Raw genomic sequence first — 72089 nt, 5'->3', positions numbered from 1 at the left:
TTCTAAATACCTTTTTTTCTTAACAGCTTGGATAAATATAGCTGGGACGCCCTTGAAAAGTGCCTTCTGTGTACCGAATACTGTGTTGCGTTGTTGTGCAGAGAGACCGCGGTTCCTTATACTTAATGACAAACAAGACTGACGATATGAAAGGAGCCGAAAAATACTACTCGGACATTATGCTACGACGCTGTCCTTTTAATGTTATAGGATAAAACTTGCATAGCGAATACAGCAGATCACATGGACAGTCTGTCTCTTCAGGCCTCTTGTTGGCTTCAAGCCGTTTAATTTTCTGCAGGAGCGCCTCACAAACAGCCTAAATGAAATCTGATGGATCGTCCGTTGTATAGGCTTACTCAGAGAGAGAGAGAGGGAATAAACATTTTTATTGGGTGAATGCAGCTTTGGAGAGGCGTCCTCATTCCAGAGTGCCTTGAGCTCGGGCCGCGTCCTGGGCCCTCGCAATCAGCCGTTGCTGATCCTCAAGGTCGGAGCTGGCCAAGGCTCTCTCCCAAAGCTCGTTGGTGGGGTAAGGGTTTGGATCTCAAGACTCACGCCTACTCGGACTCAGCTCGACTCATTCAGGCTCAAACTTACGCCCACTTAACTCGCCTGGGCTGACTTATGCTGATATGCCCACGGTATCATTCGGGCTAACACAAACTCTAGGGTCATGGGGAGTCTGAGTTAGTCGACTCACGAGTTCGCGGACCTATGCTGGCAAGAAGAACAAGGAGGGAGAAAAGCTATTTTGGAACTGATAAAAAAATATTGCAGCCGTCTGCTTGCACGAACTACCACGTCTGGCCACCAAGGGCGCCAAAAGACGCCAGCGTGACAGTGGCAGATCTGGCCCCACCTTTAGCAACCACACCGTCGTTTGTGGCTACCTTATCCACCTCCACGTTTGCAGCAAAGTACCAAGGACCTTGCCACGTCGCTGAACACTCTTCAGCAGTGAATTACGTCATCGAGCCCGTTGCATCTCCCTCCGACCAGCGCCGTATTGACCACGAAACGTTTCACGTCGAGCGCCTCATACCCTAGTTCGACACCCTCGTCCTATCCCCACACCCGGAGTCGCCACGAGGCTCCTCTTTGCCACCGGGACCAGCAGACAAACGTGCACTAGAGGTCACTAGAGGTGCACTAGAGGCACTAGAGGCACTAGAGGCTAGAGGTCGAGCTGTTGGCGCAGATTATGTTGCTGCCCGTCTCTTGGCTGCGCCAGCGTTACGCGGTTGTAGAACCCGCATAACGAAGGTAACAAACATTTAATAAGGACCCGATGTTTGCTCCAATTGCGACTTCAGGCCATGGGTGTATACTATAGGTGAGAAACATTACGAGCGCGAAGTATCATGTCAGTGTGACTAATCGGTCGATGGCACGTTGACGACGGTTTTTCTTAGACGGATGCGGGTATTTCGGCAAGGTGCAGCCATTTTATGGCACCTGTGCAAAGAAAGCGTGCGAAGCGACTGCGAGTCACATTCGCTGCCGGTGAACTTGGTGTCCGCGCCCTAGGCGCGGAACCGCTTTGGGTAAAGTGAAGCTCTGGACAGCAACTCGAGCAGTTCTTGGTTGCACCGATCTGAGTGACGACTGAAGGCGTAGTGTGAACCTTTGGTCATCTCGATGACTTTCACCACGCCGTACTCACCTGCGACAGGGGTAGAGACATATAGGTGTTAAGAACACGAAGCTAAATGCAAACTTTGCGGGCTCTCAGTCAGCCTCAGTAAAGAATAAAGTTTGTACAGCCAAAAAGAAAGTGTGAATATTAGAAGGAAAAGAAAGATTCAGAAGAAAAATTTCCGTCCGCATAACTGTTGTAAGAAAGAAAACATACTAAGTCAGCCATTTTGGCCTTTCCGAAAAAAATATTTAAATAATTTCCCATTGATGTAAAGATCCTGGCCTGGAAGCCGAGCCCGAGATCATCACCTTAACAGGAGCGCCACCTTACCGGGGCAGCCGCATCATCATTTGGACCACTTATGCGCGATCTCAACTTTTGAAGAGATAGCAGACTACAGCACGTCGTCGACTTCACGAGCAACTCGAAGAGCTGGAAGCCTGAAACGATGAATCAACGAAGTAAGGTCTTGCTAAAACCTGCAACGTGGAGCTCCCTTAGAATACACCTTACGGAATCCTGCGGAATCTCTAGCGCTTCGAGCTGTCCCTTAATTCGTCGTCGAGCCGCCATCGCGGCTAGACTCCTGGTTTACGCTTCCCTATCGCGCGAGCGGGCGCACCGCTTGACAGGCAACAGCCAGTGCTTAAAGTCTAAGTGGGGGGGAGGGGGGGGAGGTAGGCGGCGCCCATCATTCGATAAGCGCTGGAACTTATTTTATTACCAGTAGTGCCGTTTGCGGGGATTCAAATTCTGTATGTAATTTCTCGAAAAATGATTTAATCGCGAATAATCGGTTGCTATATGTGTATCTATTACAACGGTGTGTGCGTGTGAGTGCTGGTCGCCGCCCTATGAGCCCTCACTCCCCCATTTACTGAAGGGAGACTTGAAGGCCCGGCGACCGCGCCCGCTCGCGATGCGCCTAGAAAGCTATCACTGCGTGCGTGCGGACGTCAGGAACAGCATTGGTCGAGGCTGGTTTCTCCTGAATATGAGCCCATGCGGAGAGTAGCGCGCGAGCCCTTGTCGTGCTTCCTAGACCACGTCGCGTAAATATTCCCGGGCATCGATTCACTCGCTCACTTCTTTTTTTTTTTTTTACGAGAGATAGCTTACGCGTATACGACGCGCTCCTCTTGCCCATCGCGGTGGCTAAGTTGGCTCTGGTGTTCGGATTCTGGGCCCATGCTTGCGCGTTCGAATGTCGACATACGGGCGCACCATAAACGGGGCAAGTTCGAAAACGATCATGCACTAAAAAATTAAGTGCAGGTTACGAGAACTGCAAGTAGTCAAATTTAATCCGCAGGTCTCCACTGTATATAAGCTGTCTTCCGATAGCCTGTAGCTGTTGATAAATTAGGCCGAGTCAGTAAACAAATAAATAAATACATAATAAATAAATAAATAAATAAATAAATAAATAAATAAATAAATAAATAAATGCAGTTATTCGTGTGTGACTTGTAACCATGGCGACAGAAAGCATCGTCATAGATGTCGACGTAGATCGCGCCCGGTATCCGTTGGCAGGAAGCATACGAGAAATCATTCGCATATGTATCGGCCTCACTTCACTTGCACTCAACAGCAAGAAACGCTGGAATTTGTCGCGTGAAGCAAACGTCGCGTATTAGTGTATTTTGCAGTAATCTGGCACTAGAGCATAGAAGTTACAGTGCGTGGTGTAACGCTCTATGTCGACTTCGCTCATGGCTGCCCTAAAGTGAGCCGAAGACAAGGACCCGCGGTGTAAAGACAGGCGCGTTTTCGCGCCGCCGCTTTTGGCTGCTTAACGCCAGTTGTAAATTATGCTCCAGGGCCACATTCACGCGAGACAGCGTTTTGATTCGTTCACGCAGTCCGTGATGTTGCAAAAAAAACAAGAAAAAAAAAACAATAGCTGCGTGATAATACTTGAGCCCGTGATCTCGTTCAAACCTCGGCTAATCAGGTTCCCTTTGCTGTCGTAGAGCCACGTTCTGTCGGGATCGTGGCCCAGTTTGCGCAGGAAGTTCCTGTTGTTCTCGGCGGAGATGAGCTTGTCCGTGCCGCTGATCATCACGACCATGGGCACGCGCCGTTCGCGCAGCGTTGCCAGCTGGCGCTCGTACTGCGAGAGAGTCGCTGTTATGTGCTGGCAACTTCCGCAATCACTGTTCTAGTCGGCCTATTTCATATCCGCGGTAGGACGAAGGCCACTTCAAGTCCCCAATTTTTTGCTATATATATATATATATATATATATATATATATATATATATATATATATATATATATATATATATATATATATATATATATATATATATATATATATATATATCTTTCAATTTCTCAATATTTACACACCACCATTTCTTTTTTTTTTTTTTTTTGCCATGCAGGCCCGCCCTACACTACGTTTGAATTCCCTCGGCCCTTATTCCGTTATTCTAACAGACTACTGCTTAGCAGCTTTACGGATTGTATGGCCTACCCAGTTCCATTTTTAAAGCGAAGCTGTCTATGTCTCACTGATTGGTCTGTGAGCGCCGAAAAGGCACGGCAGGAAAGCCAACTTACACATCTGCGTATAACACTACAGTTTACATTCCCAGTATCGCGCCAGCGTCGACTGGTCAGCCGGCCGTTCAGCGGGCCGAGGAACGGTCTTAGAACCGCGGCGGATGCCCAGGCCAACTAAAAGGACGCCGGACTCAAATGTTGTTGATTTTAAAATAAAGTTTACGCCACGTTACCCAGACGAACTGTACAGAGAGTGTCCCACATAACTTGAGCCAAGAATTAAAAAATGAAAGGCGCGTCGGAAGTGAATTGAACCGAACGCATACTATTCGCAATAGCCTATAGTAACTCAGACAATTTTTTTTTGTTTTCCCCATAACTTACTAATTAATTAAGCTTAATTACCCAACTTTTGAATTATTGGCTGAGGATCCCAAGTATGGTAGGAAGAGTTGTAGAGCGCCTTCAGAAACCACCAACCGAGTTGTTTCTTTAGCCTTAGTTTTAGCCTTATGCATGGTAATCCTCAAGTCAACCCTCAGTGTTCGTCGATTAATGCCCACATCCATTTTCTTGCAAGTAAGCTCAGAAGTCCTAGCAAGTATTAATCAGAGCGAAATGACGAGAACCGAAGTAAAAAGAAGTCAACAGGACAAATGCTGTTTACTTATTCTTACTTCCGTCCTCGTTTTTATTTTACGCTCATTAATCTTCAACAGTACCATATGAACCAAGTAGCCCAAAGAGGAATAATCCTCAGCTCCAAGATTGCTAAGACAATAAATGAAAACCATTCGTTGTTCAAGTATTTTCGATTCACCATTACCTCTAATAATTAAAGATCGACAGCTTGAATCATTCTTGCAAGAATGGAGGGAATAACGTTGGAGAGATTGTGTCTCCTTGCCTGAGACCTTTCTCCATCGATATTTTCTCACTTTTTCTGTGAAGAACTGTGCTGCCTGTAAATCCTCGGTAGCTATTTCCTCAGATATCTATGCAAGCTTTCCTCTACTGATTTGCTCCATTTCATGTCTTCCCATGAACCTTGCAATTGGCTACTTCCGTAATTAACTGAAAATAATTTATAACAGGCCATTGTTGTCAGTATCATCACCAACACTTGCGAAATCTCTCGATATCTGTAAAGCAAGTGCTATTGTCGTTATCACCACCACATAACAGATACCCACTCGAGACCTCGTCTCGTCTGTCTGAGCCAAGACGGCACATAGCTACCTGAAATAAGGGCCCACATCGCATACTAAACTTCTGAATAATGCTTTGTCTCTCTCCGTTACTTGCGTCCATGCGCCTTCTTAACGGCTTACAGCAGTGGCCGCACAGGTATCGTTGACCGCAAGCCCGGCCGCGGTGAACAGGCAACCGCAGCGTCGAAGTAACTGGTACGCGTTCCGCGTATGCCACCAGAAGTGTTGTGAACCCACGGCTCCTTTAGCTCAGGGGAGATGGTGTAGCCAATCTTTCACTTCACGTTTGGCCCACCGATATGGCTCAGTGACTATAGTGTTCTGTTGCTGAGCATAATCAAGGTCACGGGCTCGATTCCTAGTCGCGGTGGCAGCATTTAGACGGTGGTGAAAGGCAAAAAACGTTCGCATACGCCAATTCAGGTGCAGGCTAAAGTACACTCGGGAGTTAAAATTGAATCTCAGCCTTCTACTACTGGGTCTCGCATAGCCATAGCGTTGCCTTGGGACATTGAAATCAATCAATCAATCAATCAATCAATCAATCAATCAATCAATCAATCAATCAATCAATCCTACTTTGAGTTTGTGGGCCTGGCTACATGTGTTCGTTATGTGGAATACGTAGATGTGCCTCTTGTGATCAAATCCATGGGTTGCAGGAAGAAACCAGCATACGACATCGTCTTTGTCGAAAAGATTACATAATACCACTAGTATTACCACTAGTAAACAGTATTGCCCCGAAACGGCAATGGCGCATGCACATAGCTTAAACTGTGGTGAAGTCACTTGTGCTACGGTTAAGCAGTTGGCGAAATATTAAAAAATCGGGGGTCCGACCGTAGATTGGAATTTTTTCCTTTAGCAGCTGGCTTCTTTTTTCTACTGAGAGAGTTCTAAGAAAATAATCTGGCACTAAAGTGTGGCTTAGTGATGCAATTAGTTTACCCGTAAGCGTCTCATTGCGAAGCGCCTAGAAAAGACAGACGATACCTTCAATTTAATGTTATGATAACTTGGTTCTGTTTCACTTCGAAGGAGCTTGCAACTGTGTGAAAGGGCTATCCTTAAAGCAATGAAAGGAGGATCTATACAAACGCAAGTTATTTTCTCGAAGTGTCGGTGCTCATAAAGTTGCACATCTCTTGTTCTCTTTGATCTCCTTTAATTCAACTTCCCGCCTTCTAAGTAAATTTTGAGCTTTCTAGGCGACTCCTTCAATATATCCTACTTTAAGGCACGTTCGGTGCGACCGCGTCAAAAATTAAGTATACTTTAAACCATCGCTCCTGCTTGCTCAAAAATGCTTGGACGTATGGGCCCATGTGAAAGCTTCACTCTTCAAAGCAACTCTGATGTGCCTGCTTGACAAGCAATAGCTTAATCCTACGTTTCCTCAAGGAGGTTTCAATGCGACCTTGTGACAGGACACAGATACGCGTGCGGAGATAGATACAGGAAGGTATACTAACCCGAGTGTCGTCGATGCTTGTGGTGGACAGGTAGGCGAAGAATACGTCCTTCATGTTAGGCTTCAGCGGGTGCCTGTTCAGCTTCATAAGCCATTTAGTGAATGCCGTAAGCACGGACAACCCGTACATATTCCGAAGCATCCACTCCATCGCCTTCAAGTTGACTGCGAGACTCCTTACAGCGCTGCGCATTGGAAATATAGGGCAATTGCACAGAGTGAGTCGTGAGTAACTAGTTGTTCCCCAAGCAAATTACAAACTTACCGAGACCAACTCAAGGCACTTGGAATTCAATATCAATGCGATGCTAATTTGGGCTGGTTGATGCGATATCACAACTCTGAATAAATACTCGCCACATAGCCGCCGCGCCGAGAAACAACAGCCGATCGAGGTTCAGGAGGTGTTCTGTGGTTCAGGTTTTAAGCGAAAGAGGGCGCCCCATCACAGCACGCGCTGAATGCCTCGTGTAGTCTTCAAATCATCGTGATGCCGCCGCTCAAAAGCCCGAAAACAAAAAAAAAGAGGGACGTCGAAAGACTTTTGTTGTGCACCATAATGCGTTCATCGCGGCGGAAAAACAGCAATGCATGATTTCATCGCTTCCAGAAAGTAGCAGATGACGCGCATCGGACAACGATCCCTGAACAGGAAACTTCCAAATCGGGAAAATGTGACTGATACTACGCTGGTCTATTCGAAGCCCTTCACTCGGGTCGACTTCCCTCTTCCCGGCAAATAGACCATTGTTTTCTTTGATTATTTGAAATAATCTCGCTGGCGTTTCAGATCGCGGAGTGCATATTACTCAGGCAGGTGCTTTGATAAGTTATAGAAATGCACGCTTAAGCTTCATTTGCTTTTGTTCGTTTTTAGGATTCTGCTCAAGCATTAGCATTAATGTTTTCAATGCTTTAAGCAGCAGGAATATTCTCGCTAATGTACTAGTGTCTCGCTAGTATCTGCAGGCACGGTTGCAGGAAAGATAGCTACCTCGGAAGGTCTGAAGTTGATCATGACAGGTGTTATGCCGCGAGGCGATATATCGTTTTCATAGCATGTTTTAGTTTAGCGGTGCAAGCAGAAGATGCTGATTTCTCATTCCACGCGGTGAGATAATTTATTTGCTCGCAAGAAATTTAGAAGCAACTGCAAACAGCGCTCCTTCCAGCTTTAGAGCGTTTGACCTGCGTACTGCAGCGTCGCTAGTTTGCTTTCCGACGCTGTGCACAAAGCTAAATTCCATTACACCATGGTTCAATTCGTTTCGAAGTCACGCACTTACACTACTACAACTGAACTGAAAGAAAACTTTTGCTAAATTTTGGAAACCTGTTAGAGGAAACTCAGCTTGGTCAGATGGGTTGTTATTCCCTTCTCACGTTTCACCTGGCTCGAGAATTTGTACAGCGGCAGGTTTTGCCGTGTTTCCAAGCCCGCGCGCCCCTGCCTCTAATACGGCGTACTGCGAGCACGGACAAGTGTCAGTCATCGGACGTAGACTAGGTTATCACACGAATGGGCGAACTAAATAAAGAAGGTGCAACCCGACTCACGAAACTGACAGTTGTTACCTCATTTTGTGCCCCTCTGGCCCCATAATTTATGCGCTAAGGCGGATTTCACGTACCTCTCAGTACCTAACCTTAAGAAATCTGTAAAGCTTAATTTTGATCGCCTTAGCGGAAGAGCGTGCACATGTAATATGAGGGGGCCGTTAAGGTATGTCTGCAGGCCTTTCCGGTCTTGGAGGTTGACTTCGGCTGGGTAGCATCAGGAAGCCCAGTATAGCATTTGCTAGAGCAGGTTAGGTCTGCAGCAGCAGTGATGGGTTTGTGGGGCTCGTCGTATTGATGGCACACCGGCTCGGTTATTTCCTCGTCAACCCTGCATTCCAAACCCCCATGCGTTGTCAGTCCTGGCTTTCTACGCAGCGACCAACCTGACGTCGGTGCCGGTGGCCGGCATAAGGAGCGCCAGGGATTTAACTTGGACGTCAGATTGCTCGGCGGTCAGTTGGACGGCCGGGTACGCACCCGAGCTGTGGCTCACCAGCATGTCGACCCTGCAAGGACTCCGCAAAGTTACGCTGCTTGTGAGGGTTAAAAGTAAGTGGATATTTCACTCTGTCCTAGCTGCGCCACTACTGAAACTGGCCAGAGGAACAAATAACGTCGTTAAGTGGCGCAGTATTGAAGTCTCGCCGATAGGCATCGTCATCATCATATCTACGTAAAACGTTTGCCAGTGATATCTCCAATTGTGCTTTTTCGCGCACTTGCTGACAGCTTAGCACTGCAAATTTCTTTATTTCAAAACACCGCCTAATCCTCTGCCTCCCTTGACCGTGCCTCCCACTCCTTCCAACTAGGGGTGGGCGATTGCTGGAAGTTTCGTATACGTATCAAATATTACTCATTAACTATCCGTATGCATATTCGAAAATAAATATTCGGTATTTCTTAATATTTCAAACTAATTAAACATCTCGCAGTAAGAGACTGTTTGAAGTCCTGAGTAAAAAGAGAACAAGGTGAAAGCAGGAGCCAGTGTTCTGACGAGTGGACTTGTTTTTTTCAAGAGGACATATGCTCTCCTCGGCATAGTATATATAGGTGCAGTTCTTTTAAAGGAGAGAGAATTGAATTGAATTATGGGGTTTTACGTGCCAAAACCACCTTCTGATTATGAGGAAATTTCCGGAAATTTCGACCACCTGGGGTTCTTAAACGTGCACCTAAATCTAAGTACACGGGTGTTTTTGCACTTCGCCCCCATCGAAATACGGTCGCCGTGGCCGGGATTCGATCCCGCGACCTCGTGCTCAGCAGCCCAACACCATAGCCACTGAGCAACCACGGCGGGTTAAAGGAGAGAGAGGGTAAAACAAGTGGGCGAGGCAATGACTGAGTGTATTCTAGCAGTGGTAATGTAAAATTTTGTTACTGAACGTTGGTGGACAAATGTGAGGTAGCACCGTGTGTCAGCCGGTTGACGTGTCACTGTGGATTCCTCTTCTCGTGGAAGAGGCCTGGACGACGGATGGGGAGGGGCATTATTTTTAATTTTTTTATTTCACAATACTGTCAATCCCGATAGGGATTATTGCAGGAGTGGGCATATGGTCATCAAAAAAGTACAATGTGAGCAAACACTGAACAAACAAGGAGTTAGCATAGAAAAACATGGACGCTTTCATTTATTGAGTAACACACTGGTCTTCACACAATTGCTCTTGCAGAAGAAAAAAATAAAATAACTAGAAGACTCAGTTGTGATTGCGATTGCTTCTTCTAGATGATTGGTAAATGTTTCTAATGTGGGCTGGGCAGTAATAGCAGGGTTTAAGCAGTTCCACTCTCGCACACCTCGCGGAAAGAATGAAAAGAAAAAAGTATTGTTGTTACAAAAAAATTCCTCTAGCGTGAGAGCGTGTTTATGCCGAGTCGGTCTAGTGAGCTTGTACTTTAGAAAAGTGGCGGGATCCAACTTCAGCGCACTGTGTAGTACCAAGTATAGGAACTTCAATCGTTGAACCTTAGCTCGAATTTCTAGGGTAGCGAGGCCTGCGCGATAAAGAAGTTCGGTTGGTGAATCTGTGCGTTTAAAACGATTATAGATAAATCGGGCAGCTTTTCTATGTATGCGTTCCAGTGTATTAATGTGGTTTTTGGAATGTGGAAACCATACTATGTTGCCATATTCGAGTGCCGGTCTGATAAGGCTGACGTAAGCAAGCTGCTTTGTCTGGCTGGTGGAATGCGATAAGGTGCGTTTGAGGTAGAACAGTTTGTTCAAGGCTTTTTTAGCTACGTACTGTATGTGCGCATTCCAGCTGAGGTCGGATGAGATGATTACGCCCAAGTATTTATACTGGGTGACGCTTTGTAGAATAGTGCCATTGAAACCGTACGGGAACTGCAGACTTGATTTTTTGTTTGTGACCGACATGCAGACAGGTTTGTCGGAATTTATCACCATTTGCCAGTCTGCGCACCACTGCACTACCTTATTTAGGGAATTGTTCAGTTTTGCTTGATCTTCGTGGTTACGCACAGTATGATAAAGAATGCAGTCGTCTGCAAAGAGGCGAATGGTGACGTCGACTTGGTTTGTTATATCATCTATGTATAATAAGAACAGAAGTTGGGCCAGAACTGAGCCCTGAGGAACGCCGGACAAAACAGGGACAGCATCAGAAAGCTGATCATTGTATTCTACGTATTGGGAGCGGTTTGACAGAAAGTCATTGATCCAACCAAAAACAGGGCCGTTACCAAGTAGGCGGTTAAGTTTGTGAAGCAATTTAACATGGGAAACATGATCAAACGCTTTAGAGAAATCCATAAAGATTATGTCTACCTGTAGTTGCTCATTAATGTATTGAGTTAAGTCGTGAAGGGTTTCCACGAGTTGGGTGACTGTTGATAAACCGTTTCGAAAACCGTGCTGGTTTGAATAGATTAAATTGTTTGCTTCCGCGAATTCTGTTAAGTGTTTCAAGATTATGTGCTCTAGTATTTTGCAGCACGTGCATGTTAAAGAAATTGGCCGGTGGTTACACAAGGAAGATGTGTCACCTGATTTTGGTATGGCAATTATTTTTGCAACCTTCCACTCTGCAGGAAGGCGGCTCTCACGGAGTGACTTTAAGAAAATTAAATGAAGAAACTTTCTTACTGGTTCTGCGTACCTTTTCAAGAAACTGTTCGGAATTTGATCTGGACCATCGCTTTTCTTTTCATCTAAATTCAACAAGACAGATAATATGCCAGCTTGTGATATTTTTGGGGTGCCCAAAGTGCTTTCTTGGCAGTGGCTAGGGACGAAGTGGTTGAGGGAACCATTATCGACGGTGAATATGGATTGAAAGTACTTGTTAAACGCGTTAGCTTTTTGTTTACTTTCCTGAGCATTCATGGAGGGCACGTTAGAGCGCTTCACGCTTAGGTAGCGCCAGAATTTTTGAGGCGAGTTTCTGATAAAGCTGTGTAATGAATTTTTGAGGAAACTGTTTTTGGCACAACGTATTTTACTTTTCAATGACGTCGTTAGCAGTGTTATTTCCGAGTCAGTTTTTTTACACATATGCGACTTTCTTCTTTTCCTAAGTCTCTTTATTTTGCGCTTCAAGTGGATTATATCTCTACATATCCATGGACTGCGTTTTCTAGTTTTTCTTCGAACTCGTGGAACAAAGGCGTTTATACAATGCATCACTATGGCTTTAAACTCGGTCCACACCACATCGATAGACGACTGCTGGTCAGAAATGAGGTCAAAAAAATTTTGATAATTGTAGGCAAGGTAGGTCATGATAGCTGCATCGTCTGCATCTTTGAACGAGAGCACTCGCTTTATAGGACCGAGCGTTCGTACAGGACTTGGGAATTGTAAAGAACAAAATATTATCTTATGGTCAGATAATCCTTCAAGGGGTTCAACGTGAGTATTCTCAAGGAAATGATCACTAATAAACACAACATCTAAGAGTGAACTGTACCTGTTTCGCTAGACTCCTGTTACTATTGTTCGTCTGTTAAACAAGGTATCGCAAATTATCACAAGTGTAACAATGACAGAAGTTTCCGAATGAATGAAGAAACAAAACCGATAATGCTAGTTATGTTTATGGTATCGCGGCGGAAACCTACACGAAAACCTGCGAGTTTTGCTTGTAGGCGGCCAACTATGTGGCATTTTTCTCTTTTACGCTACGACCAGTGCTATTTTCATCGCAACATGTATATACGGCAAGCAAGTCCTTTAGCAGCTTTTTCTTCTTCCTATTCTTCTAACGTTGTCTTTTTTATGCCATCATTTATTTAGCGTTCGCGAAAACGTCCATTCCATAAAGCGCGGCGTTTATTCTTCTAGAAAGTGCTTGCTACCCAGCTCTATATATGGCGAGAGGCTACTCATGCAGTTTTTAATGACAGTTAGTGATATATTTAAATCTGCTTCTTTGTCCCTGATTATTAGCTGTTTGCTCTAGTTAGTACAGGCATGGTAGCTACTTATATAGATGTAAAATGTGTCTGCTCTAAATACGTGCACGATTATGCGTTCCGCTATGCCATATTCGATTCGTTATTCGCTGCTCAGTATTCGTATTCGATTCATATTTTAAAGAATGATATTTGACCATCATTGCTTGGAAGCCATTTTGTTATGTTATGAGACCATAGGCTACCGGCTTTATACGAATTGTTTTGACCTACCCAACTCGACTTTGTCCTCTTAATATCAACTAGAATGCCAGCATTCGTGCTTTGTGGCATATTGTTACGCGCGAACCGTTTACTTAGGAATGCAAGCCACGTCAAGGGAAACGGTTGGCGTTTTTTCGGGAGCGGTCCAAAGTTAGCCCGCCGAACGCCGTCGTCCTCTTTTTTCACACTCCGTTCATCTTTGTCATTCGCGCTCCTTCTGCCCATTGTTACGAGAGCTCGTGACATTATTACTGCTTTCCCGTCTCGTAACGTTATAGCTAAGACAATCATCGCAGATGGGCTCTGTCGGAACTTTCTCGTTTGATCGCGTGTTTCTTTGTCGTTCTATTATTCTGAAGTTTTAGTTTTGAGTCCCAGCTCCGTAGGTCAGTACTGGCTAAATTCACTGATTATTCGCTGATTTCTGCGACCGAGACGCCCTTCCGGCCGAAGACACGCGCTTTCTGCACCACGCCCGTAAATTTAGTAGCAGCGCGTTGAAGTGCGTCGATGTCACCGAAAAGGTGGCAAAGTTGCCGCCATTTCAGTCATTGACGGGTACTTCTCCGATGCTCATAAAGGTAAAGAAGCATATCACTGCAGAGAATCACAAAGGTCGGTCAGCCTGGACTTTCCTTCCGGAAACAAATCCACGTGTGACCTAAACGTTTTATGAAGGAAGATGCCCGCAACTCACTCTTTTATGTCGAGCTCCTTGAGGAAATCGGTGGCAAGTTGGGTTTTCTCCTCGCTGCTGTGCCACCAGTAGCGGGTCTTCTCGGTGAAAGAGAAGTCTGATGAAAACAGTGAGCACGGCGGTAGCGTGTGTCAAGCTTGAAAAGCTACAACAACTTAGCTACCTGCGCGGGCTATAGAGCGACTGCTTGTATACTGTGCAGTTTACGTGTGCTCAATGAAAGAGTTACTGGAAACGTTATTGTTACAGAGATTGCACATCGTAAGCGTCTGCAGTATAGAGAACGTCCCGGTCGTATAAAATACCAGTTCGAACAGCCACTACGCTTATACATAATTGAAGTAAACACCGAACAACAAAGAAACTTTCATTTATGCTAGAAAAGCTGCATAAATTTGGAGCTAATCTCGGTATGAAATCTACGCAGCCTCAGTGCAGATCTTTCTAAAGGGCGACAGATGAGGTAGTCGCGAATTCATCTTCGTTATAGACATATGCCTGAAACAAGTTTGCATATTTAACTTTCGACGCGAAGCTATCTCCAATCTATGCTGGAAATGTTACTACTTGCTTCTCCGTCCATTTCTCCTGGGTCGGGCGAAATTTGTGCATACAGTAAGACGCCCAACTTAATGAATCTTCGGGCCTTTAGAGACCCCTAATGAATTCTCCATCATTTGTAGCATACAAGTATTGTGTGCTATGTCTACACGCAGAATCCGCCTAACGGGAACAACCGTGAGACTGCCAACCACTGAAACTGGCGTCGTCGGGCCACCCACCTGTCCATGCCATTCTCAGTGACTGACAGAGCATCTCGCGGTTGTAACAGAGCTAAGCGTTCACAAAGATCCCTGCAGCGACATTTCTGCGTCTCTCACTGTTTATAGTGTTCTGTGCGACTAAATGCAGTGGTACTTATAGAACTCTTCGTTACATTTCTCGCGACCATGTTTGTGATGCAATGGTAGTACTTAGGAGGATCGTTAAGGCGCTGCGAGAAAAAAGAATATCCGAAAATAAAGCTGCCAGGACTCGCCACTTGAAATGCAACGACAACGACGATAACAAAGAGAATAACTGGAAAGTTGCCCCAAGAAGTAGACAAACTGATAAGCTCAGCGCCACGTGTGGTATTTCTTCGGAAACACAGTCACTTCTGCGGGGCTGAGAGGAGGCTGGTGCTGTTCGGGAACGAGGGTGCGTTCCCAAACAGCACCGAGAGCCGAAATCATGTAGAATATTATAACTAGCGTCCCTGGTGAGTTAACTCAATCATGCTCTTGAACACTGCATGCCACATGTCAGCGTCAGTCGTCCGCTTAGCGCGGGGAGGCCCAGGTATTTAGTCGCGGCGGGATGTTATACTACACAATCTGCCAAGGCAACAATTAGCAATAAGCTATAACGCTCCCCAGCGCTAGAGGTGGAAAGCCACATGCGATTTCCGGCAAAAGGCACACGATTGAACAGCTAGCGTACCTTCTGTTCCGCGAGATAACGCTGGTGTTACAGGACGCGGACCGCAATGAAAGAAAAGAAAAGAAAAATTAACACATATACGCACAACAAAATCATACTGTCACACATGTCGCCTGTCTGCGTCCCGTTGGGCCGGTTTTTAATCGTCAGGTTTCAGGAGTCTGCTCAGCTTTTCGTGCTAACGCTAGTCCCCGTCAACAGGGAATGTTCGGGGTGCTCGGGCTACGAAAGCAAAGCACGCGCTAGTTCTGCCCTCGCTGTTCCACGTTACCACGATACACGGGAAAATACGGTGAGGGAGAGAGCTTCCCGCTCACTGGGCCAGTTGAAGCAGAGAACGTCGGCGCCGTGCCTGTCGAGAAAAGGGATGGTGTAGCTGAAGTCCCGATACTGTCCCGGCGATCCCGTGAACAGGAGCACCAGCGGCCGTTCGCCGCGCTCCTTGTGCTCGGCACGGTCCATGCCCGTGTGCACGTACGTCAGAGGAACCACGGCTCCCGTGTCGGGTGCGTGCTTGTATCCGAGGCGCCCCTCGGCGCGCCACTTCTGCAGTGTTGCGGCCAGAACAATATCCCCGATTGACGTGTAAAGCTAACGGAAAGTTACGAGACAGATAAAGTCGCAATCGACTTGAGGTTACATGATAAAAAGTGAACTGTTTTTTCTGTATCACTCACTCGCGCAAAAGCGGGCGCACTCATGCATTAGCATATGCATACCCTAACTTATTTAGGAAATTCGCTTGGACGAAATTTACATTGGGAAACTATGAAACGGCAATTGAAGACTTCGTGGTGACGCAAAACTACAAATTCGACGGAGTTTCGTGTCAGTTTCCATGCTCAAGAACAGTTACCTTGCCATAGCCTCGCTTATTCGCTGCATGCTGGGGCGAATAACCTCACCGTGCGATTAATAGCCTGGTGGAGTGACTCGCTAGCACAGTGCTTCCACGTATTTTGGGTGGTTGAAATAGGCACAAAAGAGCTTTAGAACCACCGGGACGGGCAGACGCTCTGTGAATTCTGCTCGCGCCTCATCCGAATCAAATGTCGAATTGTCGGAGCGTGTTTGCTATACCCCCAAATGGATGGAACGATAGAGAAATGAAGCGAACCATAGTTCCCATATATGCAGGGATAGTTCGTAGTAGTTCACTACAAATCGCAGGAGATGTAGCTGCATTTGTGAATTATGGCGACATCTATCGATAAAGTTGTTTCAAACTATAAGCGAGCGACAATGGTTCGAGAATAGAGTATTTCTGTCATAGCCTTCCTTTCAGTAGCGAAAAGACGATGCAAATACGAACAAGCAATATATGGCAAAGTTGTTAGGGCGTCGCTGCGCACTAGCCTTGTAGAGCTCTCCACAAGTAGTGACAACGATGTGCCGCTCCTTGTACGACAACGGAGTACTGTGAGGGTGCGGATGACCCAGCCGCCTCACGGCAGAAGTGACGTGGAGTCCCCGGATGTGACACTTATGCGGTTTCCGCACTTTGTCGGCACCGACGTTAGCACTGCCGGCTACCGAACCGTACGGCCAAGGCGACGGCAAATTCAGACCGGCATCTAGCGCTGCTGATGCGCGGCCCCGGCGTGCTCCTGGAGTCAGACTGCCTTGACGAAGGACTCGACATGATGAAAGTCCTGCGTCATCAGTGGAGCAGCGGCACGCTGTGTTTCTTCGGCAATCATTTTCTCTCTCGAATGTCTGTGGAGCTTAAGACCAGTGTTGTGAAATGAGTTCGTTGGTTCGTCTTGACAAGGCGAGCTACAGCAAAAAAAAAAAAAAGAAGGAAAAATGACGACGCAAGAAGGCACAAAGGACGTCGCTGCGTGTGTAACTACGTGTGTCCAGGGTGTGTGCCTACGCGTGTTTCTCGCCGAGGAGATTTCAACGAGCGAATGAGCGAGTCTAGAGTGAATAAAGCTACTCAACTTTCTCATTCGGCAGGATAAGTGGAGCGTATGTCGTTTACATGTAACTGTGGCTTCTCTATTGCTTTACAGGGCGCTCGCGTAACCGAGAAATTTGGCACACAGCGGTATTTCCCCAGAATGAGGATAGGGTACGTGCCAAATCGCATATTGAAAGCTCTGTGTATGGAATGTGTGTACAGTGTCCTCTTGAAGCGCAACATATTTGACAAAGAAGCCTTCAAGAGTATCCGAAATGAGCGACAATATGACCCCAGACAGGCATCGCAGGTACCACGAACTCTCCCGCGAAGACTTAGCAGGGTTAGTCACTTGACCTGTATGGCGGATGTATTCGGTTCCAGCAGTTTCTCCGATTTGACCGCTAGCTTTTATTTTGCGCACCCTCAATAAAAATTCGCTGTTTCCTCCTTAAGCAGTTAGACACCCAAGCACATCGCATCTTACTTCAAGTATACGTTTTATGTGAGCAATTCAGTTCTGAATTTACGATACGCTATTGCCAGTTTTCACATACAAACAGTAATTCATTTTGCGAAGTTCCGCTTGAGTGAAATATGTCACCGGAAATACGCGTTTCATTGTCAGAGGTACCTGCCCGCGTGCGCCAAGTGCCATGTACTTCCGTTTTGAAGGCGCGAATAGCCGATGCCTGCTCTCAATTCTCCCTCGCAATATTCATACTTACAAGCTGAGAACGTACTACAGCGCTCCTTTTGTATAACCGTACACGTAATAGTTTCTAACTTCGAAATATCTTGCTGTAATATCTGAAATACAATTTATTGGTGGTTGACTTATGAAGTTTAACGCCCAAAAGAAACACTGTGGCTATGAACAGAGCGTTGTGGAGAGCTCCCGATTGACTTTGACTGCCTGGTTTCATTACGTGCACTATAATATAAGGAGACAAGCGCTTTTTCATTTCGTTGCCGTCGAAATGCAAAGCCAGGGACCATCGTCCTCGTGTTCGGCAGCACAACGCTGCAGCTACAAAGCCACCGAGAAGAGTTCTGAAACACGGAGCACTTCGAGCAACGTTGCCGTAGTCAACGCTGTTGTTGTCTCTGCAAACTTCCTGCAATCTCACCTGCTTGTTGCCACATGGCTGAGCAGAAGGGCAGACCTTGTCTCCGGTCATCTGCGAATCGTGGTCACGTCGAGTCCAGGGCTGTCGAGTCCAGGGAACATTGTCGGTGCAACAAGGTGCATTGTCGAGCAGGCAAGGGAACCGGAAGCCTTTGTGGGTGCGGCCCATGGCGAGAATATGAACGTGCGCGGCCCGATGGCGAGAATATGCAGAAATATCATTAGAATACAATTTGTTTCGTTGTTACTCTCATCGAGTCAAACTGATAGTCTTTAAACCAAGAACGATCTCAACATCAAGCAATATCACCCTTTCCTGAGGAATGTTGTCGCATAGTAAGCGTCCCAAAGTCGTAAGCCCTGTAAGGTTACAACACTGACATTAAGCTCATTTCATCACTTTGAGCTACAAAGCGGGTTTTGATATTATTCTGTTTTTCATACTACATATTTTCAATCAGCCCTGAGAGGAAGTTGTCGGGGCTTCACATTTATTCGCACTCTTGATGCAATGGTTGTGTCTTGTTTGCTTGCTTCATTAGCTTTTAGTAAATTTTACTTGAACATGAGATCCCGCGCACTGAGCTCCTCCTATTGATGCACAAATTTGTATGAATAATTGCATTATTTATGCTTGATTCATTAGCTTTTTGTAAACTTTACTTGAAGATGAGGTCCCGCGCACGCACCTCCTTCTGTTAATGTACAAGTTTGTATGAATAATTGCATTATTTGTAATAAATTCCAATTTGTACAGTCCTAGGATCGCGCGAACGTGACAAGAAATTAAGCAAAGCGTTTTCAAGTTTTCTCTCTCTCTCTCAAGTAAACGTGTAGCGGTATAAAATTTCCAATTCTCTGTTGTTTATTGTTTATTCTTATTATGCGGTAAGTCGGTTTATTGACCCTGTTATCACGGCGCGAAGTCTCGTCACTTGTTTCAACGCGATACGAATAGTCATATGTTCCGTAACTACGCCCAGTAGTGGTACAGACTTCGGACAGTACATGTCATGCCGAATACGCTTGTGTCCAATCACCGAAGCTAATCCGCCTTTGGCTCGGTCAGTGCTCGTGAGAGGGACTTCCTGAAAGTTTCAAGTGGTGGTAGATTGCCTGAAGCCGCACAATAGTGCAGGTTTCTGGAAATTGCTTGTATTAAAATAAAGTATATGGCCATTAAACGTGCATCCATTCAAATTTCTAGAAATTCGTAGTTATGCAACGTCCCTGTTTCAGAACAAGTTATCGTTACAAAATGATAACCTAGGTGCTGCCCCATCTTCACAAGTACTATAACAAAGCCGGAATCGATATAGGACCAGTTGACCTATATTTAACCATCCATTATTTAATATCTGACTATGTCATTTACTTCCTCTTGATTTTGTACGTTTCACTTAAGTTATGTTCTTGCTGGTATATTACACATCTGCACGCTCGACACATTATTTATGAGTAACGTCGTGGCTCCTGCTTTTATACTGCGTGGCGAGAAATAATGTCTAGCCTAATGTGTACTATACATGCATACACATATGAATAGAAATCGCAGGTATCTCGACTTTGTGTCACCACTACTCTAAGTAACGAATTTCCTAGCTCAAGTACCACAGGCGCCCGTATTTACGCGCGGACCGAGCAGCAGCATAGAGCCCGGTCTTCAGGGTCTGATTCGCACAGTTCTATATATGATCAACAACCTTGATGTAAAGCCCCTTAAACTTCGTAAAGTAGTGACACGCTCCTCCTCCGCCTTCCCTCCTCCTTTCTTCTCCTCTCTTTCACGCTCCCTCCTCGACCGTGACGCCGCCTACACTGCTCGAGCGTAGCAACGGCGCCAACATGCGCTCCTCGCCACTCCACAGTCGCTGTTTGAGCAAAAATGGCGCTGATGCACGGTGCGAGGGCCCACGTGATGCTATTAGGCCAATAGCGACGCGGTGTCGGCCTCGGCCAGAGCGCGCGAGGAGGAGGCGGCATTCTTCAAAGCGTGGCAGTAATCTACGAAGTTTAAGGGGTTTTACCTTGATGCGACCCATGGCTACAGTTCGCTGAAATACAGAGCTTAATTCACGATATAAGGCTGCGTTTGCGGAGTGAAAAAATAACGTACTTTTGCGGATGTTATGAACCATCTCACCGCAAAACATAAATTCACCACGATAAGAACAAGCGGGGCGTCGTTAATAATCGCTGCATCTACTGCAACGTACTGCAACTGAAGTACGGTGGTATGCGTCACAAGGTGTGCTGAAAATAAAAGCAGTGCATCTTCAGAGCCTACATCCTTGAGCTCAACAAGGTATACAGCAACGCAGAAGTCCAGCTTAAATGTTCTGGCACGAGCTCTTTAAGCAAGTCGTTCAAATATTCCATTTGCAATTGCCGGCTTTTAATAGCTTCGTACTGAGAACGTCACAACCTGTCGGTATACATTCAGGGTTCGCGCTGTGCTGGTTCGAGAGCTGTAGGTAATCAGCACTTGCGGCGCTGAACTTTCTTGCAACGGTTCGACAATCCTTTTAATTGGCCAGTAGCAACGGAAGGGGCGTTCACTAACACTCAAGCTATGCGCCCACGAAAGGCTAATTTCTGCAGTTTCATCAGCTTATTTTATGTCCACTGCTGGGCGACGGTCTCTCCCAGCGATCTCTAATTACGTCTAGCTGTTTCGAAGGCTTAGATGTGTTTGCACCGTCACATTGCTGAGACGTTTTTAATTATCGCATTATTCGTACAATAAAAGTGAGCGAACATGGTCAAGTAATTTTCGCGTGATGTCACTAAATATTGAAAGTTTCATCACTCTAATTTACACCCACTGAACGAGGAAGGCTTCTCGCCCAGCGATTTCTAATTACTTTCTTCGAAATGCCGTGTGTGCATACACCGCGATATTACTGAAGCGTTTTGCAACATTGTACTATTTTTACGATAGTAGTGAGCTAACATGTGCACTTGATTGCCCGAAATTTCTACATAGATATGTTCGCCGCACGACAAAAGCCTGTCCCGGCGATCGCCAATTATCCCGTTTCGAAAGCTTATCCGTGCTTACACCGCGATGCTGGTGAGGTGTTTGAAGTGTAGCGTTATGGTTACAATAACAGTGAGAGAATTAACATGCTCACCTGATGACACTGTCGAGCTTGCAAGCGCATATTCACTAATCGTAGTATACTCACCGATGAATGATTCGGTCAAACTGCTCTGGCATCGATCGATTGAATTTTTGTCTTCTGTCCTGAAACATTTACTCGGCCCTGGCGAGGGCATTTGCCGAAGGCGCACGGTAATTTTACACCGACATGGTAAGCATGACAGCCTCAACGCCAGAGGCGCGAGTCTTTGTCGTCTTTTCCCACTTATACCCTGATATTAGCACTGAAGTAATGCCTTCAAAAACGTCGGCAGTCACGTACTTCCATATTCGAGATAGGCATTTCGGAAAGTATTTCGCGACACTCGTAAGCCCCTATCCAAATACAACTGTGTGGATGAGGCCGAAACCCGCCGCTAATTTGGGTGCGTTCCGGACCACTTTTGACCGGAAGCCACACACACACGACGTTGTCTTCTTCGTCCCTCACTTCATCTTCGTCGTATACCCTTACGCTGCTCGCCTGTAGCGCTAACACAACACAAACAGCTGAGGTTCTGTAAGCCCTTCAGATTAGAAGACAATGGTTTTTGAAATATTATCTACTGTTATGCTACGTATGCGAAAGACTCTTTAATATAAGACGGTTACACGCTGAAGGCAGCATCTCCGACCTTCATACCTCTATGTACTGCCGCGCTCAATATGGGTTGCAACCACGGAGTAAGTTACGACACTAGAATCTGTATCTTTTTGTGTGTGTGTGTGTTTGTGTAGCCGCTGACATTCTGCCATACAGTGACCGTATGGCAGCATGACAGCGCCCACGCACGCAGTAAAAATTCCTGGTCACCGTTCAGAGTACTGGTAGCGCCCTATATTCAAGAAAAATGGCATTTGCCATATTTATTATTGAGAGCTGACGGGCGTGTTGCACCTCATATTGGACGCGATAAAACGTGAAGTAACAGTCTCCTCGTGCTCATTGTTGTAAAAACCGCTTTTCTTGGCACACAGGGACGAAGCTGTAAAGGCGGAACCGCATGGCGCGATTTCAGGCGCGATTGACGCGCGGATGGTGGGACGCGCGCGTCATTTTGACGCGTGCCCAGCATGATCCGCCACGAAATCGCGCCGCCGCGTGCTGCTGCTCGGAGTAGAAAAAAACGCGTCGCGCGGCGCGTCCACCAATCAGAGTTCAGCTAAGTCACGTGGCATTTGGTCACGTGGCATTTTGGTTCTTTTTTTGCCACCAGATGGCCTTGCTCTCTGCGCATCTCGACGGAACCTCCTCGGCGGAACTTTTTTTTTTTTCTCGGCAGAACTGGCGCGCGCGTCAAGGAAAACATGTGCTACCGTGATTTCGTTCGCGCATCGTGTTCACCTAAAATGAACAAAGCAACCTTCAACGAGGCCCTAATAACTGAAGTGGAAAAGCGTCGCGTCTCATCGCTAATACTGGCAAGACAATTTGCTAATAATATTACCAGTGTATGGTGTTAGCTCTCTTCTCACCAAGCAGGCCGCACCCACATGTACCTCCTGACCCGCATTTTTTCTTGCTTCAGTATCAGCATCCCCGTTAATAGTAGCAATCGCCTCTTCTGCTCGGTAGTAAGCGGCCGACCCTCCTTTTTATATGTGAAGTTGTAAACAAGCAGCGGCTTCTCAGCATGCGGAAGGTACATAGTCGCAGTTTCGCACACAATATTGCTGCTTGAAATTAAGCTTGATAAATACACTTCGGAAAGAAATGTCGCTGTCTAGTTACACTCAGATTATTCTTATTGTAGTGTTCTGTAAGTTTAAGGGCATATTATATATGCGGTAACAGAGACAATACAGGTCTTTGGGAGTTATGTTGTCTGGCAACCCGGAAAACGCGGCGCGAAAGCGCCGCTCCTTTTTTTCGTACGGGTGCTCGCGCGTCGGCGGCAACGCGGGCGTTTGCCGCCCGTCGCGTTTTTCGCTCACGAAAAACGCGCCATGCGGTTCCAGCTTAACATAGCGTGGTGGGTTGACGTGTTGATAATCTATTCTGCATTTTTTTAAACGTCAACCCGCGGTATCCGAAAAGCACTTCACGGATGCTTGTTGCCGTCTGATAATGGTACACCGACAGAGATCAAATTGATGCCGATTTGGCAAAAGCTGACGGTAAGAACATGCCCAAACCAGTTCTACTCAGTTCCTCGTGTATCCGACGTTATATCTTTGATGAATATGTTACGTAACCGGCTTGAAGGTAATTTTCATCTAAAAAAATTGAAAGCAGATTGCACTGCACTGTACAAAAGGTCGCACGAAGTTAGCCCCCACAAAGCCCGAGCAACATTCCACGTTAAAGAAAATTAGAACAACATGCTCACCTTTATTTCTAACCACGGAGGGTATACACTCGTACCAAGAGAACAGCGAAATGTTACTTGGGTTTAACGTAATTAGCGCAGTAATTGTTTAGTTATTGGTTTTCAGCACTATTTACAAACGAAACTTCCCTTCAGCATATCAGAAGCACCACAATGGCTTCCGAGTTGTTTCCCGCGCTTAAATCAGAATTTTCAGCTATCAAAATCACCGCATCAAAAATGACACGTTGGACGTTGTGGGGTTAGCATGCATAAAATAGTGGTATAACAGCGTTTTCGCAATCCAGCCCAATCGAAGTACAACCGGTAGTCGAACCCACGTACTCGCGCTCAGCAGTACAATGCCACAGTCCTTGAGCCACAGCGACAGGACGGCGCTCTTGAATAAACCTAACGTAGTTTGTAGACACCATGCAAATGTCAACGGGAAAGATGAATCCAGGGACAAGGAATCTGACAACGGAGAACGGCTCCATCTGACGACGGACTTATAATGACCGCTAGAGAAAATTATGAGAGAAACCTAGCGTACTTCGCATCCTTAAGTCATTTATTGCGCAGAGCAGTTAACCAGCTATATTTGTTTTAGCTCGTTGCTTTGAAACTCGAGCAAAGCATAGCTGCCCTCTGACGCGCTGCACTTGGTCTTGAATTGGCCCATGTTTAACAATTACGAATGTGCTAATCAACTGAAAAGCTTGAAATGTTGCATATCTCGTAGTCAGTTCTTCGATTCTCTCTGTGCGTCTTAGTGTGCCCACGACTGGAGGCGTGCTATGTGAGTGTTGCGGTACAGCGCGACGTTACAAACGCTCAAATTTGGTTTCCTAAGACAGCACTGTGTTGCGGAGTCTGTTGGTGCCAAGTGAAATGGCACAACCCACTACGGGGAATAGGTCAAGAATCAGACGGAATTGGGGAACGAAAACGTAAAACAAATATTAAAAATGGTGCATTTGATGTTGTCGTCCTCTATATACATCTATCGCGCCGCCCAGCGCAAGAACGCGCACATTTGCAGTATAAGTTTGCCGTATAAAAAGCATTTGTTCGTGTTAGCAACACGGCTCGCTAGTCAATCTTTTGCTAAAGGCTGTTGGTTTAGCAAATACATCTTGGAGAAGCCAGGGAGAAAAGAAGAAGCACGACGCAAACACGCCAGAAATGAACTTTAAGCTGGAACCGCATGGCGCGTTTTTCGCGAGCGAAAAACGCGACGGGCGGCAAACGCCCGCGTTGCCGCCGACGCGCGAGCACCCGTACGAAAAAAAGGAGCGGCGCTTTCGCGCCGCGTTTTCCGGGTTGCCAGACAACATAACTCCCAAAGACCTGTATTGTCTCTGTTACCGCATATATAATATGCCCTTAAACTTACAGAACACTACAATAAGAATAATCTGAGTGTAACTAGACAGCGACATTTCTTTCCGAAGTGTATTTATCAAGCTTAATTTCAAGCAGCAATATTGTGTGCGAAACTGCGACTATGTACCTTCCGCATGCTGAGAAGCCGCTGCTTGTTTACAACTTCACATATAAAAAGGAGGGTCGGCCGCTTACTACCGAGCAGAAGAGGCGATTGCTACTATTAACGGGGATGCTGATACTGAAGCAAGAAAAAATGCGGGTCAGGAGGTACATGTGGGTGCGGCCTGCTTGGTGAGAAGAGAGCTAACACCATACACTGGTAATATTATTAGCAAATTGTCTTGCCAGTATTAGCGATGAGACGCGACGCTTTTCCACTTCAGTTATTAGGGCCTCGTTGAAGGTTGCTTTGTTCATTTTAGGTGAACACGATGCGCGAACGAAATCACGGTAGCACATGTTTTCCTTGACGCGCGCGCCAGTTCTGCCGAGAAAAAAAAAAAGTTCCGCCGAGGAGGTTCCGTCGAGATGCGCAGAGAGCAAGGCCATCTGGTGGCAAAAAAAGAACCAAAATGCCACGTGACCAAATGCCACGTGACTTAGCTGAACTCTGATTGGTGGACGCGCCGCGCGACGCGTTTTTTTCTACTCCGAGCAGCAGCACGCGGCGGCGCGATTTCGTGGCGGATCATGCTGGGCACGCGTCAAAATGACGCGCGCGTCCCACCATCCGCGCGTCAATCGCGCCTGAAATCGCGCCATGCGGTTCCGCCTTTACGGGGTATAATATACAACAGGGAAGCAGTACCACGTATGCCGTGGGTAAGCCGCCAGATTTACAACGTTCTCTTGTTTTTGGTCGGGTTCTGGTCGCAAAGCAAATGTGGCTTGCTAACACTGGAACAGCGCGGCATAAGAGCCAACAGCGCGCCCCACGTGCATCGAAGCGCAAGTCATGCTCTTCAAGCACTGGCTGAGGATCACAAGGCAACACAAAACATTCCCGGACGAAGTCGCTCAGAAAACAAAAGAGAAAAAGGATTAAGACAAGGAAAGCACTAATTCACGCGTATACTTCATTTCAAGGGTACAACAAGAGCAAGAAAGGCCGGGTTGTGCTGTAAACAGCGCAGCTCGCGGCTCGTGCGGATGAGAACTTGCACGAGCGGGTGAGTTCACTCGGAATTGTAACTTAAGAGCCTCCCAGCGATGAGTCGTCGCGACTATACCAGAAAATGTGCGCGACGGCAATTTAAACTAAGGCTACACGCACGAACTTCGCAAACTTTCCGATGAAGTAAAGTGCTAAGACGCGACAGGCAATACTATATACAGATGGTTCCCGCAACACTCACCAGAGCAATACTGGATGCCAAATAATTTGCTCAGTCACCAAATTTACGCTATTGTAGCAACCTGTGCATTCAGATGTGCGTTTAAGTTCGTCGACCTTTCGAGTATGCAGAAGCGCATCACTCGCAGCCTCGGTCGATAATTGTCACAGCAATCACAACCTTAACAGCGGTACTTTGTTGAATAGGCGAGTACGATAGCAAGTTATTCCATCACGAGAAATGACAGAAAACTGCATCAACGTAAAGCAGCTTTAAATATCTTAACCTTTCCATGCATAATGTTATCACTCATCTGAATTAACGTTTCTTATGTGTAATGTTTTCAACCAACAAAACGCGGCAATTTAGGCGCTCGACGAACGTTCGTGGTGCGAAGGGGTGTGCGGGCTTTTGGAAATAGTGCGAAGAATAAGCCGCTGCAAGGCACACAAACGTAAGCCGCACCGAATCATAGAAAGCAGTGTGCTCCCATTACAGCATTTAAATTGTTGAGCGTTGTACAGCGGCACGAAGTGAGATGTTCAATGTTTACATCAACGATATCGTGAACATGGACACAACAGTTAAGTACGTAATATACGCAGATGATTCAACGATACTTATCTCTGACATTAACCTGCCTCATCTAATATCCAGAGCTAACGACGCACTTTCGGATATTTCCTCGTGGTCAAATATCAATAGACTAAAGATTAATCCAAATAAAACAAAAGCTGTTATATTTCATGCTAAAAATAAAATAATGCCTGCTCACCAGCCGTTAATTCTTGATTCACAGCAAATAGATATTGTTGATACGCATAAAATACTTGGGGTTTACTTTTCATCGAAATTAAGTTGGGATGCTCACGTTAATTATACCTATGTAGGAAAATCTCATCTGTAACAGGAGTCGTGTCTCGCTGCCGTAGTCTGCTGCCACTCAAGGCCAAGCTTCAAATATATCACGCATTATTTAACTCACATTTAAATTATTGTACGTTGATTTGGGGCACAAGAACAAAAAGAAACATAAATAAAATACTTGTTCTACAAAAAAGGATAATTCGCTACGTTGGGAACATTGAACGTCTGGGAACCACATGCAAATAATTTGAAAGGTTCAGTATAGCTCGCGTTGACAACATTTACTCATACCGCTTGTTGAACACACTCTTTTTTTCAAACAGAGAACTCTCGGACTTTATTACAGCCTTATCATGTCTAAAGCGTCGTGTTATACAGTACCTACAAGAAACACCCATATATGGTCTATACCTCGATTTCGTACAACTTATAAGTATCAAACTTTGGCATACAACGTCCCAACAACACTAAACACATATGAAAACACAACCAGTTGCAGTAAAAAACAGTTACGTTCTTTCTTTTGTTCTATTGTTTGCTAGTAAAAGATTCAGTATCTATAAATATGTACTATATATAATATATGTGCTGCTTGCGAATCGGTTATTAAAAACATTAAATTTATTTTTGCAGCATTTTTAGTGTGTTTGTGTGAGTGGTAAATATGCGGTACTATGTGTCGAAATTTGCATGTGCATTTTCATGTGCATCGTATTTCAAGTGTATTTGTGTGATTTATGAATGTTATATTATGCATTGTAATCTGCATCTTTTTCATTTTTGCCTTTGTAACGGCGTATCTTATTCCTTTTCCTCTGGACTTTGTATAGCCGCTGCCATGTAACGGTTACCTGGGCCCCGTCAAGCCGTTTTTACGGCTTTTAGCCCAGCGGACCTTCCAGCATATTGTCTGGTAAATAAACTAAACGTTTTAAATAATGTTTTTATTTTTTTTTACATTTGCCGGGGCTTGTCATGTTTTTCATTAGTGTGAATGTTTTACGCAAAGCCACTGGCGGACAAGCCGGTATCGCTTCAGGCGTGAGGAAGTACACTGGACGCACAATTATCTTTATGTATTGAGGATTTGTTGCCCCAAACGCAAAGCCTTGTAGACGCTGAACACCGCTTGACATGTGCCAGGAACTTCTGTGAGCCACTCACGAAAGCACGCTGGTTTTGTGAGACGCTCACAAAAGCGCACTGGTATTGCGTCCGCTTTCTTTGGAAAAACAAAAACATTTTGGACAGATGGTCCGATGCAGGGTGCTGTGATTACCGGACAATGTTCTCAAATAGAAACCAGTGTTCAGAGGCAAACAAACACACCTTCATCCTTCCTTGAATTATTTCTTGTGGCTCTAGAATGTGCTTCTGACATTATCAACCAGGAAACTTTTTCTTGAGGAATTCGTGCATGTGCTCGTACACGACCAACATGACGGCGCCACCGGGACCAAGCCGGAGGACCTTGGGCAAGAGACCTTTGTAGAGTGCAAAGAAACCTTCCTCCACGTACACGGTGCGCACACTCTGCAGACAAGTCCTGTACTTGATCGTGCCAGGCGGCCCGGGCTGCGGGCCCTGGATGCGGCTCTTGGCCACGTCGAACGGTATGTTCATCATGGAAGCGCCCGTGCCAGCCACGAACCCTGTTGCCAGTCGCATGGCGAAGGTAGCCGCCTCGCTGTCCAACTTTGGCAGCTTGTCCTTGACTGTGAAGTAAAAACCAAAGTAGAACATGTTGAACAGTCCGTTTCGACTCATGGTCGAGGTGAGCCCGAGGTTCAGGCCCCGAAGGCCAAACCCTGCCTCACGGTATATCTGTCTGGCTACGGCGAACGTGCTTGGCTGCATCGTGACGACCTGCTTGTCGGTCTGCAGCCGCACCTTGACCACTTCGAACGGGTTCACGAACACAGCTTCGGTGAGACCTGCGAATAGTCCGGCTAAAGAGAGGGTGATGGCCGTCTGGGGGCCGCCGAACGCGAACATCTTCTTGTATTGTTCGAAGGTGAAGAACTTGACGGCTCGCTTGGGCGTTTCGGCCAGGATCGGTGGCAAGATTCCCTTGTAGATGGCCAGGTATCCCTCAGAGCGGACCATGCGCCGGAAGCAGTCGGCGATCGAGGTGTAGCGATGCTCTCCGGCAGCGGCGAGCAGCTGGTTGTGCTGCACCTGGAAGCGGGTCTTGACCACGTCCAGCGGGTGCATCAGGCAGATCTCGACGAAGCCAGCCGAGCCGCCCGACGCAATCTGGATGGTGGCTTCTCGCGCCAGCTTCCGGACGCCCGAGCGCTCCGACATGGTGCTGCTGCTTGTGCTGGTAACGCTGCTGTGTCCACCTTTCTGCAAAGTGACACGAAATCAGAGAGGAAAACATTACGTCACATCTTGGCCTATTACAGCCGAGCACATGGTGAAGCCCAAGTGTAGGCCGCGCCGCTTACTGCGACACGATAGCACGCACTTGCCTTCGCTGTCGGAAGTATGTCTGCCAAGGAGGTTAAAGAAAATCTTTCTTTAGAAAGAAAACCTGACTTCAGAGGCCAATACATAAAGTCCGCGATTAACGTAAGTGAACTTATTCAAAGTCTTAACTATAGACCACCACAAAGCGTCGAACACGGAAAGTTCACTCAATCACAGTTGTTCAAATGTATTCTATCTCACAAGAAACTTGCAGCAGTGTCAAAGCTACGAGGTGCACACAGTCGATATCCTTGCGCAGCGAAACATAGTTCAAGGCAAAAATATCTGGTTATTGGCGGCAGGGGCAGTTCTATGTTTACTTGGTACACGATGTTACAGCGATACGAGACGGGTTAAGACCTTTGCGCATGCACGTCGTATACGGCTAATTATTGTGGCAGTTGTTGTAGTTTACCCCTAATAGCCACCCTAACCATGATTACGTAACAGCATAGCAGTGTACATAAAGCCAAGATCACCCGCTTCGACTCGAGTTCGCGCTTGTTACTGGCTCTCCGGTCTGACAGCAAGAAATAAGTGCTAAACTCCATCGTCGCTTAGTCTCATCTCACGATGAGGGAAAAGCAGCGGGTATGCTTTGTCGTCATTACTGAACTCAACAGCTGTTTGTGTTGACGGTGCTAGGACTACAACGGCGGAGCTGAGCTTTGAAGATTTCCAGTTAGCCAATTGCGCCACAGCCTTGGCACAGGTGATGATGCGGCTGTAAAAGCCTACTTGCTCACTTCATCATGAATCTACTACTCCGCTCTAGTATGGTACGTGACGACGGTGGCGAGGGGACGCCAAATAGACGCCGAGAAGAAGATGCGGTGCGCGTGAAGATTTATAAGGGCGTTCGCTCTTACTATAGTGGCTAAGGAGACTGCAAGGAACTGCTGAGAAAGCATATGCAGGAAGATTATCCCACTGTCGCATTCATGTAAACGCAGCTTATGGTTACAACGTCAAAACATTTGCTGCGTCAATCTAACCATGGAGTATGTGTCGAAAGGATGACAAGGAAGACGCTGAGCAAACGACGTGGCGCCGATGAACACGTCTTATGGGTCCTTCGGTATTCTTATTGGCTAAGAAGTCCTGCAGCTTCCGCAGTGCTGCAAGGAATTACTGAGATAGAGTATAGCGAACATTATCAAAACAGTGTAACCATGAAACAGTTCTAGACAGCTCACTTGCTCTAAAGGAGTATGAGTGGGCTTGCAGTGGTTTCCTAATGATTCAAGTAGAACGGTTTCAAGCATTCCTTGAACTCCTAGGGACGTAGCGCGCTAGCGCGTTTAGGGTTCACGCTATTAGAGAACGTGAGGAAAGTTTGAAATCAAAGTTTAATCGTGCCAACACCGGAACGCACGCGTTACAGCAAATCGTGCGATTAAATCACGGGGGCCAATATTCAGCAACGGTTAAAGCATGAACGGAATCAGCAGCACATATTTGGGTGCCGAATAAGGCTCAGCCAGTTTGTCGAAAGGCGTTCTGGCTGACAGACAAACATGAGTTACAAGCAAACGTTTAGACAAAAGCAACAATAAAACAGCTTGAAAATTGATTGTTTGCAATCGACGCTTGCTTGATATATCCTTATACAGAGGGGCCCAATGCAGGAGCCGAGCGGTTGCGCTCAAGCAACACGGGTCAAAACGCTGCGCGCGTTTCCAAAACATCACACCTTTCCGAACGCGAAACCTGAAAGAGACGTGGCACGTTGGTTGGTTGGTTGTTCCTCAGTGAAATGGCGAACTCACTCCGGGGGATCGACCATGAATCGGCCGGTACGAGTGTTAAGGATAATTTAAATCTTAAGGAAAATACGTCTCACCGGAGGACAAAGAATCGTCTTCGTCGAAGCCATCGTACTGCCTCCAACAAAGCGCTGACTCTCACGGTAGTATCTGGCTATTAGGTGGGGGAAGGGGGCGAGTGAAGCGGCAATGGCCGTGGCGGAAGCAATGGTGACGGTGATGATGATAATCAACTGTATACGTACACGCACCTACGGCGAAAGCACAGGAATATGAGGCAACAAGAAAGCAATATAGATAACTGTATCCGTGATACAAAGCGACTATAACAATAAATTTTGACACGTGCCTTAGGTGTTATTTTTAATTATTATCCCCTCAAAATTATTTAGTAATTTTTAGATTCTTCTAATTTTCGCAGTTTGCTATGGCACTGGAGCATTTATGTGCACCCTTAGTTTGACACTGCTATTAATTTTCTTAAATATTAATGGGAAACAATAACTACAGACGACTAATAAACTTCGTGGTGCTTGCTTGCTTGCTCGCCTACTCCTTATTTAATTTCATTAGGAAACAGATTTACTTGACATAAAACTATTCTTTCTTAAAAATTATCATAATTTACATAGACAGTACATTTCGTGGTATTAGAATATATTCGAACACACGATAAGCGATTTCATAAATGATCTAATTATTGATTTAGCATAAGACTGAATTTTAAGAAATGATTATAACTATATATAAACGGCAAATTTTGCGGCATTAGAACAGTTTCTACTACACGGTAAGCGATTTCGTAAATTATATAATTATTGATTTAGCATAATTAATTTAAGATTTCTCCGAACCCGTTGTGGGACCGCTTCTTCCTCGTTTTTCTGGAGCCGCGCTTAGACGTACAACAGTGTCGTGCAAGAACATGCACTGCTTGAGACGCGTGGCGTCAGCAAGAGTGCTGAAACTGTTTCAGCGCCCTAGAAGTATTTCACCCACGGGAGTTTCGATGCCTACGGCTTCCATTCTGATGTAGCTATGTGCCTTTTGTTCTCAAACGGCCAAAAGACGCGGTTTGATCAGCCGGTGATGAAGCGGCCTCCAATAGTTCATTTGGCCGCGCACGTTGTTTTTTCGTCCTTTCGATTTTGTAAAGTCATTTTCAACAAGGTAGTGCGTAATAAATAAACATTACTAAAATTGACCGACGGCAGGATTCGAGCAAAGGACCTATAGCACAGAAGCTCGACATTGAAACCATTACGCCACCGACGCTTTACATTTTTTTTATTGCCTGTTTAGTAATGCCGGATCAAACAACAACTTGAAGTTGGGAAAACAAGAATGAAAATGGTACGTCGAATCTCCTCGCGGAGTTATCTGAATGACGCGTAAGCATTTCGTAGTAACGACGTGGTGTTGAGTGGTCGTGCGCTGGTGTGTTTGGTATGATTGCGAGAACGACCGTGAAAGACTCGTGAAACGGAGAAGCGCGATTTCAACACCGATGAGTCAAGCGAGACCTGCCCGAGACGACGTAGAGGAGGCGAGTACAAGCAATGTTCCCCCGCAGCGCACGTGGACGTGGGGTGAAATCACGAGGGATGTGTAGGAAATGAAGGAAATGTATGCAGCTTTCCATATTACACCAACATCCACTAATGAGGAATAGGCAGTGGGAGGCATGGCTTGCGGACGAGGGTCGGGAGAGCCAGTTGGCTCTTCTGGACCAAGCCCAGCGAGCCGCTCGTGCCAGTGGGGCCCTGGAATAGGGGCTCCAACCATCGTGCCTTATTTTATTTACATTGAATAAAGTTTTACTCTCTCTCTCCCTGGAACGTCGGTATCGGGCGGCGTCGGCACGGCGTCGTTCTTCCCGTTTGTTGCGTTCGGCAGCGCGCTGCTGTAGTTCGCCGCTCTGCGCAGCGTTGTTCATTTGTTTCTGGCGTAAGCTGTATTCACGCTGATACTCTGCATTCCTACGTTTCCGCTCTTCTGCGCTAGGCGTCTGCGGTCGTCTTGGCACCATTACGGTAAATGCGACAGCGCTGCGGCGACACGGACTGCTGCGGAAGGCGGCGCAACGTGAACTGATGAGGTAAACAAACTACTGCAGGTGGCAGCGCCAGGTGCCCTGATGACGTTCCGATCCGAAGCCACGGCTTCTCCACAGTTCGGGTATACGGTGGCTAGTTCAGGCATAGAGTTTCATACAATAATTACTAGAGGGAACTCTGACGCTGCAGCCGTTGTACCACCATGGGAATGATGGGAAGTGCAGGGATTTGTCTGATCTTCGTGCTTGGGTATTGTGACGTTCTTGTATATTACGCAATATAAATCTTACTGTCGTAAATTTCAGCGCAATCTACACTCTTAGAAGTGCAGAAGACGCCGCGAACACGCACGATTGCTATCAATTGCAATGATTGAGCTTGTCCAGGTGGCCAAATCGAAACGCGCCAAGCGTCTCAAGGTACTGGCATGCCAGTGATAAATCGATAAGGGCGTTTCATTCACTTGTCGATACATGTGTCCGTAGTTTAATGGCTAAATTTATACTTAAAGCAACTGATTTCTAGATTTTTGTTCTTACGAGACACGACAAATCCTTTCTTGCGAACAGTTATTCAAGTCCGATTGAGCAATGTCTTAGCTAAGTTTGTTGTCTCGATGAGGGAGGGTGGGTGTTACGCAACGAGTAAATTTTTACGTGAGGTGGTCGTAGTATTTAGATTTTTAAACCACCACTTTTCCATAGAATATTTGGCTACAGTCAGTCGTAAGCGAATAAGCTCGGATTTAATAGATTTTATGTTCGTTCCCAGAACCATTATATCGATTAATGTACCGCGAAGGCCAAGGGAAAGATGTGCTAAAACGTGTGAAAGGAATGATTGTACCAGGTGGATTGAAAACATTCTTTTTTAAAACTACATACTAATACCTTGCCTGTGAAAACATGGCTAGAAGAAAGAGGGGACTATTTACCATGGGGAGCTAACTGTTTGATTTGCAAGAAATTAGAAACTATAGAACACGTTCTTCTTGACTGTTGGAGTGCGGTCTTCTTTTGGGATATTATGCAAAGAACTATTAAAAAAGGAATTGCCGTTAACAGCGCATGGTATCCGTTACCTATCCACAGTGCAAGACAGTATACCTTATAACATGTTCTTTCTTCTCGGCCTTCACAGTATCTTGAGAAACCGCATGGCTGTAAAGAATTGATATAAATGTGAGAACAGTAAACTCACGTTTTGCTGAAAATATCAGTAAACTAGGGGAAGTGTTTCAGAAGTTAGCGTATGACGATGAACTGTTGTTATTGATGGATGCTCTTGCCAAAATGAAAGTTTTGTAATCTCAACCGCAAGCTCCAAGCGCAGCGGTGGGAAAGTGAATATTGTCAGATGGTGGTAGCAGTGTGTATTGATGTATTTGTTGATTGTCTGGAAATAAAGAAAAAAAAGTGTCCGTAGTTTAATGGTCGTAATATCAGGCTTCTGTGCTAGAATTCCTGTGTTCGATTCCTGCCGTCGGACAATTTTAATGTTTATTTAATTGTTTATTACGCAGTACATTGTTGACAATGAGTTTACAGTCACAAAGCCGTTTGCAGCCAAAAAGACGAAGTTTAGGCAAATTCATGTACTTCCCATAATTCCCATGCTGGTACAACCATAGAGTTTCATAATAATTATATTAGGAAGCTCTATGGTACAATCGCTCCTGGCCATTGCACAGCTCCCGTAGACACTAGCGCCAGAGTTCCCTCTAGTAATTGTTGTATGAAACTGAGTTCTGGTGCGTGATTGTACACGTCACGTGGTCACAGAGACGCACTGCTCGAGCGATCGTCGTCGTCTTCTTCCACAGCGGGCTGGCTCTATCTTGAAAGCGGTCGTCTTACGCGAAGGAGAGACGGATGGACAGTTATATCGTTGGGTAAGAATTGCTTACGCATTTAATAGTAAGTTTTCACAACACTAAGTGTCAGTCTTACTGGGCTGACTATATGAAAATTCTTTGAGCGCGGTCAAGGGTTCCACCCTCGACAGCCACGCGTATACATACACATTCTGGTGTTTTCTGAATTTCTACAAATCTGGCGATGCATTCCCGAAAATACGCGCGTGTTCGCAGCGTCTTCTGCACTTCGAAATGTACTGATCCTTTTCGCAGCGATCCCGTGTGCACTGGCATGTTAGATCATGTGGTGACGCGTCCATTGTTTGCCTCAACTGCCTCCGTTGTCTCCGTATTTACAATAGATCTGCATGACACTGACGCGGTTTAGCAAACTTCTGTTTCGGGAGATATAGTAGACGGCGACTGGGTGGACGACACGAAGATTTGGCCACAGCTTCAGAGAAGATGCAGAAGCGCTTTCGGAGCTGATTAAGCTATAGGTCCAAACGGCGCGAGCAGCGTATATGGTGCTTGTTTTAAAAACAGGGATAAGTATGCATTCCAAGCTATCCTAACTGTCCGTTCATGAATTGAATCAGGATTAGTGCGCTTTGCTCTTCGTTCTTTATTTGGCAGATACTTTGAAGCAGCGGCTTTTCACATTTCTCACTCAGTAAAGTTCCTCGGTGCGGCCACTTTCTGATTATTTTCTGCCTAATCGCTGGCGAGTGTGCTGAGTTTAGATAGATTTTTTTCTTGCTGCGCACAATACTTGAAACGTATCTGTTTTGCACATTGTAATACCTTGTATAGCAAAGATATATTTTCGCTAGTAACTTGATTACTCTTGTGGAAAGTCACGAAACATTCAACTTCGACCACTCGTGCGCTATCGGTGTATACTCCGCCATTGTGCCTACAGAAGGCGCATATATTCAACTGCGTGCCCATTCACTTAATCTGCACACGTTGGTGCTAGAGTGGGTGTAAGTCTCCATGCCATTTGAGGTACATGTGTGTAGATACTGTGCGGGAAACCTGCTATGACAGGAAGCGGCGCTACTCCCTTTTGTCATTGTTTACCGAGCGGCACTCGCCCTTGACGACGTTCCGGGGCTGAAACCTTTAAGAAGGCTAGCGATACAACGCTGGTGGACCAGCAAATTTCTATAGATCATCGAGGAAAGCCGTACATATTGAAGCGCCGGTGACAAGTACGAACAGTTACAGCAGCGGTCCGCGAACTTGGCCACAGAGATTCATTCCATTCCTTAATATGCCAGTCACTATACTTCTGCAGCCAATCACTGCACACGTCTTCATCCTAAATGATTCAATACAGCATGGAGCACAGTGTGTTAGCGAGAACTCAGTTGCATTGGCGACAGCTGATCGCGCAGGAGCAAGGTAGAAGCGGTAATGGTTTCGTATTCGTGCGCTATCGCTGAGGCGACGTACGGCGCGCCGCCGAAAGCGCCATCTCGTTTCTTTAGCATAATCTGCTCCGCGAAAAGGGTCAATAGATTACTCTGAAATTTACGACGATGAAGGCATAGAAAGTTTAATAAAGCCACAAGAACGTCTGAATCCACAATCACGAAGATCAGGCAAGTCCATGTACTTCCCATCATTCTCATTGGTGGCTGAACAATTGCAGCCCCAGAAAAAAAAATTATGGGGTTTTACGTGCCAAAACCACTTTCTGATTATGAGGCACGCCGTAGTGGAGGGCTCCGGAAATTTCGACCACCTGGGGTTCTTTAACGTGCACCTAAATCTAAGTACACGGGTGTTTTCGCATTTCTCCTCCATCGAAATGCGGCCGCCGTGGCCAATTGCAGCGCCAGAGTTCCCTCTAGTAATTATTGTAGGAAACTATGGGTAGTACGTCTTGCAAAATGCTATCATCTTGCTCATGGTCCACGCTCCGCACGCATGACATATACATTTGCAGTCGAGGCGTTAAAAACTGGGAGGTTTTAAAATAAAATATTCTAAAACCTCTTTGGTTAATCACAACCTAATTGCTTTCTTTTTTCGGCAGTCCAGCCTCGTGCTTCCGGCAGCTTTATAAAATAAGATGGAATAAAATAACTGCGTTTGTTTGTTATTTGAAAATTTTCTATAGCTTAGTTCGCGCCTTGCAAGAATGATTTGGTCCAGTGCTATTTATATCTTGTGCAAGGATTCTTCTACAGGTATACTGTAAAACGCTTTAAGAAGCATTTGACATAAAAAAAGCAAACGCCACAAGAAATTTGCGAATGTAGGGTGTTAGCATCTCTAACCATATCATTCGCGTATATAGACTCGGGTGCCGCAGGTCTTTGTTCTGTTGGTAATTGCTGGCATACTTTTCATACGATTGCAGACATCGAAATTCGAAGCCCTATAGCTGTTTGCTATCCACTGAATTCATGACCGAATTAAGACTTCAAGACATTGACTGGGAACAAGGACAACGTAAATTTCTTGTCCCCTTCGTTCTTTTGTTTCTTTCCTCACTTACAGCTTTTCGCTTTCAATCGTCAAAAATGTCTCAATACCACTGCCCCGTAATTGTATTCAAAACCTAGGCCAGTATCATGTAATTATTCCTTTCGCACGATTCTGACTTTCTTATCCACAGATCCCGACTGGCCGATCGCCTTGATAACGCAGGCGGAGCAGCTCAAACCACTGACGAAGTGTGAAGAGGAAATTAGAATCGTTACGTATCATCCCAGCCATATTTTCACTTTTTTGTTAAAGAACTCAATTTTGTTACTTTCATGTACAGCGAAAAACCGGTGTCTCGCTCCTTCAGGGGTGGTTAGAAAGAGCAAACTGTCGCCTGCAATACTTTTAGCGGCGTCAGAGATTTGTCTTCATACCGTTGCCAATGCCGTTGCAGTCATGGCAATGAAGAACGAACGTCCTTATCGCTACCGAGTGTTTCCAGCTGCAGATTTGCCTTTATCGCACGGCCTAGAAGTGTCATTAGTGCGCAGTCAAGGACCGCAAGAAGTGGGCTATACACCAGGGCTTATCAGTTCGACTTGCCCAGTCTCTTCTACGAGACAGCACGCGCTTGGAATAGCCAGATTCAATGAATCGGTAGCGTGACATTCGAGCAGGCTTGAAGGTTAACACGCCTCACAAAGGAGTGACAAAAATCTTACGTACGTGCTCGCAATTACGGAGGTATCGATTGCAACAACGCTTTAATTGACTCGCCGTCCGAAAAATTATAGCAGAAGACAATTTTCGCGATAATCGGAAATCATTATGGTCGCCGAGGCGCCAAGCTACGAGCGTGGCATTAACTTGTTTCGAACCTCCAAGCGTAATTATTCAATCTAAATCGTTCCTGCTCCTCTGGCATGAAGCATAATACTCGGGTGCATGTCTAGCCCCCACAATTTCTCCTCTTAGGCACAAGGATAGTCATTAAATCGTGACTTAGTTGCTCACCAAGCTGTTGGAAGCAAACGTACGATGTGTTCTGCATAACCATAGAAGACTCAACCAGATTTCAGCAGACGGTAGGCTGGTTAGGTTAGTAAGTACGCTATTGCCCGCGGAACAGGTATGGAACGCTACAGCACGTCAGTGTCCCTCTCTTGGAGATCCCGCAAGCGCGTAGCGAAAGAGTAACTCGAAATGGAGAAGCTAAATTATGAGATCTAGCGTATCGAATCAATTCACGCGGTACCGCAGCCACCGTAGTGGGTGCTCCGAATTGATCCTGGCCACCTGGGATTATTTAGCATGCACCCAAAGAACTGCAGAAGGGCGTTTTTACATTGCTGCCTCATCTGAATGCGGTAGCTGCAGTCGGGAATCGAACCTGGAACATCGCGCTCAGAAGCAGGACGCTACAGCCACGCAGCTATAGTGGTAGGCGAAATGAATTGCAGCTATGGTTGCGTCTGAATAGTAACACGTGAAATATAACAGGTACTGCCCGTAGGTGAAATTCGTATAGGCATGCCATTGACTTTTGAGGTCGCTTTATTATCTTCAACAAAAGGATAGTTAACTATCTCACGGCACGTCTCGTCCATGACGTATCAGGTGACACAAAGCAAGCATCGCTGTAGTTAACCGCAGAGATTGCAGATGAGGTGCTTTCGCAGCGAATACACACGTGATTTCAACCTTCTCAGCAAGCAAGCACAGTGGAATGCCCCACCTGGTTTCATTCTTTGGAAGCATTAAAGCGCCTGGCGCCCCAAGCCGAAATAACCCGGCGGCTGGAGCGCTGTGTACGTCACAAAGTCGATGCGAGCAGGTGCCGCCGCGCGTTGTAAACAAACACGCTCCACATAAACGGTGTCCTTTGCCAGTCGCAGCCCGAACAGCCGGCGTGCTTTGGCAGTAAGAACGAATGATCACAGTACTAACGAAGCACTTCGGAATGCAGCAGTGAAACTTGGCAAGCAAGGACATATGACAGACCCCTCGGCTGCCAGTAAACCGATTCCCCAAGGTCACGCCCTCAGTGCCAATTTGCCTTAAAATAGACGCTTCACTGTCCGCTTTCGGCGCTAGCACGTGTAGGAGAATCTTACGCGGCAAGCGTCAAACGGAACACGCCCCGCGCTGCGGCAGGCCGAAGTAAATACCGATCAACGAAGAGCTCTCCCTGTTTCAGAAACTCCGCTATCGTATGTTACAAGCTGGCCGCGGCAATGATGTTTGGCCAGGCACTAGACTGGCGTCGAGTTTCGTAATGGCAGAAGGCGGACGCTCACTCACCAGCACAATGCAGAAGCCGCGCAGGAACGCTCGCCACTCGCGGCGCCCCGGAAACACGAGCGGTGCTGGGGAAGGCGCGCTCCGCAGCTTTTTCCGGATGTCACGTGGCCAGACTGGGAGAACTACGAGTTCCGTCGTCTGCTCACAGAGGTCGCGCGGCCAACGCTACGTTGCAGTTATTTTTAAGCTTGCTGGTGACTCGGGTGTCTTGATCTTGATATAAGCTTGATGCTACCACAAACGACGCAGTCAAGAATATATATATATATATATATATATATATATATATATATATATATATATATATATATATATATATATATATATATATATATATACCCCAGACACTGACAATTACGGCACTAGCGCGATGTTTTACGAACGCACGTCGGGAGACTACTTTTTCTGTTAACTCCGTCACCTGGTTCTGACAGAAACGTCGTTCGTACCGGCAGTTTATGCTTGTAATAACCGGAGGCCATGGATGAGAACAGTTGGCCATTATCAATAAAGTAACTCCCACACTAATATATTTTTCTCCTTTCGCTTGATAAGCCACTGGAACGTGTGGCAAAATACTTACCCAACTGCATACACTGTAAGCCTTTCCTGAACTTTGTGCAGCCAAATTAGATCTGTATAGTAATAAGTGCGCCTACGAGGAGTTTGTAAATATATGCACATCCAACGCACGTATGTTCGAGTCTATGTGAAACAGTTACATAAATCTCTTACAACTAAATGCGATACGCGCAATTGTGTTTCTTTTCCTCTTATGCGACGTGAATGTGATGAACCGTATATATCTTTATGGCTAGCACAGGTCCCAAATTTAACTTCATGAAATATGTCGAATATCGCTGGCTACTAAGAGGTCAGCATGCTTTAAATATGTCTACAAGCAGGCATTATACACTCATATTTTATTCGTGATCTATTGTTTGCTGGGGCAAGAGGGGGGTGCACTTAATGGCACTACTTTGTCGGTCGAGATACCCAGTCGTTGTTTTTATCGCACTATATAACACACATTGACTTACCTTGCATTTCGTACAACACTACATTACCTCCTTCTCTTAGCTGCCCCCTACCATTCACCCACGTGTAGTTTACATAAAAGCTTTTACTTGCAAAGCTACCAATTTATTTATTATTGAAATGCCTTATTTCTCAAATTTCTCGTTTAGGGGCTTTAATTTCCAAGGGTCTAGTACGCCATCTGACGCTCCAAAAGTGCATGACCTGTGCTTAGTGACAAAAATGCTCGAGAGATGGCGGAAGAAACTTGCGGGGAGTTAGCGGGGAGTTTTCCAGTGACTCTCGCGGGGAGTAGGGAAGGGTGCAACAGAACCACGGAGCAAGAAACTTCGTGAACAGAACTGAGTCGGAAAGAAAGGGAGGGGGAGTCGGAATGCTCATCCATCAGGGAGCTAAATGGGAAAGAGTAAATTCAAAATGTCAAGACCATCTTTGGTTATCAGGTACAATGAATGAAAAGTAAAAAAAACTTGGCTAGGCGTAATGTATTTGTGGACCGGAAATAATTGCACAGAGATGGATCAAGAGTTACTGGAATGCATAAGTGCTGACATTAAGGGTTTCGGGAATGATGCCGAATGGCATGAATACCCACATAAAGGATCTAGATGGCTATACCGACAACAACGGGAAGTCAATGCTAGATCTTTGTGAACAACGTAACCTCGTTATCGTGAATACAGTGCCGAAGTGTGAAGGAGAGATCACGTATGAAGTGGTAAACCGGCAATCGACCATTGATTGCTGTCTGATGACATAAGGAATTCATGATAAGTTGAGAGAAAGGGTCACTGACGAGGAAGGGTATAGCAGCATAGGGAGTGTCCATAAACGCATAATTTTGAATATGGGATATGTAGTTGGGAAAGTGAGCAAGGAGTGCAAAATGGCCAGTCCAAATTTGAACGCTGAACAAATAACAAATATAGTCACAAGAGTCGCGGAAGAACTTTGCAAATGGCCAAGTAAAGAGTGGGAATATAGTGAGTTTCTAAGTGTAATAACGACAGAAATACGGGAAGAGAAACATGTTCGTTGGAAAGGCAAAAAAGAAACCGGAAAGCTGATGGAACAGGCAGATACGAGAATCGATCACCGAATGACAGAAAGCATCCCGAAAGCACAGGCAGCCAAAGAAGGCGCAGTTGCCGCAGGATGAAGTAGCCAGTAAATGGTAAATATGCCGGGAGAAGAAGTCTATGGTTCAAATACTGGTGTAAGCAAAGATAAAAGGTGAAAGTGAACATTGATTGTCAGAAATACGTCAGAAAAAGAAGGCCCCACCTAGAATATTTTGGAACCGGATAAAATTATTAAACGTTAGGCATAAACGTTAGACATTAGGCTGGTTGAAATACGCACCGCAGTCTGGTTTTCTCATTCGTCAGTTTTCAGGAATCTCAAACGAGGACTGCAGGTACGATTATGATGGGGTTCTTTGTGACAGACGAGTGAACTTGGCATTTCTTATGGTTGGTTTGGCGCTCTCTGTTTGTTGTGCCTTGGGCTTGGCGTGGTTTATTTCCAGAAAGTATCACCAAGCAGGCCTTGGAACGATCGGCGAAACGAAGCAGAAGCACGAGGTCTACCGGTCTCTTTGAGGTGTTTGGATACTGAAACCCATTCGAGACCTCCTGTGGCCGCGGATGGGCTGTTATGGTCGACCTGTCAAGATCGAGAGACATTCAGGCGTAAGTTCCCATGACAAGATTATTTGCCTCGTCCCAGAAGAGGCTGTTACGGTAAGCCTGGACCTCGACCTATTAAGTGTGATAAGCGTTCAGACGGGCATCCCCATGTCAACGTAATTGCCCTCTTCTCCGAAACGGCGTCACCCTTTTATTCCCCGAGCTGACACAATGGGATGGACGAAGAGACGACAAACCGAAGTGCGGGAGGCCATCAACGACAGAGCCTGACGAATGCACAAATGCTTCCACAGGCTTCCTGGGAACACGTCGGCAACCACAAGACCACCAGGGGTTATTAAAGGCCGTCGTGGACTCCGTGTTAATCAGAACCTCTTGAGACTCGGGGGAGTCGCAACCATGTACCAATGAAGTGAATACAATCTTTTCTACTTTTTTACATCATCACGATGCCCGGCTTCGTCGACGTTTGCCGATTCTTGCGGAGAAGATCCACCTCACCCGATCGAGATCGTATCAACACGTATGTACGTACGTCCCTAGGTCAGGAGTTGTTCCAGTGTAGCATCGCTTTGGCGTTCAAACCTTTGGAGTTTCGTGGACATGGTGACCAGCACAATTTGCGACTTGATTTCAGTATCAATGTCGGAAAATGAGCCGCACCTTGGCAAGGAGTGGAGGCGCGTATAGGAAACGTGTATCGTCTTACCATCTTGTTGAGGCCCTCTTCGGAAGTTCAAGATCTCGTACTCACGGTTCATTTTTTGGCGCGAAATGATCGTGGACACGTTTCTTGACCTACTCGTACCCGTGTGACTGGTTGGATTCACCTTGACCGGCGCTGCTGCTGGAGGCTGTTGGGGTCGCTGGCATTACCGGCTTCAGTTAAGGCACAGACATCGTAAGCCTGTTCACCGATGTAGTGGAAGGAGAAGTGTCTTTTCTTGCGCAGCGTTGGTAATTTGCCAACAAAAGGTTTTCGAAACTGCATATCCACCGTCGCCATCGGTCACCAATGGCTGCTGGAGATGTACCACGGGAATGGCGGAAAATACGGCAAGGACGCAGCAAAACCGCCATCTTGTGACCCTCGCTTCTTGAAACGTGGGCGCTGAAAAGCCTTTCGTCGCATCAAAGCTTGCTCACCGGTTAGAGGGCTTTACCAGAAGTAAAAGAGGCTCTTTTCGCCAATGCAGCGCATACTGCTCGTGCCTGGTGACCAATTGTGTTGAACTTTGTGTTCGACGTTGTGGATAGCGGAAGACCGTGAAAGCTGTCATGATTTCGAAAACGTCACTCTAATTTAATTTAGTGTTGTACTGAACCACTGCTCGCTTCTGGGTTGTCTTGGCTTGGCCCACTGCACTATAAAGTCTATTGACAGTTATAGTAAAAAAAAAAGGACTTGTTAACGAGTATTCCTAAAGATACTTTCCGCAGACAAAAGATAAAATGTACAACAAAGCGAAGAGGCCTACGAGGGAGAATCTGTAGACTATTTGCAGACTAAGTTTTAAAACAGTTAGTTGGTGCAATAAGCACGTACTGTAATTATATCCGCAGAAGCAAGTGAAACAACCCTACTAACAGTGCTTTTGGTGTCGGAATTCTCCAGCATGTGATAAGTGGCAGTGCCTTTCTAGCAGTTGGTACGTTACTGAAACCCAAAGGTTTAAATAACAGTTTTTACAGAAGACCATGCAGGTACAGTCAACCGCCAACGTTTACAGGACGCAGGATCTACCGAGAAGCTGAATTCTCGCGAGGCATGTTCACACAGCCTCGAATTAAACGTTCCAGCATGTAGTAGCCTTCGCCACCTACACAGTGATTCATTAAATACGAAGTGTCATGCCTTAACAGTGCAGGAATTTACATTTGAAGGGGAAACCGCGTCCCGTAAACTTTTGCTGTTGACTGTACACTCCAATAGCTCGTCGCTTTTACCACACTAAACAAGAAAGCATGCAAAATAATTTACCAAATTGTCAAGTTCGGTCTTGACACACACTCGGGCTGTTAATCTGAGGTGACAACAAAATAAAGTTGTATATTAATTGCTGCGATCCTTTGCGTGCTGATGTCCCCTGTGTAGCATTCGTCAGCGCAGAGTACTAGCTGACCGAAAATAATGGCTACAAAAGGCGTGCAGGAATTATTTCGGTAATCTTTAGGGCATCTTCAGAAAAAAGAAAACGCGGGCCCAATTGTTTTGCATTTTTGTGCTTCTGAAAGCAATATTACTTATAGCGCGAACAAATCAAACACGGACATAGAAAAGAAACGAACACGATCGCTGACTCACGACTAAAAGTTTATTGCTTACAAACAATCACATAAATAGAAAAAAATAACGCATGTGTACACCCGCGCACCATTCATTCCTTCAACGAAAAGCGAAACAAAGCAGAAGAGTGGTAACGCAAGATAGTGGGGTATTTTAACGATTAGATACGTCTAAAAAAACGTTTTTCCTTGTATAGCACGAGTGACGCCTGGCTGACACACCTGTCACCATATTGATTGATTAGGTAGGCCCTTTTCGTGTTTATTTGTCCAGATTATGCGTGTGCGTTCAAAAATGGGCTTGCAACTGCAAGCTGCGTAACAGGTTGCCAAATGCGATAGACCGGCGTTTGAGGAATGTTCTTGCAACCTTTTGTTTGCACACCTTCCCGTTTGGCCGATGTAACAAGATCAGCATGACAGGGGAATCTCGTACACGACATTGTTGGGGCACTCCACAAATTTTGGCCTATATGCTTTGCCTTGCACGTATTGTGCGCTACAGAATCTGACATCTGTGCGCGCGGTTGCACAGCCTGGAACACAGTGCATAATTTCTTCTGACAGGAAAAAACTGTAACCCCATATCGGTTCGCGGCATTTTTGAGGCCATGTGCCAGCCTATGCACATCAGTAATGGCGTTTTGCGATCACCAATATAATTTCCATACCTTGCTCTTTCTCTGCGTTTTAACCATTTCGACGGTTTTTCGGCAGTCGCCCTGATTGAGTGCTCGGGGTAACCAGTCATGGTTAGCCTGTTGACTTGATCCTTAGCCCCATCCAGCAAGTGGTGCTGACAAGAGTTTGTAATGGCGCAACGGAGGCAAGACAAGACGATACCATTTTGACCAATTTGCTGTGTCCCGAATTGTACGGCAGGAAAAGTTTCACAAAACGGGGATTATACTTCCAACACAAATAATTTTGTAAAAGGCTTAGAAATCTAGAAACGGTAGAGTATTATATCTAGGTAATTCAACAGTAAACTCTAGTCCCATTCCATTCTCGCAAAAAAATCCTCGGTATATTAACATATACTCTTGGCTAAACTGAGAATTATCTACCAAAACTAAATAATCATCCATAAACTGGAAGATTTTCATGGCCAAACCACAAAGCTCCTGAATTTTTTTTGTTCACACAACCTAAAGATATGTTACTAAGAGCAGGGGCTGCGTTTGCCCCTATGCAAACACCAGATTTCTGTAGATATAAGGCATTGACCCACAAAAAAAAAGTTTTTTTTATGTATCTAACCGTTAAAATATCCCACTACTGCTCTTCTGTCTTGTTTCACTCTTGCTTGAAGGAATGAATGGTGCGCGAGTGTACGCATGCGTAAATTTTTCTATTTGTATGGTTGTTTGTAAGCAATAAACTTTTAGTTGCGAGTCAGCTCTCTTGTTCCTCTCTTTTCTTTCTCCGTGTTTGATTTGTTCGCGCTGTAAGCAATAATGCAAATGTACCGACTCGCCCATGGAGGTGGCTACCGTAGTAAGAGAGCAAGTCCCTCGGCACGGATGGAACGTCACTGGTTACAGCATCATGCACCCTCGCTGTTTAAGCGATTTCGCAGCCTCAGTGTTGAAAAGTGCTTGATGAAAGTAGTCTTTCTGGATGAGGTTGGCGATTCCAAAGTTAACGTTTGATCGCTGAAAATAAACTGACTTCCAAGTCAGGACTGCCTATATGCTACGTACGCCTCCCGAGAGCCAGGGCGTGTACAGGACTGCCTATATGCTACGTACGCCTCCCGAGAACCAGGGCGTGTACCTTTTCGTCGAAGCACTTCAGTGACAGGGATTTCCCGGCTGCATACTGGTGAAGAAAAACCAGATTCCAAAGAATGAGGAACCCACTTTACGTTTTGTGTAACAAACAGAAATCGCTAACTTCACTTTGTTCGTCCATCTATGATTGAGTTCCCGAAAAACGTTTTCAGATACACGGGCCATTTCCACGACCATTTTCCGCATCTGGTAGGAGTTGATGAGGCCCGCTGGAGGCTACGGCTCCATCCCCAGCTATCTGTGTCAAGATCCAGCTAATTTCCCTTCAGGTTCATCTCACTTTAAGCACGAGGGAATCAGGACAGTGCTTTTCTGAAGAGGTAGTGCCGCCAACTTTTTCAGAAATGACCGCAATGCAGAGGGTTAAATGAAAGAGCGGACGGGCGAAAGAAATAGGTATACGTCGCTATATCTGGCTTCGCGTTAGTGCTGTAGCGTCGTGGTGGGGTAAGACATTCAGACATGCGGCGAAGCAAGGAGAACAATGGCACCCAGAGTGAAAGCCTCATTCAAGACCTGCATACCATACCACAAGTGGTATTGAAGAACGTCATGCATCAAACATGAGGCTGCACCGTTACTCACAATAGAATCACTATTACTGTCCTACAGTGTGTCACGTCGTGAATGCTGTAAAACACTCCAAAACAGTGTCACACTGCATACCAAAAATAATTACGTAAGCTTCGTATGATTTTTAAGCAACGCAAGCTACTATACCAGTGGTCGGTGTGTGCACGCTTTCGGCTTCCGTTTCACGACTTCTAACTTTGAAATTCACCCAATTGCACCCAGTGTCCTGAAGAATACACGTTTTTAAAGTAGATTAAACATGCACTAATGCGTCTTAAAACAGAAGATAAGCCACGTTCTCACTCTTGGCGCGGTGTTGACTGAACGCCAAAGAGGGCTGTGACGGCAATACCAGCAAACTACCGTATACAAGCACTACCACTTTATTGCCTAACGTCTAAAGCGAGAAGTCTAGCTGATAGTATATTACCTTCAGCCCATTCTCATTTTCATGACCGTACGTGGAAGTACGCTTGGAGCAACTATAACACTTTCTGTGCAGCCCCAGCGCTTTCCTATGTACATATATATTGCAGCCACGAAGCTCGTGCGGGAACCACTGTCAATAGTGCGTCGCGAGTCATCGGCTGTTTGGAAACTTAATCGCTCAAATGGCCAGAACCTGGGCCATTAGCGGCTGCTTCTTAAACACGCACAGAACATACGGAAGAAGCATGCTCAGCAAGAGGCGGCAGCCATCGTTGGTCGGTGCGTTCACATTTTGTGTGCCATGGCCTCGAGTACTTCAACGATGTGCTCATAGAGGACAATGATGAGCGCATGTCCCGTTCCGAGACGCAACATCTTCGGCGCGAGGCCCTTGTACAGTGCCAGGAAGCCTTCCTCGCGGTAGACGAGCTTGAAGCTCTGCCAGCACGTCTTGTACTTCACTTCACCGGGTACGGGCTGCAGCCCTTGGATGCGGCTCTTGACCACGTCCCAGGGAATGTTGAACACCGTGCTGACGCAACCGCTGAACAGGCCAGTGCCAACCTGCGCGTCGCAATGCTGATACTGAACAAAGCGTGGGTAACTGCGCTCTAAAAAAAAGTGCTGGCGTAAAATAAGGTGCATGTGCCCACGATGGACAAGGCGTCCCTTGAAAATCTTTCAAGGTGAAATAATTATGCGGCTTAAATTCCGGTGTCAGCCGAATTCAGCCTATGAGGGCCGAAATTTCGTCGCCACGACACGCCGTGATAACTTGTGACATCTAAGGATCCACAGACTTAAGCAAATAAAGCCCTACTTCATATTCCTTTCATGATAACCACTTTCTCGATCGTAAAAAGTTCAAAACGACACTGCATGGTAGCTTGTTCTTCCACCTCCAAATTAAGTGATAAGGTTAAAGAGACAGAGAATGATGGCTATGGTCTTTTGTACGCATGCTGCTATATTCTTATGCATTGTCAAGACTGACTTAGGCAATTTCGCCAAGTCAGTATTGCCAACGACGGCGTATGGACTGAAACTACTCAAGGAAACCTAATGAAGAGGTGTAGCATCAGTTTCTATTGCAATGGACCCTGCACTTTCTAAACGGGGTTTGTTGAGTTCTTGTCTTGATCATTCTTTTATCTTTATTTATTAGGGCACCTATTATGGCGGTGACATGAACTCAGTTCGTGATAACGGTTGCGACATCCCGCTGCTGAGCACGACGTTGTCAGGTTGTCAGCCGCGGCGGCCTCATTCCGACGGTCCAGGAACGCAAGAACGCTCAGGTATACTGTAATATTTGTGTCAGCGTTAACTAATCTCAAGTTGCCATAACCAGGAGCGCTGCATTACACCTTCTCTCATAGCCAAATTGTTGCTTTGGGACGTTAAAGACCATTAATAATTCAACAGGACGAACTTCGTATGCTGTGATATTAGAGCGCAGCTCTAAGGCGCCCGTGTCCGCGTTGAGCGTCGGCGTGACTCGGTGTCGTTTCTCGATGTATCCGAGCGAACGAGAACGACAGATGAAAATGAACGTGGATCGCAGTGGCAGATGAAAGAAAAGAACGTGAGGAGGAAAGTGAAGGAGGAGGGTATGGCGAAAGGGTGGGGGAGAAAGCAAAGTCGAACGAGGCTACGAGATGGCGCCATAGTATCTGTAATCTGACTGTATGCGGGACGCGAATTGTGTAGTACTTTCTGGAAGCCACGCGATTACTCTAACCTTCGACGAGTCTGGTGTAACAGCCGATGTGCTTCAACCGCAGATCAGATTTTCGACGATCGTCGAATCTGCTCGCCGCTGTCGCTGTGCTTGAGTGTTACTTGTTTTGTTGGGCACATGTACGCCTAATAAAGAGTTAAATTTGTAACTAACAGTTTTGGCATTGTGTCGTTCTTCCTGGTCACTACCACGTGACAATGCAATCATAATACAAAATAGTGTCAGCCAGATATTTCTGAACAATGAGCGACGCAACCGGCGGAAGTGCTCGGTCTGCAGCAGCTGCTAAACGAGTTGCCAGAGCAGAGGCTCAGTGGCGCCGTCGTCATGACCGAGAGGTACACGCTGCTGCAGCACAAGCTAAGCGCCCTCGCCGAAAATAAAGAGTTGTATGTAGCTGTACGAACACACATCTCTGACTCAATTTATCGCGAAGTGAAAACGCGCAGAGCTGTGTTCAAATCGCGCATTAGGGGGTATCGTAATCGTCGGTAATTTTTACCGTTAAATAATCGCAGGTAGCCGTATATAAGGAGCGCTGCACTGCACCGTCTCGCATAGCCGTACTGTTGCTTTGGGACGTTAAAAAAACCATTAATAATTCAACAACATGACGATAACTTCGTGCTGCCATTCGCGGTCTTTAACATCCCTTCAAGCTGCGGGTACGGTGTGCGCATTATACCGTCGTTTGCCGGCAAGATTTTACCTTGTAGAGGTTTTGCTGATGCCGGTTCTTAAACTCTGGTGCGGCTTCCTTGAGTTTGGCGTAGATCGTGAAGTAGAACATGACGAAGACACCGTGCCTGAAAATATTGGAAGTGAGGCCCAGGCTGAGCCCCTCCCTACCTAAGCCGTTCTTGCGGTAGATTTGTCGGGCCAGCGAGTAGGCGCTAGGCTGCGCCGCCACTAGAGTTCGGTCAGTCTGCAACCGGACCTGCGAATAATTTCATTTATTAACTCTGGTCAGACGTGAGAGATCACTGCAAAACCACATTTTCTACGCTACGCCTGCCCCGGTGGCTTAGTGGTCACGGCTATCCTGTGTTGAGCGCAATGTTTCGGGTTCGACTGCCGACTTCCGCGGCGGCATTCCGATGAGGGTGAAGTCCAAATGTACAGCGATATTGATGCACGCTAAAGGGCCCCAGATGGTCAAAATGGATCAGTAGTTCTCCACTACAGCGTCTTATATAACTCCTCTGATGCTCTGACACATTAAGCCCTATCAATCACACTTAATGAACCACTGATATTTATCAACGCGCCGATACGCCGATGTGGGAGCGTCCCGCAATCAGAGACAGGTTGTGCCGAATGTGTAAGAATTGAAGTAGAGTTCCTAGGTTATATATATATTTTTTTCTGTTTAGGACAGGATGACGACATGGATGAGATAGATGGCTCAGCCTAAATGACAGAGTTACGCGTGTACACCCTTTGGCGTGTAACAAGAGCAGGTGAAAAGAGCTGATACATGAGGTGCCCGCAAGCTCTGCCACAATCGATCACCAGCACTTCCACGCCTCAATTCTTATGCTATGAAAAGTTTTAGCGCACCCAGTCTTGAACCTGCTTCCGGCTCCGGCGCGGCATAAGAAAAAAAAAGCATTTTGAGTACATATACGCGCATGTACGGCGGCAAATCGCAGTGACACTACTGGCTTATTGCATCCGTAGCTTGCGCGCAAGTCAATATGAGAGATGTGATACATCGATGCGCGCGCCTCGCATTGAGACCCCCTTCTGGCGAGCAACTAGCGCGCTCACCTTAACAACCTCGAATGGGTTAACGGCGATTCCCTCTATGGCGCCCGCCAGGAAACCTGAGATGAGGTTGTTGGGCACCAGCGACAAGTGGGGCGAGAGTAGGCGCTTCGTCTGCTCGTACACGAGGAACCGCAACGCCATCTTTGGGGTCTCGACCACGAGCACGGGCACGATGCCCTTGTAGATAGAGAGCACGCCCTCGGACTTGGTCATACGCCGGAAGCAGTCGGCGATCGACTTGTACCGGTTCGGGTCGCCTGCCGACTGCATCTGCAGGCGCGTCTTGACCACGTCCAAAGGGTGGTTCACGCACACCTCGATGAAACCCGCGACGGCGCCCGAGGAGAACTGTACGGCGGCCTTGTGTTTGTGGCTTAGCAGCTGCTTGGTTTCGGACGACTCGGACATCGTGAAGGTGCGCTGCTACCGTGCGCCTCGTAGTCGATGTCGCTGGGTGGTTCGTTCAACGTCGACGGCGACGCGACTGTGACGAATTCTCGGGCTGCTGGGGTGCACGTCTCTAAGGGTCTCCTTGGAGGACAGGCGCATCCTCACCTGGAAGTGGACGGAAGGGAAAAAAATATATTCGCACGACGAACTGGCTAATTACGCGACGTGTTAAGTTCGGCTCATGACGAAAGTACCACAAACATACATAACAAGAGTCACGTGTTCGACCTGTTTAGCATGCGGGCGATGCAGGCTTCTTCTGGAAGTAAGGACATAGTTCAATTAAGCACGGCGCATTATTGCGTCAATGGCTGTAGAACGTCGTCCTAATTATCGACGCCGCTTGTGGGTCAGTCCGGTATAAGTACAGGCGCGAAGCCATGTGCAGAAAGCTGAACAAAAATGCACTTAGCGCTTGCGTACATCTTTCGGATACCACGTCTCCCCCTGCTGATGGAAAATGAGATCGCCATGCCAGGCCCATCTCTTAAAAGCAAGTAAAGAGACAGTTCGTGCATGGAGGACGCTTCCTTGGCCCTGTTCAGAAGTGTAGTTTTTGTGACGTATTGGAGGAGCCAGGTAGAACGAAATTAACTATCCATCGAATGAATTTTTGTGGTACGCCACCGCCATGGACCTTCTCCGTCGGTGTCGCCACCGCTGGGAGGCGGCTCTGAAAAGTTCGGAGGTGGAAGACCAGCTCTGGGCCGTCCAACAAACCGAAGATGCCGCCTGAGTCCAAGGACTTCGAGCCGCCACCTGAGGCCACCACAACCACAACTGCCGCACCCCTTCTTTTTAATAAAGTTTATTTTCTTCTTCTTCTTCTTGCGTGCATCGTTAGGCAGTATTTAGTAAAGCAATGAACGGGGCTAGTTGGTGGACGTCAGGCAGCATATCAATGAAAAAAAAATTTTTGCGTTTACGTACCAAAAACCGCGATGTGAGTATGACGCACGCATATGTCAAAGTAATATTGCTATAAAGGAAGTTATCTTATATGATGACTACAATGACTGTTGTGACTCACACTTGTCAAGGTACTTGCACGAGGCGAGGCTTTTGCACTAAACCACGGTAAGGGCTTTTTTTCTGCCCTTCGCATTCCCAAGTGCACTGTATCTGGCTCGTTCTCCCGCCTTACGGCTGGTTACCTACGATCCCCTATGAAAAGGAAAAGCTTTTGTAACATGCGTCCCACCTCATAATCTCTTACAAGTAGTCTATTCATATTCATCTCGCAGTCGCTTGACGCTCTTCGGGTTGCAGTGCTAATAAATATCCTTATACAGTAAAACAAACAAACAAGAAAAAATGCATGACAGGCAGATATCATTTCTAAGTAGCGACCTAACATGAATACGACTTAATTATGACTTGAGCGAATGACAATATCTCAACAAGTATATGTCAAAACATATTTTTTCCAAGTAAAGAAGATGAAACTAGATCAATAAAAACAAAGATCGGACATATAACCCCGACACAGTGAAAAATGACACATAAGGACGTGCTAGCCCAATGGCTATGGCGTTGCCCAGCTGAGCTTGAGGACGCGGGTGCGACCCTAGCTGCGGTGGCCGCATTTCCGTGCATTTGGGGCGCGCTATGGAATGCCAGGTGGCACGTTAAGGAATGCCAGCACCCACATTACGGCGTATCTCACGATCAGATCGTGGTTTTGGCACGTAAAACCCCGGGATTTAATTAATTAATTACACATATAAGGGAACATATGAAGCGATGATATCCAGGAACATGTTTTCCACTTTATTCTCGCTTACTTGCATAGGTGCATTTTGCATGGCATCTTCGGCGTTTTACCGGACTGCTATGCACGAAATGAAGGCACATTCACCGACGCTAATCTCGCGCCAAGATTGCAGATGCAAGCTTGGGACCGTTGCTCTTCGCAGAGAGAATGCAGACGGCCTGTACCGGGAGAGGGTAACATCCGGCCTCCGCTCGGCTTGTGATACAAGTTCACGTGGGCCGGTGCGAGCGGGCGAGATATTTGGCGTCCTAGATAGACAGCTCCGGAGTGCCAAGCCGCTGATAACCGTCCGCTATCACGGATACGCATCCCGCGAGCATAAAGCCTCGGTCTCACGTGCCGTCTGCGACGAAGTGGGTTTAAACATTCTTTTTTTCGCAAGATAAGGCTGATTGGAAGGCATCCCATCGCTTGCGTCGATTGCATTATCGAAAACCATTCGCGCTGAAAGGAAGCCTTCTTTTTCGTCGTTTTTTCCCCCCGTATAATCACGATTAACGGAGCGTCCGTAGCGCTTTCAATACAGGTAGCTTTCACTATCTAAGAGAGTTGTTAGGAAAATGTTGTAAGCGCTTTGCAGCCGCTGTAACAGTCTACAACAATGAAATGTAATTGAAGTGAACTTTTTTTTTTCTTGCTTCCACCGAGAAAGATTCCTATAACGCTCAGGAAACTGTGCAACAGAGATATGGGTTTGTAAGAGCCTTAACTCGTTGTGCACCTTTTTATGCACCTTGTTTTTCACGTTGTTGTTAAACATAAATTTGATCTCTAGCTTATGTTTTCTTTATTCATTGTATCATACAGCTGGGCTAGTTTAATTATTTACGTGAGACACCGCTACTGATAATTGCTATGCAGCTGCGTTTTTGACACTCTGGCCTCGTCTTTGGCTACAATGGTGACAAATCCAGGATCATTGGAACGTGCGCTTCAACACTTATGAACAAAAAATATGGACAACGAAAACTCTGCGAAATCACTGCAACAACATATTTCATTCTCTTAAGTACTTTTATTTTCTTACCCGTAAGCTTTTTTTTTTACTTAAAAAAATTTAGAAAAGTTATGGGGTTTTACGTGCCGAAACCACTTTCTGATTATGAGGCACGCCGTAGTGGAGGACTCCGGAAATTTCGACCACCTGGGGTTCTTTAACGTGCACCTAAATCTAAGTACACGGGTATTTTCGCATTGCGCCCCTATCGAATAGCGGCCGCCGTGGCCGGCATTCGATCCCGCGACCTCCTGCTTAGCAGCCTGTGCTTAGAAAAAAAATTCTCAGTACAATAAAAGTAGTTATGATGTTTCTCAGGCAGAAGTGATGCTATTCGTTTAAAACGGGTTCATTTCACCAGGTCACGCTATGTTTGACGACATGCGTGAATGAACGCCTGGAACGCTTCATATTCAACCAACAGCATATAAAAATATTTACCGCGGACGGCCGCCTAAGGGGATACGTGACCTCTTTGAAATTGTGTCATTGTCAAGGCCAATGCAACGGTATCATTCTATACCACGCGTCTTGGGACAAGGTTGTTTTCTTTCTTTAGCGAAGTACCCGACATCCTGCCTGAGGGAAGTCGCTTTGAGTAAGAAAACGACACCACAGCGTAAACTGCAGCCTCCCACTTTTTTCTTTCCTTCTTTTTTTGTTCCACTAGCAGAAACGTCTCGACGATGATGAACTAGGCTTCATCGCAACCGGCCCAGCCTCGCGAGGATATGCGAGCGGAAGCAATCGTATGGGGCGAGGAAATGGCGGAGAGGCGAAGCTATTAACTATAGACACTCGGGATCGAAGGGTGAATACGGCACCCGAGACACGGAAGTCCTCCATGCACCGACAATTCCGATGCTTTGTCTTCAGCTGCTTTGCGCGAACTCCGTCGATCGCTCACGACGCCGTGCCCCTTCAGTGTTTCCCTAGGCGCTTAAGACATTGACTTCACTGCTGCAGCTCAAACTGCCTCCGCAGTCCTCGGAGTGTCACGCAAACAGCACGAGCTGCCGTCACCGAGTGCCGCGATCGTGACGTCTCGCCCGGATATCCGAGTCAACGGCGCGTCATAGTGTGAGCGAGTCGACGGCGAGAGCAGCCACACAAACCTGTCTACGGAAGAGGCAGAGGGCGCCCCCCTCTCTCATCCATGGCCGTGAAGCATTGGAAGGTCGAAGGAAGGGAGACAAGACGGTGCCGGTCCGCGACTCTGTTCGAGCCCCTCCAGGAAGTCCGGCCGGTCGGAGAGCAGCGGTAGTAGGTCACCACGTTGGCGTAGCGGTTCCGCTCAAGCAGTCACCGCCGCTGCTACGGCGATCACGCTGCCGATGAGTGACGCCCGCCCGTCTCGCACAACCAGACACTCCGTTTGAAGACGACGAGGCCTGATCCGCTCGCTGACAGACGGCGGTGCAATAATTGGGTGTATGTATGGGCGACAAGGCGATAACCGGAGCGCGTCGCTTTTGCAAGTGCTTGCTATGCGGAGGCTGACGTCGGCTGACGGGGTGCTGGCAGAAATCCCACCGCTCTGCGTTTTCTCCTTTGTTACGGGCCTGCAGCCATTGTTTAAATTTCATCGCGAGGGGTTGCCGCTCCGGCGACAGGCGCCCGCCGCTTCGTCGCAAGAGATAAGCAAAGGTCGAAGAAGAACAAAAAAAAAAAAAAAAACGGTGAGAATGAGGCTACGAGATATTCCTGCCTAATTATCGCACTGGTATCCTTCCGTATAGAAAGAGACTCTCTGAGAGACTACTAGCAATTCAGTGGGTATGCGCCACTGGATTCGAGGTTATCATCTTTATCACACCACAATGACGGTGCGAGAAGGGGTAAACACGTGCGGGTAACCAACACTTCAAAAAAAATATTTCACTATATTTTTTCATTCTTTTCTTCTTTTTTTTTTTGCTATTGCCGAAGCCTGCGTCCTGAACTTGAGGTAAACGACCATGAAGGTGACAACCCAATGCCACCCTACATGTCTGCCTCTCTCTACGTCCGATTAATTGAGTCCAAGTTTCTCACGTCTCACTCAACAATTATATAATCCTTCTCTTTCGCCCTGTCTTGCTCGACTGCACCTTCCACCTGGCTACAGTAATATTTTCTTCGTGCTGTTATTCCTTCCTCTTGCTTCCTCCACTATTTCTTGGCCCATCAACCGCGGTGCTTTGCGCCATTTTCTTTTTATTTGTATGTGGTGGAGAACGAGGGGAGAGGAAAGGAAACTGAAAGGGGGGCAGGACAATAACTATACAAACAGCTTTGATGGCTTCGCAAGCAAATATGTTGCCTCCTTTGAGGCACCCTACTTTAGTCGTGTGAGTGAAACACATCCACGCTCTACAACTTCTCCTCTCCACCCTTTCCGAAAGGTTACGCGTGAGCCCACGTTATTTTAACAACTTCCTTTTCGTAAAAAATTAGTCATTCCATGATAGGAGGCTCTGTAAGCTACGAAAGGCACACCATGCAATGTATATCGGAGCGTTCATATCTTGGTCAAAGTTTTACATCATAAATTCGGTATCTGAGAAACTAGTTTCAAGCCATATTCTAAACGCATAAAAAAATTCAAGGACGTCTTGCTTTTCCTTTCTTGCCGTTGCCTCTGCGGGAAGGTATAGTTAAAGGGTGAACAAGGGAATAATGTTGTAGCTTTTCTGGTAGTCGTTGCCTCCAGTATAAAAACCTGGCACATTTCTGCACGGCAAGAATGTAATTAACGTGCCGAAAATATATTCACCGACACATCATGCAACACTCAATTTTAAAGCATATCCTTTAAACGAGACATTTTGGTCCAGCCCTGTGTTTCCCTTAAAGCTTGAATCCGCACGATAAAAAAAGGGGGTCCCACGTAGCGCTTACCCATTTCTTGGTATCAACATACAGTCCTTTCTCTAGTGAATCTTCCGTCGAGATCACCGTCTTCTTTTAATACTTACGTCGGCGAAGAATTTGCGATTTCTCAAGTTCTATGCCACACACTTGTCAAGCCTAAAGCGCCAGTTCTTAACGCAAACACAGTGCAGACTTAATAATGTTCTATTTGGACAAGTTTGTATGCCATGGTTTCGAAAACTTGCAACGAAAAAGCCACAAAGATAGCAGAGAATACACACAACTACTATGAGCTTGGAAGACAGAAAAAGCGTGACGGAAGAATTTCGGAGATCATTAGTAAGTGGGCCGAGTAGTCTGTGTCATAGTCGTGCACCATTCTTGCTGTCTCTAACACGTCTCACTACTATGATTATACAAACAAGGTGCAGAAGCACAACGGTCGAGAGCGCAGATCTGTGGACACTGCGCTCGCACCCTATGGTACTTAAGAATGCTGTGTCTCGGTAATGTAAGGATTTTATTTCGATTATTTTCTTCAGTGCGCTTCTTCAGTAGACCGAGCGGAGCTCCGGCTACATTATCGCCGGGATCGGCCGGTCCTGAAAGTAGCTAGGCAGGGGTATCCAGAACATGGCGTCCATGACGTATTACCGCCTCCTGGTATTGTCTCCGGCGCTTGCAGTACATAAAAGCAGTGCCTTTGAGAGTTGTGTTTGGTACTCCGAGGAGCCGTCACTGGGCCATGGATTTGGACACCGCCTCTAGAATCGAGCGAAAGGTTACGTTATACTGGCAGCAGAGGAGCAGGTGCTAAAGGTGACTGACGTTAAAGAGCAGGCGCTTGTTACCCTTGCAAATAGCATAAGTGATGACAACACTCGGCGGGCCCACGAACCATGCTCAGCAGGATTGCGCACGCTGCGTGAAACAAAGCGACGTGCCCTTTCGCTGCGTCTTGCGCAACGCCACCGCGTCGTGATTCATTCGCGTTTCTTTCTGACTGCGCTCTTTCGTTTGCGCACGAACTCTTGCACTTGCAGAAAATGGCGGAGTAAGGTCCGGCGGAAGGATTTTTGCTGCCCAATTTAGATTGAACAAAGCCTCCCTCATGCTCTTGCGTGGCGGGTGCATAAAAATGGAACAGATGGTGGCAGGCGAGGTAAGCAGCTAACATGCTCGGCCAACGAGTTCTCAGCGCAGCCTGGTCGGAACATTTAATTCTTAAAGCGCTATTACTGCAAGCTGCGTAACTTGCGCATAAAACGTTTTGTTAAAAGCGTGAGCTTCACTGCCAGAAAGCAGCGTAAAGCTCTCAGATTAAAGATGAGTTCATCAATTTTTTAAGCCTGTCGAAAATTGGAGGCACCTACTGCAACATGACGGCGAAACTGAAAAGATGTGATACACTGTATCAGAAATGCCTGCTTTTCTGTGTACCTAAATTTTAAGCACTTTCGTATGACGTTGAAGTATTATTTCTGTTGTGTTACAAGTAAGACTGAGCAAAAATATTATAGGTAACTATGGATCACATACAATGATTGATACTTAATCGTGCAGCTACCACCATTCCTTCATATCCATGCCATTTGGAGGAAAGTCGAAGGTAAAGCCTGTATGTCATAGTATTCTTTTGTTCGCTGTCATTTGTGGAGTGTCGCTCTGATCTTTTGTTACGTATATGTTACCTTGAATAGACTTGTCCAGCGCAAGTCCGTGATGTTTCTTGCAGTCGACACGTCAATACAAGAATGAATCAAAACCAACCAGCGCGGATGTCGGTTCTGGTATGTGTTACCTCCGCAATGGCTCTACTGGCGAGATATCAATATCTCTTATTAGGCTAAGAGAGTCAAATTTTGTTCGCCTCATCACTGTTGTAACAATATAAAATCACGATGTCAACTGATTTATTCTCTAGTTTCGCGCCTAGCGCATTCGTGACATTTGTATCCGATTATGTCGACTGTCACCAGATTATTGAAAGGGCCATTGCAGCTTCAGCTGGTGCCATGAAGCAGCATCTTCAAGACGGAGCTCTACTGCCTCTAGCTAGCCTATTTACTCAACGCTTTCAAGACTTCGGGCAGTACTCTAGAGAAAATTATAGAAAGAAACTTCATAATATATTTGCAACGAACGCTGATCATTCGGCTTTGCAGGCTGTGTGCCATTGTTGTTCTGGAAACAACATACTTGATTTGATACAAATATACGTACCAGAGCTGGTGAATGGCATAACGCCCAGCAAGACACGGGTATTTAGAAAATATTTACTTCAAATTTAAATCGATTATGTAACCTTCCTTGATTCATTACGAAAAGAAAAGAAAGCATCGAGCAGTTAGAGCTGCGTGTAAGAACGGGTCCAAGCAAGAACACAAACGACATCGTTTTGTCATTTGTGTCCTTTCTTTGTCCCTCTCTTTCGTGCTGCTTCAATTCCATCATGTGCCAGCTGGCCCGCGTGAACGCTGGGTTAACAGTGGACTCTGTATAAGCAACCTTGCTGAATTATTTCTCACTGTAGGCTCTAAATATGAAGCTTTATCTCTTACACTTCCGACCAGAAACAAAATATCCGAACATTTTTCGAACATCGCGACTCTTCAAATGGGCCACACACAAAGCAAGGGTCATCCGGTCGGCATTCGAAATTTCGATAATATGCTCACGCGTTGCGTATACACACGTCGGCCAGTGCGCCTCCGTAAGTAGAAGCCACCGGAGGAGGAAGAGGATGACGAACACGTAGCTCGAGCGCTCCGGTGTCGAGGACGTGGCCCCTCCTTCTGGACACTAGCCGTCCCAAGGAGAACCTCAAGAGCATTTCAGGTGAGCCGAGCAAGTCCGCGACAACGAATGTGCCTCGCGTGTTCTTTGCGCGCGAGGCACAGACGTGACGGCGGTGCCAGGGCGACTATCTAACGTAGTCGGGAGCGGGTCCCCTTAGTGACAGGCAGGAAGAGTACGCCGGCGGCGTCTTTATATGTTGTTACCGGTCGGAAAAGAAATATGACACGAGGCAGTGGCGTTGCGGAATTCACGGCAAAAGAGCCCGTCGCTTCGCATGCCGCAGATCGCGCTTGCGCGATAGTGTTGTGCTGAGCTTGACTTATACAGAGCCGCAAGCGACGTCATCGCTTACATTTGCAAATAATAAAGAAAGAAGCGTCATCTTTGTAACGTTAGTCATTTCTGGCACTTTCTCTTCTACCATTTGCTCGCAATAACCCCCACCAATACAAGCTTGCCCAAACGTAACAACCTTGTTAAGGCCGTACTATGATCTCTGCTAAGTATACTTATACTCTATCGATTTGACAGCTAAAGGTGCGTTGTATAAAGGCTGCGAATGCTTGGTCAGTGCAACACAAGAACCGACAAGTTTTCGTGGACTATTGACCCGACCGCAAGCTTCGTGCTTGACGCAATCCAGAATGGTAGCGTTGTTGCGTTTCGCCTGCGACACGTGGTTTTGCCGGCGCGACTGCGGCGGGGCGGCAGACATTTTGGCCCGATCGTCGTCGCCGCAACACTCATCGCCAGGTGTTTCCAGGCGCGTCTGCGGCGATGCGACCGCCTAGGGATCCTCCTCGCATTCCAGTCATTGTGCCCGAAACAGGCGATGCCAAAGCAGGGATCTCATTCCAGTTATTGGGCCCGAAACAGGCGATGCCAAAGCAGGGATCTCGTTCCAGTCATTGTGCCCGAAACAGGCGATGCCAAAGCAGGGATCTCATTCCAGTTATTGGGCCCGAAACAGGCGATGCCAAAGCAGGGATCTCGTTCCAGTCATTGTGCCCGAAACAGGCGATGCCAAAGCAGGGACCATCCTCTCATTACAGTCATTGTGTCCGACCGGCAGCGCCACGACAGGGTGCTACGAGATCGTGCGCAGCGCCACGACAGGGTGCTACGAGATCGTGCGCAGCGCCACGACAGGGTGCTACGAGATCGTGCTCGACATGGTGCTACGGCATCGCTACGACAGTGTGCGTCACCATTAGCCCATTGTACATTCACGTGCTCGTCTTTTGAGGGGTTCCTTCTTGCCCTCAACTGCGAGAGTATAAAAACAGCTGCCCCCGGACGCCAAAAGGAGGGCTCCGATTTCTTCTGCTGAGTGAAGTGCTCTCCCGTCTCTCTACTTCGGTCAAACCTGACCGCCAACTCTTTGCGATGTTAAAATAAACAAGTTGTTTCGTTGTTACCAGTCGACTCATGCTTTGCCGGGACCTTCGGATGCTTCCAGTTGTACCCCAGGCCGCCAGGCCAACGCTACCCTTGGGGCTTGCGACCCAGGTACAACCACGGGCGTCAGCGCCGAGTTCCCAACAGATCGTACCAGCAGTCCGGTCCAAACATCTGGTTGGCAGCGGTGAGATCGCCTACGACTTCAAACATCTGGTTGGCAGCGGTGGGATCGCCTACGACTTCAAACAACTGTCTGCCAGCGGTGAGATCGCGACAACGGAGGCCAGCAGCGAAGAGATGCAGTTGACTGTATGCTGAGCAGCTCATCGACGATCCGGGAGCAGTGCAACGAGCCCTGTGTGACGACTGGTTGCCTGCAGCGGAACGACTGCGCGGAATTCCTGCCTGCGAGGTTTGGTGAGTGCGGGACTTTCTTCTTCTGAGCTTTGCCAGGCTTTTTGTTAGTGTCAGAAACAGAGCTGGTAATTGTGGTTGTCGTTGCTGCCGGGTTAGTTTGCGGCAAGACAATAGTAAGCAGTAGAGAAAGCAGCATTCAGAGCAGCCATGGATTTGAAGTCGTTGCGCAAACCGAAATTGTTGGAGCTTGCAAGAGAGTTGGGTCTGGATGTCTCAGACAAACTCAGAAAACCAGAACTGCTAAAGGCTATTCTTGAGTTAGAGGCTGAGGATGACGAGCTGTCGGAATGCCTTGAGACTATTGAAGAGAGGGAGACTGCAAAAGAAAAAGAAGAACGTGAACGTAAAGAACAGAAAGAGCGAGAGCAACAAGAGCGTGACCGTCAACACGCTTTGGAAATGAAGCGTCTTGAGGTAGAGATGGAACGCGCTCGTAATGGAAGTCAGGCACACGGTGCAGGAGAACGCGTATTGTTCAAAATGACTGACCTGATGCGGCCGTTTAAGCTTGGAGAGGACATTGGTTTGTTCCTGGTTAACTTTGAGCGAACGTGCGAGAAGCAGGGGTTCTCTCGGGAAACGTGGCCACAGCGCTTGCTCACTTTGTTACCCGGCGAGGCGGCCGACGTAGTCGCTCGCTTGGATAGAGAGGAGGCAGAGGATTTCGACAAAGTAAAATCGAGTCTGCTAAAAAAGTACCGGCTGTCTGCGGAGGCGTTCCGTCGGAAGTTTCGGGAAAATGAGAAAGGCAAAAGTGAGTCATATACAGAGTTTGCGTATAGGCTTATGTCGAACATGCAGGAGTGGCTCAAAGAAGAGAAAGCGTTTGGTGACCACGATAAAGTTCTGCAGTGCTTCGGGCTAGAACAGTTTTATAGTCGGTTACCGGAGAACGTGCGATACTGGGTCTTGGATAGGCCAGACGTGAGTACGGTGGCTAGAGCCGCTGAGCTAGCCGAGGAGTTTGTGACGCGTCGAGCTCGCGGAGCTAAGGACGGTCAAAAGGGTGAATTTGGCTCGAAGTTTGAGAGGCCGAAGTTCACGCCCATGAGATTAAAGGGGGACACGCGTAGTGCGGATGCGAGCGAAAGCAGTCCGACCAAACGTAAAGAGACGGCGGCAGCCAAACGCAGAAAGCGGTTCGAGATGAGGCGAGCACGCTTGTGTTATACGTGCCAGAAGCCGGGTCACTTTTCGGCGCAGTGTCCGGAAACAACACCAAAAGTTGTGTTTTTTTCAATAGGCAGCACTGACGAGAACATGAAGCTTCTCGAGCCTTACATGCGAGACCTCCTCGTGAACGGGAAAGAGTGCCGAGTGCTTCGCGATTCCGCAGCTACGATGGATGTAGTTCACCCATCTTACGTAGAACCCCATATGTTCACGGGCGAGTGCGCGTGGATCAAGCAAGCCGTGGAAGCTCATAGCGTGTGTCTGCCGGTAGCAAAAGTGCTTATTGAAGGACCTTTCGGAGCGCTTGAGACGGAGGCGGCAGTGTCATCTATGCTGCCACCCCAGTACCCGTACCTATTTTCAAACAGGTCCGATCACCTCCTGCGCGAGAAGGGGCTTTTGTTTGGTGAAGCTAGTGTTCAGGCCTTAACCAGATCGAAGGTTCGGGAGCTCGCTGCAAAGGCGGTAGTTGCGGGGCCGACGTTATCAAACAACGAAAAAGGGTCAGAGGCGCAGCAAGCTGATATTCAGAGCACGCCCGAACTGAATAGACTTGAGTCTGTAACGTTAAAGGCGCCAGATACTGGAGAGGAAACGCCCGACGCGGGAAAGTTAGAAGAGCTATCTACTGATTTGCTCATCGCGCCTACGTCAGACGGACTTGATAGGTTGCTAAAAGTCAGCCGGTCGGCTTTGATAGCCGAGCAAAAAAAGGATGGCAGCCTGGAAAACGTGCGCTGCAATGTCAAAGAAGGTATCGCCAGGAAAACTGCGCGTTTTGTGGAAAGAGGTGGAGTCCTGTACCGGAAGTATCTAGACCGCAGAGGAGTGGAGTTCGATCAGCTGGTCGTGCCTCAATGCTATCGTCAGGATCTGTTGCGCTTGTCACACGGGGGTTCGTGGTCCGGACACCTAGGAGTTAAGAAAACTAAGGACCGTCTCTTGCAAGAGTACTATTGGCCAGGGTGTTTTCGGGACGCAGACCATTTCGTGAGGACATGTGACACTTGTCAGCGGGTGGGCAAACCAGGGGACAAATCGAGGGCGCCGTTGAAATTGGTACCTATCATTACGGAGCCTTTTAGACGGCTCGTTATTGATACTGTGGGACCTCTGCCGGTAACAGCCACGGGGTACAGACACATTTTGACTGTGATCTGCCCAGCGACAAAGTTCCCTGAAGCAGTGCCGCTTAAAGAACTCAGCTCAGTTGAGATAGTTAATGCACTACTGTCCATATTTGCGCGAGTTGGTTTCCCTGCGGAAATCCAATCAGATCAGGGCACAGTGTTTACTAGCGCTTTGACGACAACTTTTCTCGAAAGGTGTGGGGTAAAGCTGTTACACAGCTCAGTGTACCACCCACAGTCGAATTCCGTTGAGAAGCTCCACTCCGTCATGAAGCGCGTGTTGAGAGCCTTGTGTTTTGAACATCAAACTGACTGGGAGCTGTGTCTGCCTGGGGTGATGTTTGCTTTACGGACCGCGCCGCATGCAGCTACGGGGTTTTCGCCAGCTGAACTGGTGTACGGTCGCTCGCTTCGATCTCCGCTTCGCATGCTTCGAGAATCATGGGAAGGTAGGGGCGACGACCCAGTCGTGGTGGAGTACGTACTTAAGCTCCTCGAACGCTTAAGAAGGGCACAGGAGTTGTCAGGTGAAGCAATGGCGAAGGCCCAGCAGAGGGCCAAGGTTTATTATGATCGGACAGCCAGGGCCCGTCGTTTTGAGGTTGGCGATGAGGTCATGATATTGCGCACATCGCTAAACAACAAACTAGACGTGCAGTGGGAGGGCCCAGCGCGAATTGTTCAGAAACTGTCGGACGTTAACTACGTGGTAAGTCTGCCAGGAAAGCGGAAAGCACAGCAAGTTTACCACTGTAATCTGCTCAAACCTTATAGACAAAGGGAAGCAGTGGTGTGCATGATGGTAAACGTTCCTGAAGAGCTTCCGGTCGAGCTTCCGGGACTAGGCTCAGTGACGAACAGGGAAGACACCGGTCAAGTCATTAGTGACCTTATCAGTAAAGCACCGCTGTCGCCCGAGCAGAAAACCGAACTACACCAGCTATTACAAGAGTTTCAAGGTCTGTTCTCTGAGAGGCCTGGTAGGACTTCTGTACTTACTCATGATATTGAACTTACCTCCCCAGAGCCAGTACGATCCAAGGCGTATCGGGTGTCACCCCGCCAGAGCGATATTATGGAGGCTGAGGTAAAGAAAATGCTACAGCTCGGTGTTATTGAGGCAGGTGAGAGTGATTATACCTCCCCTTTGATTTTAGTTGAGGTACCGGGCAAGGAACCTCGTCCTTGCGTCGACTACCGCAGGCTTAATTCCATCACTAAGGATCAAATTTATCCGATCCCTAACATCGAGGAGCGCCTTGAGAAAGTTAGTAGCGCTCAGTTTATTTCCACCCTAGATCTTGTCAGGGGTTATTGGCAGGTTCCACTTACAGAAGAGGCTAGTAGGTATGCGGCGTTCATTTCACCAATGGGAACATTCCGTCCTAAAGTGTTGAGTTTTGGTTTGAAGAACGCGCCATACTGTTTTTCAAGCCTCATGGATAAAGTGTTGCGGGGACAGCAAGAATTCGCTTTACCGTATCTAGACGACGTAGCGATATTCTCCGCATCCTGGTCTGAGCATATGACACACTTGCGGGCAGTGCTAACCCGCCTGCGCGAAGCGGGCTTGACAGTCAAGGCTCCTAAGTGCCAGTTAGCACAGGCCGAGGTTGTCTACCTCGGTCACATGATTGGTCAGGGTCGTCGCCGCCCCTCTGAAATAAAAGTGGCCGCTGTGCGAGACTTTCCGCAACCGCGCACAAAGACCGATATTCGGTCGTTCTTAGGTGTCGCCGGCTACTATCAGAGGTACATCCCTAGGTGCTCTGATATCGCGGCTCCCCTGACGGATGCTCTAAGAAAAACAGAGCCTCAAACAGTCGTCTGGGACGAGACAAAGGAAAGAGCTTTTAGCGCCCTAAAGAGTGCCCTAACAAGCCAGCCTGTGCTACGATCGCCAGACTATACAAAAGGGTTCATTGTTCAGTGCGATGCTAGTGAGCGAGGCATGGGCGTTGTACTGTGCCAACGGGAAAATGGAGAAGTAGAACACCCCGTCCTGTATGCTAGTCGTAAGCTGACCAGTCGTGAGCAGGCGTATAGCGCCACCGAGAAAGAGTGTGCGTGTCTCGTGTGGGCCGTTCAGAAATTGTCATGCTATCTAGCCGGCTCGAGGTTTATCATTGAGACGGATCACTGCCCTCTCCAATGGCTGCAGACCATCTCTCCCAAAAATGGCCGCCTCCTGCGCTGGAGCCTCGCTTTACAACAATATTCCTTTGAGGTGCGTTACAAAAAGGGGAGTCTCAACGGTAACGCCGATGGCTTAAGTCGAAGCCCCTAACGTAGGAATCAGCCTCAAAATTGTTTGTTACTGATGTTTTTCTTCCTGAGGCAGGATTTTTTTTTAACATATTGCTTTTGTTTAGTGTTTCAAAGTGATGATATGCTTTCTAGTGCAATTTTTCAATTTGTGGACGCGTTCTGAGTGATGCTAGACTACTGTAAGGAACTAGGCAGTGGTATAAAAAGGGGAAAGAGCCTGGCAGGGCTTAGTGAGGGTTGTGCCGTGCTTGCTGACTGAGCGGTTGAGTTTTCAGCGTAGTTCTAACGCTTGCCGGGAACGAGAACAAAAATGTGAACTCTCCCGAAGTCACTTTGCAGTGTCCCGTGCGAACCTGAACGAGAGAACGAGGCCTTCTCTGTGCGCTGCGCTCAAGAAACGTCAAGGGACGCCCGACTTCGGTTATGAACATCATCGAGCGACATCCCTCCGGACAGCGGATGCAGTCCCCTGTCCATCGGGATCTCCTTCCCCCGGCGGGGCGGTCTGTTGCGTTTCGCCTGCGACACGTGGTTTTGCCGGCGCGACTGCGGCGGGGCGGCAGACATTTTGGCCCGATCGTCGTCGCCGCAACACTCATCGCCAGGTGTTTCCAGGCGCGTCTGCGGCGATGCGACCGCCTAGGGATCCTCCTCGCATTCCAGTCATTGTGCCCGAAACAGGCGATGCCAAAGCAGGGATCTCATTCCAGTTATTGGGCCCGAAACAGGCGATGCCAAAGCAGGGATCTCGTTCCAGTCATTGTGCCCGAAACAGGCGATGCCAAAGCAGGGATCTCATTCCAGTTATTGGGCCCGAAACAGGCGATGCCAAAGCAGGGATCTCGTTCCAGTCATTGTGCCCGAAACAGGCGATGCCAAAGCAGGGACCATCCTCTCATTACAGTCATTGTGTCCGACCGGCAGCGCCACGACAGGGTGCTACGAGATCGTGCGCAGCGCCACGACAGGGTGCTACGAGATCGTGCGCAGCGCCACGACAGGGTGCTACGAGATCGTGCTCGACATGGTGCTACGGCATCGCTACGACAGTGTGCGTCACCATTAGCCCATTGTACATTCACGTGCTCGTCTTTTGAGGGGTTCCTTCTTGCCCTCAACTGCGAGAGTATAAAAACAGCTGCCCCCGGACGCCAAAAGGAGGGCTCCGATTTCTTCTGCTGAGTGAAGTGCTCTCCCGTCTCTCTACTTCGGTCAAACCTGACCGCCAACTCTTTGCGATGTTAAAATAAACAAGTTGTTTCGTTGTTACCAGTCGACTCATGCTTTGCCGGGACCTTCGGATGCTTCCAGTTGTACCCCAGGCCGCCAGGCCAACGCTACCCTTGGGGCTTGCGACCCAGGTACAACCACGGGCGTCAGCGCCGAGTTCCCAACAGATCGTACCAGCAGTCCGGTCCAAACAGCGTATATTACGAGGCAGGATATGCGCGAATATTACGCGATAGGACGCAACGTGAGGGACGTGCCAAAAACGTGCACAAAACACTCGGCTGACAGTCTTGTTCCACAAAAATAATTGTCATCTGTCTTGCCCGCGTTTCCTTTCTTTAACGCTGAAAAAAAAAACGTGTATACCTCCCATAAGTATGTGGAGCTGATGAAAAGGCCATTACCGCAGGAGACACTCTCTTACGGATCGACATTTGCGCAGGGAATTACAAAGATTTGGAAATAATTTTTACACACCGTTTATTAAATCCTGGGGAGCATAAGAAACGTAGCGCTTATAATAATAATAATAATAATAATAATAATAATAATAATAATAATAATAATAATAATAATAATAATAATAATAATAATAATAATAAACATACCTGAGCAGTTTATTCACTTCTTCATAACAGATAATATGCTGTTAATAATTCGTTATACTCTGCCCTCTAGCTCTCTCATGCCACCATTGCTAATGAAATTCAAAATTCGTTTGTGGCTTAGTCACGTAGTTTTCTGTTTGCATTTATTCTTTTGCCACGATATGAGAGCACATTTTTCTAAAACGATAAAGTAAACGTGGGCGTAAGTCCTGTGGCATACATCCGCTTCTGGTCACGATCCCGCTCGCTAGATACGCGTCATGCCAATGTCTCGACCACGTATTCATCACTAAGCATTGCCACGACAGTGTCTGCTATCGCCACGCACAGAAAAAAAATCTTTTTGTATCCTCTGGCACCGTTTCTTTAAAATGGGGAGCTGTGTTCAGCTGTCACCGTTCTAACCTAAATATACTGAGCTGTTGATGTGCAGCGTGACACAACGTGGTTTGATGTGCATGCAGAATAGTGCATTAAACGAGCATTCACCGTACTGAGGCCTATTACGTAAGAATATTTTCCCGACGATTCTTTTCTTATCGCACATCGCAACAACCGGATGATAGGGGCGATAACGTAGGCGTGACGTACTGTCGGCCTATGACGAAAGGCCAAAATAATTGTAGATAAAACATAATATGGCTGCATGGCATAATATTGTAGCAGCTATTTATTTCCAGGTTTGTCGAAAACTGAGAAATCGTTTCTTCCAGCGATAAATTTTTATTCAGCTATACGGCGGCGAGCTGCGTCTGATAATGTTGCTGCACTCCAAAAAATTTTTGCGCCCTTTGGGGTGTATATTTGCCGCGCAACAATGCACCCTAAAGGTTTACACCCTTTGAAGTGTATGTTTGTCTCGCTCTCAGACAAAGTTACACCCTTTGGAGTGTATCTCGGCCACACAACGATAATCCTCATCTGCCTTGCTTGCTTTTCCTTTCGTGAAAACGCCGCGCCCGCTGCTTTCCTGTCGGGAATGCTATGTCATGCTGATAACGCTCTTGCCGTTCGTTACTGGGAGGTACCGGGCTCACCGACTTAAAGAAAGGAGACGCGGACAAGACAGATTACGACTATTGTTGTGTGGCAAAAGGGTCTGATTTTGTATAAGAATGCACACAACGATAATCGTCATCTGCCTTCCATGCGTTTCCTTTCTTGAAAACGCCGCGCCCGCTGCTTTCTTGTCGGCAATGCTCTGAAATGCTAATAATGCGCATGCCGTTCGTGACTTGGAAGTACCGGGCACGCAGTGTTAAAGAAAGGAAATGCGGGCAAGACAGATGACGATTATCGTTGTGTGGCAAATATACACCCCAAAGGGTGCAACTGTATTTGCATTCTACACTCTTAGAAAAATATACACCCTTTGGGGTGTATCTTGTCCCACAACAATAATCGTCATCTGTCTCGGCCGCGTTTCCTTTCTTTAACGCTGCGAGCCCGGTACTTCCCAGTCACGAACGGCATGCGCGTTATCAGTGTGACGCAGCATTCTCGACAGGAAAGTAGCCAGAGCCGAGTTTTCAAGAAAGGGAACCCCAGCAAGGCAGATGACGATTATTGATGTGGGACAAATACACACCCCAAAGGGTGCAACCGTTTTTTTAAGATTGTAAGAAATGTTTGCACCCTTTGCAGTGTATATTTGCCACAAAACAATAATCTTCATCTGTCTTGCCCCCATTTCCTTTCTTGAAAACGCTGCGCTCGTTACTTTCCTGTCGGGAATATGCTATGTCATGCTGACAACGCGCATGCCGTTCGTTACTGGAAAGTACACTCTAAGAAAAGTTTACACCTTTTGGAGTGCCCCTTCTGGCACGCAACTATAATCGTCATCTGCATTGATGCGTTTCCTTTCTTTAACGCTGCGAGCCCCGTACTTTCCGGTAACGAACGGCATGCGCGTTATCAGCATGATAACATTCCCGACAGGAAAGTAGCGGGCGCGGCGTTTTCAAGAAACGAAACGCATCAAGGCAGATGACGATTATTGTTGCGTGGCAGATATACACCCCAAAGGGTGTAAACCTTTTTTAGAGTGTAGAGTGTACGGCTACACTCTTAAAACGGTTGCGCCGTTTGGAGTGTGTATTTGTCCCACAACAACAATCGTAATCTGCCTTGCTTGCGTTTCCTTTCTTGAAAACTCGACGCTCGCTATATTTTCTGTCGAGAATGCGATGTCACGCTGATAATGCGCAAGCCGTTCGTTACTGGGAAGTACCGGGCTCGCAGCGTTAAAAGGAAAAAGCAAAATGCGGAAAAGACGGATGACCATTATCGTTGTGGGACAAGATAAGCCCCAAAGAAAGACGCGTCGTCGTGCGCATGCAGGTCTATACCAGCGCACCGCATGTTTCGTCGCCTGTTCCGGTCGAAAAAAGTAAGCGACGCCCGGCCGACCTGGTGGCTCGACTGCGACGAGCGAGAGTGTCCCGTCCAGCGCCTGGTGTGCGGGGAGGGCGGCTGCACCGACGTCCCAAATGAACTGTCCCATGGCGAGTCACGTGAGCTAGACGCCTGCACCCTCTGTCTGAGAACGCGCGGCGAAACGATGAAAAACGCGTGTATATACCTCAGGCTGAAAATGTGTTGGCTCCGAGATTGTGGGTTGAATACATCGTGCACGTCGCCATAGAACTAAATATGAAGCATGCGAGAAACAGTGATCCACACCGTTTGTTTCGTCACGTAACGCTATTTACTCCGCATTGGGAATGACTGCCGCGACTATAATTATTGTGGATGATGATGATGATGAAAAACGTTTATTTGCTCTATTTTGCAGTGATTTTTGCGGCTTCAGATGGAGTCTTCCATCTTCTCTCCAGGGTCGGTTCCCCTAGTCCAGGGCTCCGCTGAGGGTAGCTGCCCTGCGTGCACGCCTTACTAGTCCTTGTTGGACTTTCAGGATGTCGCTGGATAGCATCCTCTCCCCCTTTTCCGCACTCGGGTTTTTTATTATGTCTAGCCCTTCTGTTTTCTGGCAAGCCCATGTGGTATGGTATAGGGTTGGTTTGTCTCCACACCATGGGCACATGCTCTCGTACTGCGTGGGGTAGATCTTGCTTAACATGTTTAGGCACGGGAATGTTCCCGTTTGTAGCTGTCACCATGCTACGGCGTCTTCTCTGTTTAGTTGTTTGTGAGGGGGCGGGTATTTTCGTCTGATGCCTCTGTAGTAGTTTAGTATCTCTGAATAGCTTTGGGCTACCGGCTCGGGTTCCTCAGCGGGGTCGGGATTGTTGGATGCTCGGTTTGTTGCGTGCCCTCGAGCTATCCTATCGGCCTCCTGATTTCCCGTAATGTCGGTATGTCCCGGCACCCAAACTATCATGTGTTTGGCCTGGTGACGGTTTTGCCATTTGAGCGGAGGATGCGGAGTGCGCTGTGGCTGATTCTGCCGTTGTGGAGCTTGAATTGTGAAGAGTGTGGAGCTTAGATGGCCATCGGCTAAGAAAAAACGACAAGGCTATATAACTATTACTGGCCCGCGCTTTCGCACCAA

The 72089-nt window shown here is 47.1% G+C and overlaps 1 protein-coding gene across 1 annotated transcript; it reads right to left on the bottom strand.

Moving 5' to 3' along the window:
- Nucleotides 1-27569: 27569 nt before the first annotated feature.
- On the bottom strand, nucleotides 27570-56171 carry LOC142579269 (mitochondrial 2-oxodicarboxylate carrier). The gene is made up of 4 exons (XM_075689304.1): nucleotides 55809-56171; nucleotides 51473-52027; nucleotides 50412-50639; nucleotides 27570-29652 (listed from the first exon to the last, which is right to left on the bottom strand). Exons 2-4 carry the CDS (start codon nucleotides 51878-51880, stop codon nucleotides 28687-28689), a joined length of 1602 nt encoding a protein of 533 aa, XP_075545419.1. The 5' UTR covers nucleotides 51881-52027; nucleotides 55809-56171; the 3' UTR covers nucleotides 27570-28686.
- Nucleotides 56172-72089: the final 15918 nt, after the last annotated feature.

This window comes from Dermacentor variabilis, chromosome 4 (assembly GCF_050947875.1).
Source record: "Dermacentor variabilis isolate Ectoservices chromosome 4, ASM5094787v1, whole genome shotgun sequence".
NCBI lineage: Eukaryota > Metazoa > Arthropoda > Arachnida > Ixodida > Ixodidae > Dermacentor > Dermacentor variabilis.
The sequence above is the reverse complement of the archived record's forward strand: the minus strand, read 5'-3'. Positions and strand labels throughout refer to the sequence as shown.

What these genes read in the sequence shown, in the direction of transcription:
- LOC142579269 (XM_075689304.1), bottom strand. Translation starts at nt 51,880, where the DNA reads ATGTCCGAGTCGTCCGAAACCAAGCAGCTGCTAAGCCACAAACACAAG. An exon ending in ACCCATTCGAGGTTGTTAAG is followed by an intron (nt 50,640 to 51,472) that starts GTGAGCGCGCTA and finishes AATTATTCGCAG; the next exon opens with GTCCGGTTGCAGACTGACCG. An exon ending in ATCAGCAAAACCTCTACAAG is followed by an intron (nt 29,653 to 50,411) that starts GTAAAATCTTGC and finishes GTCACTTTGCAG; the next exon opens with AAAGGTGGACACAGCAGCGT.